A 72089-nucleotide genomic window follows, 5' to 3' on the forward strand; every position below is an offset into this window, starting at 1 on the left:
TCCTTTAGTCTACTCTAGAAACTGAATAATTGAGCTAGAACAAGGATTGTTCTATCTGGTTCAAAACATTTGGGGGTCAGATTCTCAAAAGAGAGATTTTTCACAACATATTTATTTGCTCTAATTCACATAATTGGTACATTATAATGAACAAATTAGAAACATGCAACCAGAGGGTGCTGGATTAGCAGGAGTCTTAAAAGCTTTGCAGCTTCTTCATATAATTATTGAGAAGGCATGTTTAATTAGTATAACACACATTAGTAACAATTAAACATACTCAAGGCCAAGAAATTAACACTTTTACAATTTAAATTTGCATTTTAATTTTATAATACTCTCAGCCTGGCAGAAATGTTTTTTCTTTCAGTGTAATATTCTGATACTGTTTTAACATTTAAAATCACTCTTTTTGATATCATTATAATACATTAATTTATAGATATGAAATTGAGATTTTTGTATTGTCTAGAGATACCTAAGTAAGACTCTCATAAATGTGAAAGTTCAGTACTCAAAAGAATGAAGATGCACATACAATTTCAAGTGACTGCGCTTTGCAGGCTAGACTTTTTCTGAGCTGAGTGAAAAATAGAATGAAGAGACTTAAATAGTTGCTCCATTTCCTAATCCCACATCTTGTACCTCAATTGAAAGGGGTTAAGAGCCCATTAAATTCTCTTCTTGGTCCATAAGCTTCTTTTCAGTACCTTTCCCAGGTTGCAAAGAAAATTTCCTGAAGGTTAGCCATTAAAGATTACGGTACTCCTGAAAATCCTTGACTTACATCTTGAAACATGGGGTCATTTTAATTATCTATGGATGAAAGACAGTGGTTTGACTTCAACTGACTTTAGGTGTCTCTTATGATGTATAACATCTTAAGGTCCTAAAATACTGATTCTCATTACAGTGTGAGGAATTGCTCTATTTTCTCAGTTTTTTAGTTTTTATTTCTATTCAATATAGCTGATTACTACTAATTCATCAACCTCAATTTCTTTGGATGATGAAAGGAGGAAATAAAAATAAAAAATTATAAATCTGGTTAATAAGGGCTAGGGATATTATCTTGATGATAATTTCCATAATGAAAGTACTTTCTGATCACTTATGTGTATGAAAATTTTCAGATTAAATAGTGATGTCATATATTTTCTCAAACCCCTTATAGCATAGTTTCCTGATGGAAAAGAAATATGACCCTATTTTCCTATTAATTGCAAGTATAATATATTTAATATTTTATTTTTTTAATTTTAATTTTTTTATTTTACAGACTGCATTTTTATTCATTGTACACAAATGAAATGTACATCATTTCATTTCTATGATTGTACACTATGTAGATTAATTTATTACAGAGTTGTACTGTAATAATTGGATTCATATTTGAACTTTTCTACAGAAGTTCAAAATAAGAAATAAACACAAGATGAGTCGTGTAGGAGCATATAGATAAAAGAAGGTTGAAAGCCCTTTTTACATCGGAGGTTGGTTTTGTCATTTTGTTCAATATACTAAAGTTCAGGTCTTTCCTTTATTTCTGAGACTTGGAAACATGAAATTTTAGAATGGGGCATGCAAGTTCTTTTCTCAAGGGAAATCTCATAGTAAACACATAATATATAAAAATAAAATATTAAGTTATGTTTGTAATGACCAATTAACAAGGCAGAAGTTACAATACTCTATTTAAACTATAATTCTCCCTGTAGGCTGAGCTACCATGGATATTAAAAGCAGTCAGCATAAATACTGTACTCAATAAAATTTACAAAGTGAGAAGATAAGCATGGAATCAGAAAAGAATGAGTCCAGTGTTCAACGAGAGTGCACTGCTTCAGTGTAGCTCCAGCTCTAATGTTTGTGTGTGTAGATAGTAGAGGCCAGGTTCTGTGCTTACTGCTGGAGTAACCTATAGTCAGCCAAATAGATGTCGTCTCTTAGGTGAGCAAAACTAAAACAAAATCAATAACAAAAATACACAGAAAGGTAAAATGGATGATAAGATGGAAAATAACAGATTTGGGCATCTGCCTATGAGTTCAGAAAAATTATCAATGTGCAATAATATACGGACGAGGCAGGGAAAGTGCAAAGCAGACAGCCATATGAAGAGAAAGGTAAAATCCTGATAGGGCAGGAGACAGACCCAGAAGTTCTATGTAGCTCCAGTATGTACTGAGTGAGCAGAAAAGTGGCCTGTGACTCTTTTTAAAATAAATCTTATGACCCTGTCCCATACCTGGAATCACAGAAATGAGCCTGTCTCAGAGCATCCTCCACTTATTTCTAAGACAATGTCAAGGTTCTGCCTAATGTGCTCTCTGGACAAATTCTACTGACTTTCTTTCCCCCAGCTACTTCTCACTGCTACCACAACTTTCATTGCTAGAAATGCTGTGAGATCATTGCCCTGGATGGGCTTTATCTCTCCAGGAACAGCCATTGTAAACTCATATTCTGGCCACTAGAGAGGGGACACTGTTCTCCCCTGTCCAGAATGGCTCCAAACAGTGGCTTTGGGGTACATATTTTGTTCTTGGTGAGCAGAAGAGAGCTGTCTCTCTGCTTCCTGGTGACCATGTCCTAAGCTACTTTCCTCCTTCACACTCTTCGGCCATGATGTTCTGCCTCACCACTGGTCCGGAGCAATGGAGCTGGCTGTCTATGAACTGAAACCTCTGAAACTGTGAGCCAAATAAACTTTCCTCCTCTAAAATTGTTTTGTCAATTCTTTTGGTCACAGCAGTGGAAAAGCTAACTGAAAAAAAGTACATTTAATTTTATCTAAGTTATACGAGCATCAAAGTTGTTTCTTTCTTACCTACTTACCTGTATTATTCAGCTTTGCATATTTATAATGAAATACTAGACATAGGCTACTTCTGAATGAAAATAGGCTTATTTAGGTCACAGTTTTGGAGGTCTGAGAATATGGCAGTGGCATCAGCTCAGCTCTTTACTATGTCACATCATGATGAATAGCAATGAGAGAATTGTGTATGGGAGCAAGCAAGCTGATCACATCTAGAACAAGGAGCAGAGAGAACTGGGTCTGCCAAACTCAGGCTTTTGTATCAACCCTCTTGTGAGAACTACCAATAAGTCCCATGAGAATTACATTTCAAGTGCACACTCCCAGTGACCTAAGGACCTCCCAATAGGCCCCCTCTTCCAAAGGATCCACCATCTCCCAACAGCACCACCCTGTGGACCACAATAGACACTGGAGAAACTCAAGCCACACTCAAATCATATTACCCCTTATTTTTTAAAAATGGCATCCTATTCCTAGTCCACCATGAACAAATTAGAACTTGTTACTGTATTAATACCTCGACATTCCTACACTGAAAGTTTCTTCAGCCAACCAACAACTTAATTCTCCTAATGGATTTTTTAAAGATATACATACAGCTAATAAACACTAACTGCACTGATCATAAATTAATTTTTGCATTTTTATATGACCATCTATTCTCCACCAGCTCATGATGTTATAAAACTTTTCCAGCATCCTAAAATGTTCTTTGGTACCTCTTCCCACTCTGTACTTCTCAGAAGTAATCCCTACAGTGACCGCTATCACCACATATCATATACTTAGAAACACACGCATGGCATTTGGTACTTTGAGGCATATTAAGTACCTAAGTAGATTGTTCTTTCAGTGTGTTTCCCTGTTCTTTTTAGTACTGGACATTCATATACTGTCAAAATACTTTGAACTCTTAATATTATTATGTTGTTCTAAATCTGCCTGGAATTTCCATTGTCTTCTCTCTGACTTACGACTGACATCCCCTTCATTTTAATTCTATTTTATATGACCAACCTCAGTCAGCCTAACTTTCCACTATTTTTCAACGTATACTGCACCTTTGTTAACCAGGTGTATTCCCTAGTCCATAAGCCTTCTTTGCTCATTCTTGACCACCTTTGTACTCCTTCCTTTGTAGTTCAGGTCTCAACTCAGATCCTCTCATTTCTATATCTTCTCAGAAAAATCCAGTCCTTTCTGGAATCCCTTCTTCATGAACATGTATAGCAAGTCTAATCTGTGCTTTCTGATCTGACAGATAATAAGCCATTGTTGCTATTGTTTAGTGCCCTATTTTCCTAAGGTGTGGTTATTATTTACACAAGCAGATTATAATGGCTTTAAGCAGGAGCTGTGTCTTTTTCTTTTTCATTTTAATGCAAGGGTCTATGATGCTAAGTTAGACTGAACTGTTTCTTCCTCATCCCCAATTCATCCTGGGCACTTTTTAAACGTACAGTACTAACAGAACTTATCAGTTAAGAAATTTCTAGTCTTTGGTTCTGATCTAAGCTGCATTTCTGTAATGCTAATTTGACTTCCTTCTTTATTCACATAACTAAAAAATTAGCTAAATCATTACAAATTAAAGCAGAAGACACTATTAGAAAACCAAATGTATATCACACATTTAGATTTAGGTAACAATTACTGTCTGAGTTATGGGTAAATGGGACTTATACTTAATTTGACCTAATATCCTTCTGTAATAAAAACAGGTATGCAAATATTGTATTACAGTATTGCTAAAAATAGAGGGAGAAAGTACTTGAGGGCTTTCTAGAATTTATGAACAAATATCATTGGATGAGGAAGAAAAAGAAAAAAGAGAAAAGAAAAAAGAGCCGCCAGACCATCAATGAGCTTAAGAAAGAAAGAACTTATCTGGGATGCAAGTAGAGAGGTTTAGTCTATAGAATCTCATCTGAGTAGTGTTGGTATTAGAGAGTGATGACAAATAAAAGGGTTTTACGAAATGCTGAAAAACACTCAAAAAATTTGACATAGTATTCATCATCTAGCTATTCCTGACATACAGGTATCCATTAGAGTCAAGCCAGATCTTTAGCAGAGTAGATACTTATTTGAGAATTTGGGCCAGATCGAAAAAATGGACAGTGTCTTGGCTAGCTTAGGCGGGCAGGATAAAAAAGAAGAGGAAAAATAAAAAAGAGCCTCATTTCTGTAATGCTAATTTGACTTCCTTCTTTATATCACATAATTAAAAAATTAACTAAATCATTACAAATTAATGAAAAAGGGCACTAAACAATAGCAACAATGGCTAATTAACTGCCATACATCACTCAGCCTTGACTCCCCCTACCACTGATATACTTAGTGTCCTTCATAACACTTTTGCATGGTTCCCATTGATAACACAGGAACTAGATTGAACAATTCAGGTAAAATAGTTTCTATGGAAACTTGAGTTAATGCAGAAAATAAAAAAATAACTTTAAAAGTAAAATTCTAAATTTTGTTCCTGGGGGAAATTGAAATAATAGTTCAATGATAAGGTAAGTACTGAGAACTATTAGAAAAGCTGGCTAAAAGAAAACATCTGTTTGAAGGTATCAGAATGTTAAAAAAGAACCAGTGATATGTGGGCCAAGCTTCTGCAGAGAAGGGAAACATAGATGGAAGCTTGACATTGGTACAGCTTTTCTCCTTGGAGCATTTGCTGATTCAAACCATAAAACCTAAGGCTTGATAAGCCAAGAAGTTGAGAAGTCTGTACACAGAGCAGCCAAATGGCAACAGCTCAAACAAAAAGAAACAACTAGGAGCCCAACACTAAGCATATTCTTAGGTAGTCTATAAATGGCTGGGAGAACAATTAAGCTTAAAGTGCAAGAAGAGGGGATTGGAACAGGGTAAACCCAGCCTTTCAAATGGTAATCCCAAAAGGCAATACCCAAAGAAGGAAAAACCAGAAAGACCAACTTCAGACTGGCTCAAATGAAGAATGAGCTAAATTTCAATTCCTATAATAACTGTCGTAAGCAATACATATATCATCTAAGAGAAAGATAACATTCAGAATATGAAATTTTCTATATGTATTTTTAATAAATATGCTCAATTTCAATGAAAAATGTTTGACATGTCAAAATAAAATGATCAAAAACTGAAAAAAAGACAATATAAATAAACGTAAGATAAGATATTAAAGTTATCAGACATTGGTTTAAAGAAAAACATGATTCAAAGAAAGATAAATATAATACACAAGCAGATGAAAGATAGATAACATTATATGTCATCAGAGTTGCAAATTAAAATCACAGTGAGATACTACCAGACACTTATTAGCATGGTTAAAATCCAGGAACAAATACCAACACTGATAGGAATTCTCATTTGTTGCTCATGGGAATGAATGGTATAGTCACTTTGGAAGACATTTTGATAGTTGTTTTACAAAACTAAACATACCATTATATAATCCAAATTATTCTCTTTGGTATTTACCCAAGTGAGTTGAAACCGTCTGTCCACAAAAATATCTGCACACACATGTTTACAACAGACTTATTAATAATTGTGTAAACTTGAAAGCAGCCAAAATGTTTGTTCTTAGGTAAATGCATAAACAAACTATGGCATATTCATAAAATGGAAGTGATAAAATGAAACGAGTGATAAAATGAAATGAGCTATTAAGCCATGAAAAGGCATGGAGGGAATTAAATGTCTATTGCTAAGTTAAAGAAGTCCATCTGCAAAGGCTGTATACTGTATTATTCCAACTATATGAAATTCAGGAAAAGGCAAAACTACTGAGGCAATGAAATGATCAGCGGTTAGCAGAGGTTCAAGGAGAGGGAAGGAGGGAAGAAGAGGTGAAAGTCAGGATATTTTGGGTAAACTCTTCCATATGATATTATAATGGTGAACTATGTCATTTTATATTTGTCAAAGCCTATATGATATACAAAAAAAGATGAAATCCTAATATAAACTAAGGACTTTAGTTAATAGTAATCTATCACTAATAGTACATTAATTGTAGCAAATACATCCCAAGACAGTAGTAAGAGAAACTAGGAAGAGTTGAGTGAGTTCATGGGAACTCTCTTTACTTTCTGTTTAACGTTCTTATAAATCTAAAAGTGCTAAAAATAGTCTTAACAGAATAAATACCTAGACCTATACACAAAAACTTGTACACAAATACAAACATAGCAGCCATAATAATTCATGTATATATAATTCGTAATTTATAAACATATAATTCATAATAGTCCAAAAGTAAAAATAACCCAAATGCTCATCAATTGATAGATGAACAAAATGTGGTACATTCATACTGTGGAATATTGTTGCCATAAAAAGAAATAAAGTATTGATGTATGCTACAATATGGATAAAACTTGAAAATATGCTAAGTAAAAGAAGCCAATCACAAAACCCCACATAGTGTAAGATTCTATTTGAACAAAATATCCAAAGTAGGCAAATGTATAGAAATGAAGTAAATTAATAGTTACCTAGGGTTGGGGAAAAATGGGAAGTGAGTTAGAACTAATAGATTTTGTTTTTGGTGGGGGTGGGCAAGTGAAAATACTCAAATTTATTTGTAGCAATGTATGCACAAGTTTATAAGTATACAAAATCCATTAAATTGTTTACAATAAATGAATTATATAGAAGGTAAATTCTGTCTCAACAAAACTATCATTTAAAAGCTACAATTAATGTATTCAAGAAAACAAAGGACAACATGTACATTTTAAGCAAAATACATCCATGAAAAGCAATCAAAAGAAAATTCTAAAACTGAAAAAAGCATTACCTGAAATTAAGTACTCAGTAGATTAGTTTAACATTACATTAGTCAAAATGTTAAATAAGGATTACTAAAGTCAATAAAAAATAACCAGATGAAAATAAGGAGGGAAAATTATGCAAAATAGAAAAATAAGTTCACAAGACATGCAGAAAAAGTGTATAATACTGTGATTACCCAGGCCAATGTCAGGGGTAGGGAGAGGACACCCACCCTCCCAGAACCACCAGGAATAACCCAAAGAAAAATTTAGTTTCTAGTGCCAGAAATAGAGAAATGAATCACAAAGAGACAAAAACAATGGTAGATACCCCACTAATTACATAGGCTGCAGGGGCTTGTACTCTGGTACAAATTATACGAAACTGATGCAACTCATGGTAGAGATACTAGATACTGCTAAGGATGAGTGTGCTGGGATAGAAGTAGTCATGATCCAAGTTGACCATTTGTGAATGATGTTTTAGAAGTGGTATAATTGAGATAGTTATGAAACAGAAAACATTAAGTGTTTGAAAGCACCTGTATTCAAGGATGTACAAAATTTAAAATCTGAACATTTCAATTAGTCTGTGTGAATGATATGCTCATTTTTCTGGATTTGAGTGGAGTGTGAAGATTCTGCCTAAGGTTTTGGCCAACCAAAAAGAGGTGGAATTTTTTTTTTTTTTATGAAACTATACCCCCTTTATTATGAACCTGGAGGAATGACAAGCTTTATATGTAGCATGAAGGTTCATTAGTATTTTTCCTGATGATAGAGCTAATTCAGGAGAAGAGTCTAAGATCATAGAACAATTTTGGAAGCAAAATAAGGCTTCAGAGGCTTCATGCAGTGTACAAGATTAAGTTTTAATAACATAGGATGAAGTGGTCATGACACAGCTGGCAGAGCAGGTTGAGTTGTTGAAAATGGTCCTTGAAGCTTCAGGAATTGGACAATGAAGAGAGAATAAGACAAGGTAAATCCCAAAGTATAAAAGGACAAAATTAATAAAGAAGAAGATCAAAATAGCAAAGAATAGCAATAATCTTGATAGAGAAAACCACATGCTTCTTCTTTGAAAATGATTACATTGAGAAGTATTTGTCTAATATTATGAAGTTATAATGAACTACAAGGGGAAGTTTTTTTTTTTTTTAATTACAAAAGTATACAATGCCAATGCATTTGAAAATCTAAATGCACATTTCTTTTAAGATCCTGGATTCTAATTAATGTTACAAAATGGATTCTGGGAACATATTTTAAAAATTAGTCATTATGATCAAATATGGTTTATTACCATAAAACAGATTTATGAAAGTAGAATAATAGGTGAAGAGAGAAATGTCCATGTCCCATATCAAAATGTACTTCAGAGATTCAGTAGTTTTAAAAATCTGGTAAGCCGTGGCAACATTTCAATATGTCATTGAATCAGAAGAGGAACTCACAGGTATATGGGAAATAAAATATATAATAAATACAGGATGTTCTTTCTAGTAGCACTGCAAGAATGTGCACATAAGATGGACATATACAAAATGATCTTAATAATCAATGAGGAAATATGATGTATCATGACCTTAAAATTTTCCTGACAAACATTAGAAACTCTCTTCCTATTGATTATAAAGGGTATTCATAAATTTAAAATAGAAAACTTTATATTGAATTTGCAAAATGTTAGAAATATTGAGAATTAACATGTTTCATTGCATTGTAAAAAAAAATTATTGGGAATTCTAGTTTTGGGTCCAACATCTGAGAAACTTGGAAATTGTCACTCTATCAAAACAACAAGTAAAGAGCTAAACAAAATGAAACCTAACAATTTTTTCTTAAATTTATCAGAGAAATGAGGTACAGGTCAAACTGTTGATTCCCAAGATGACAGTCAGACAGGCATATCCACAGAATCACAACAGAGCAGAAACCCAGGGCCAGAAATCTCTGTGGAAACCAGTACTGGAATAAGAAAACCTTAACTGTAATTGATGAATTACTGGAGACTTACTCAGCATGAACAAGTCTGTGAGTAAAAATTCCAGGGAGACCTCCATACCTTTGTGAGTTTTACCTCTAAAAACTGTACAGGTTTTCACAATGAAAATTAGAGAAAAAGCCTCTTGTGCTTCTGGCAGGAAGAAGGGGAAAGAGGCCGTTGTAGAATATGACAAAGCATCTTGTTCTTCTTCACACCACCTGCCTTCAAGAAAAGCCATTTTGCTGAAGTCTAACCTTTTGGGATTGTGTCAAATCCTTAGCAGCCTGAAGGAAATGAAATATTCAGTTCCAGCCCCCTGAAGTAATTTTGTCCAACCTACAGTGTGAGAAAACTCAAGATGTACTTGTGAAGGGCATAGGTTCACTAAAAGATGAAGATTTAATCACAAGACTAGAATGTTTCCTCCCACCCTCCATGCCTCATTATCACATCACTAAAGTTCTATTTACTGAAGTTCATTTCACCCAGTATGAGGCATACTAAAAGGCAAAAAATACAGTTTGAAGGAACATCAAGCATCAGAACAAAACTCATTTTTGACAGGAATGTTGGAACTATCAAACAAAGAATTTAAACATCTATGTCTAGTATGCTAAGGCCCATAATGAAAAAAATAAAAAAATAAAAAGATCATGTGCAAGATCATCTGGATAATGTAAATACAGGGAGAGAAATTCTAAGAAAAGATAGAAAATGCTAAAGATAAAAATCACTACACAGAAATGAAGAATATTTTTGATGGACTTGTTAGTAGATTGGACATAGCTAAGGGGAAAAAAATCTGTAAACTTGAAGGAAGTTATATTAACAGACACTCCTAAAGCTGAAAGTAAAGATAAAAGATTAAACAAACAAAACAAGGAGAACATCCAAGAACTGTGGAAAAGCTACAGAAGATATAATGCATGTGTAATGGGAATAAATAAAAGAGAATAAAGATACAGAGGAATAGAAGTAAGTAAAAATGACAGAATTTCCCTCAAATTAATGTCAGACACCAAAAACTACAGATACAGTAAACTTGAAGACTTTAGGCAAGATAAATGCCATAAAATCTACATCTAGTTATATCATACTCAAACTGCAGAATAGCAAACATAAAAAAGAAAATCTTCAAACAAGCCAATGGTACAACTTACCTATAGTAAAAAATAAAAATTACATCTGACTTCTTATACATGATGTAAACAAAGAGTGAAGTGAAACATTCAAAGCTTTGAGAGAAAAAGTATCCTCCTAGAATTTTGCATCCTAGAAAATTATCCTTCAAAAGTAAAAGAAAATAGAGACTTTCTTAGACAAAACAACATTGAAGGAATTTGTTGTTTGTAGAATTGCCTTAGAAGAAATATTAAAAGAAGCTCTTCAGAGAGAATGAAAGTCAGTAGATCAGAAATTTAGATCTATATAAAGAGTATTAGTGGAAAAATAAGGGAAAGTAAAAAGTTTTCTTTTTCTTCTTTTTAAAATTTTTTTTATTTGTTCTAATTAGTTGTACATGACAGTAGAATACATTTATACATTTTGATAGATCATACATAAATGGAGTGTAATTTCTAATTTTTCTGATGTACACATTGTAGAATCAAATCGGTCATGCAGTCGTATGTGTACATGAGGTAATAATGTCTGTTTCACTCTACTATCCTTCTCACCCCCATTAATTTTTCTAAAAGACAATATTTTTTTCTGAAATAATATATATTATTTTAATATATATTGTATAATATGTAGTAAATATAATGTATATATAGAATGTATATACATATATGTAATATATGTCATCTTCCCAAAAATGAAAGAATAAAACAACCTTTTTTTGTACCAAAGATTGAACCCAGGGATGCTTAACCACTGAGGCACATCCCCAGCCATTTGTACTTTTTATTTTGAGACAGGGTTTTACTAAGTTGCTTAAGGTCTTGCTTAGTTGCTGAGGCTGGCCTTGAACTTGTAATCCTCTTGCCTCAGCCTCCTGAGTTGTTGAGATTATGAACATGTGCCAGCATGCCAAACTTAGGATAAATCTTTTTCAAAGTGCAAGATTTATATGATGAAAACCATAAATTTTTGATAAATCTTGAAAAGAACTAAGTAAATGGAGAGATCCATTCCAAGTTCATGATAGGGACTCAATATTGTCAAAATGTCAGTTCTTCCCACTTGTATTTACAGATTCAATACAATCTCAGTCAAAATCTCAACAAATTATTTTATACATATTGATAGACTAATTCTAAAGTTATATGGAGAAGCAAAAAACCCAGAATAGACAAAACAATATTAAAAGAGGAGAACAAAGTCAGAAGACTGACACCACCCAACTTCAAGTACTACCATAAATCTACAATAATTAAGACAGTATGGCTAATACTGAGTAGGCAGATTAGTGGAACCAAATATAGAGGCCCCAAATTGCACATATAAAAATACTCAACTGTTCTTTGTGATAAGAGCAAAGGCAATGCAATGAGAGAAATATAATCTTTCAGCAAATATTGTTAGAACTAGACATCTATACATGAAATAAAAAAGAATCCAGACACAGACTTTTACATCCTTCACAAATATTAGCTCAAAATTGTATCCCTAAATATAAAAGACAAAACTACACAACTCAGAGAATTCAACATAGGAGGATATCTAGATGACCTTGGACATGGTAATGCCTTTTAGGATAAACAACCAAAGGCATTATTCATGAATGAAAGAATTGATAACCTAAACTTCATTTAATATTTTATAAAAATTACCATTCTGCAGAAAATACTGCCAAAAGAAGAAGAACAGCTACAAAATGGTAGAAAATCTTTGCAAAATATGTAACTGATAAATGGCTATTATTCAAAACACATAAAGAACCTATAAACTCAACAAATAGAAAATACCAACCAAACTAAAAATAGGCAAAAGAGCTGAATAGACACTTCACTAAATATGTACAGATGACAAAAAAATTAACATATTAAAATGTGTTCCATATCACATGTGCAATTAAAACAACATTGTGCTACTGGTATCTATCTATTAGAAAGGCCAAAATCTAAAACACTAATAAAAACAAGTGATGGCAAAAGGTATGGACCAATAAGAACTTCAGTTCATTCCTGGTGAGAAATTGCAAAATGGGATAGTCACTTTGGAAGATGACCTGAAGGTCATATGATCCAGCAATCATACTCCTTATAATTCACCAAAACATGTTAGAAAGTTATTCTACACAAAAACCTACACTAAAATGTTGATAACAGCTTTAATCATAACTGCCAAATCTTGGAAGCAACCAAGATGTTTTTTAGTAGATGAGTGGAAAAATAAAGTGGTGTACATCTACAATGGAATGTTACACAGTGCTAGGAAGAAATGAGCTATCAAGTAATGAAAAGACATGAAGAAAATTTGCATGCATATTGCTAAGTGAATGACTCTAATTATATAATTCTCAGAAAAAGATAAAACTATGGAGAGATAGTAAAAATATCAATAATTGCCAAGGATTAGGGGTGAAAGAGGTATGAATAGAGGATTTTTAGGACAGTGAAACTATTTTGTGTATTATAATGATGGATACATGTTATACATTTGTCAAAACCCTATAATGTATAACAAGAGTGAACCCTTATGTAAACTGTGGGTTTTAAGTCAAAATAAGGTATCAATGTAAGTTCATCAATTGTAAAAAAATTGCACCACTCTGGTCTGGGGATAGAGTGTGAGACTGCACATGTAGGGTCAAGGGTTATATAGAAAATCTCTGTACTTTCTGTCCAGTTTTGTTGTCAAGCTAAAACTGCTCCAAAAATAAAGTCTATTTTAAAGGGGGAAATAAAACAATTAAGACTAGTTCGCACAGGACTTGGCCTTCTCTTGTCATACTCATTATTGTAAGAAGCAAGAAATTCTTAGTCTATGCCTCGAAAAATTGTCATACTCCCTTCTAACATTTTATCTTTCAATAGATTTTCCTTTGTGCTTTCAATATCATAAAATCTATCTGAGAGTTCCTTTTTGTGAAATTTCTTGTTGATATCATTTACTGTGGGATGCCTTCACTCTTCTGTCACTTCATTTATGTTGATTCTGCCTTTACTAAACTCCTTTGGCTGCATATTTGGTCTCTCTAATGGCTGCAGAATCAACATTCCCCTGCCAGGTTTCTTCTAATTCTTTTAGAATTGCACTTCTAGTGTAATAATTTTGCTTCTTTGCTGCACCTTCATCTGTTGACTCTTCCTTTCTTTTTCCTTTAAAAATCTATCCAGATTTGTGAAATTTCATGTGGATTTATCACTGGGAAATGAGCAGATAGACATAGTGATACTATCTTTGTATAAACTGAATAACATGCACAGTAACCAATCACAAAGAAACTGTGAAGAAGTGACTTGGTTGGTCAATAATCATGATACAGGTCTGTTATTTGCATGTTGAATTGTGGAATAACTGTGAAATTATTACTTTATTCAATTTCTTACAGTTAATATATGGTGATAACTGAAATTTTAATTATGTGGTTGGAGGACTGGGTTATTTAACTTAAACATGGTAACTGAAATTCATGAACATGTAAACTGCACATAGTGGGGACCGCCTATTTAGCATGAACTTGGTAACATTAGAGAATTCTACATGACAAAAAGACAATCTAAACAGAGTTAAGAGATGAGCTAGTTTATATTAAACTAGGAAATATAAATATATGACCAAAGGTTTGCCTAACAATTCCCTTCTTCCAAAACAGTAATAGGAGATGAAAGTGTCACAATCAAAGTTTATAGATAGATGAGAGCTTAGGCCAAATTTCTCATATAGTGTAGATTTCCTGTTATGTAGTGCCAAGTATCTATCTTCCAACAGAAAAGATGCAGAATTGCCAGCCTAGCTCAGATCCCTTGCAATGCACTAAGAGAAACCTTGAGTAACTATGTGAGAGACAGACTTCTTTTCAATTCTGTAAGAAAAGATCAATTATCACAATGTCAGCTTCTCTGGGGCAGAATTCCAATATTGGCTCTGCACAACAAAACCACATAGTCTCTAGTAAATCACTTTTAAACAATCAAGTGAGAAAGATGCGAAAAAGTTGATGAACTTGCCAGTTATGTTTGTAGCCCTGATTCCTTAATACAATAATGATGTGAAATATCTGATGTTATGCATGTAAACCTTACAGGGCGTAGGGAATCAAATGAAGCAGAGTAGAAAAGAATGTATCTGATAACCCACCTACGTTGAGTCATTTATAGTCTCCACTGGGAAACATTAAGAAATGAGAGGATACAGGCAGGAGCAGGTCCTGAAATTGTGCCTAAATACCTCAGATATTCCTAAGGAATCCCACAGACAACTGTGTCATAGAGGAGCTGACAAATGGAGTATAATAAGCACAGAGATCGTGCCCTTGTCAGCCAGCATACGGAGAGCATTACTGATCCTCAGCAAATCATTACTGATCCTCAGAAAAATGTACTGTGACTGGGCCTAAAACCTGACTGGAATTTTCCACAGATGTGTGTGATATTGGAGATGAATTTGCAGCTGCACTTGCCAAATCACCTTTGCAAAGCACAGTAGGTCACAGCCCAGTGTAGCAACGGCTGCTTTATTCTTTCTCAAGCAGAAAAGGATTCTAAAAAGTGCCAATTTATCACTCATCAAGGATAGGATAGCAGATTATGGATTAGTGATTAATACAAGTATCTATGATCCCTTGGCTAATTTCATCTTGAATTTGGGGTATAAGGTCTTAAGTACTGGTTGATGAGTCACAATCCCTCTACGCCGGTGCTTAATTAGGATTGGATAGGATGCATTCAGACCTGGTCATCTGTCATTTGGGACCAGCTCTTTCTCTGCCCTCCAGGATTAGCTGTGGACAATTCCTTGATGCCTTTGCATCTGTAGTTTTTGTTTGTATGTCTAAATATAGTAGTGTTAACACCACTTGAAGACATATTAAATTAGAAAACCCTACATTACAACTATAAATCAAATAGCTTTCTTATAGTAATCCTGAATAACAGTTTTCTGAGCTCTTCTTCTTTGAGCAAGAATGGTAACTACATCAAACAAAGTGAGGAGATAGCACATAGCATTTTATCCAGTGAAGTCTTAAGTGTGGCTTAATCAAGAACATGGGAGTTCAGAACACCAGGTTAATTGTAGTTTTGTGTGTTCTCATATCAGTCTGCCAGAATTTAGATTTCTGTTCTGAACCATTATAAGAGCTAGGACAAATTACTTCCCCAAACTTCCTTTCCTATACTTGAGAACAATGACAGTGTATACCCACGATAGACTGAAAACACCCTGCCCTAAGATGTCCCCATTCTAATTCCCAGAACCTGTGAATTTTTATTATTATTCTTATATGTCAAAAGGGGTTTCACAGATGGGATTAAATTCAAGATCTTGAGATGGGGAGATTGTCCTGGATTATAATCACAAATGCTCTTAGAAGATGGTGGCAGAGGAAGATTTTACTATGGATAATGAGAGTCTGACAATGAAGCAGAACTGAATCAATGTACCCCAAAGCCAAGGAATGCAGGTAGCTACCAGAAATTGGAAAAGACTAAGAAGTGGATTCTCCCCTAAAACCTCTAGAGGGAGCACAACTGTGCCACCTTCTGATTTGAGCCTAGTGAAACTGACTTCAAACTTCTAAACCTCAAAACTGCAAGAGAATAAATTGTGCTTTGGTTTAAGCCAGCATGTTTGTGGTGATATGTTTTGTGGTCAGAGGAGACTAATGTATAACTGTGGGAAACTGTCACTACAGTTAAAATGTGCCTGGAAACAGTGGCATGCCTAACATGCAGTGGATATGCTGTACCTGTATGCCATTCCTGGAAACTGAAGCTTTGGTATTAAGGGATCACTGAAAATGATACACTGGCTGCCACCCTTCTCCATGTTCATCCTGATAACATAAGTAGAGACATTTGGTAGAAAGAATTCTATCCTTCTCTACAGAACTTCTGTTCTCCTATTACTTAGAGGGAAAAATCTTACTTCTCCTAATTTAAATCAAATTATTCTTTTACCTTCTAACTTTTGTCCCCATTACTTTTCATCTAGACTTGAAGAGAAGCAGTCATGTCTCAGCAGATTCAGGTGCTACTCCAAGTTAAGATTTCAACCTGGTATTATATTCCCTTCTAGATCTTATTACCAGAAACCTCTGAACTTAAATTCTTCCCAAGCTTCAGCATCACTCATTTCTCTATTTTTTTTTTTTTTTTGCCTTCTGCCTTTAGTTCAGATTCCTTCAATTTAGTTCTTTCTCTAAACTGATTTATCATTAGGTGGCACAGTGAAGTAACAAAATTCCGATAGTCCAGTTTTAAATCCTTGGGTTTTCTACCCTTAATAGTGTGTTATTAGACATTGTGAGACATTGAGCAAGATTTAAAAAAAAAATTAATTTTTATGGTACCTGGAATTGAACACAGGGGAGCTTAACCACTTGGCCCCATCCCTGGCCCATTTAAAAAAAAATTTTTTTTTTTAATTTTGAGACAGGGTCTCACTAAATTGCTTAGGGCCTCACCAAATTGCTGAGGCTAGCTTTGTACTCCCTATTGGCCTGCCTCAGTCTTCCCCAACCTTTGAGAGTAGAGGCATGAACCACGGTGCCCAACTTGAGTAAGGTTTATAATCTCTCTGGACCTCAATTTTCTAAAAAAACATTTGGGGGCAGATTATGAATGATACGTAATTACAGTGTTATTGTGAAGATTAACTGAGTTAATATTTCTAATCACAACAGTGATTGTCATAGAGTGAACACTTCAAATATGTTTGTTAATAAATACAAATTTCAAGCTCATCACTTATTCAGCTTGCTGATAATAACTTCTGAGGTCCATAAAGGTTAGGTTCATAAACACTTGCATTTTTGTGGCCCACATTTTCCCTGGATATATAATGCATATGTACTTGGTAAAATCAACAAAACTTCAAGGGAAGAAAAAATTTTCTGGATAAAATATGTTTGAGCAATTGTCCATGTGACTAACCTCAGGTATTTTACCACAATTGGTGTTTCTAAACAGTTAACAACAGTTTAGGTTAGTCCAATGACAAACTAAAAATTGACCTCATTTGTGTTTTAGACCCTTTATCTTAGTTATATACCCTCCCTACTAACTCCCATCTCTTTGTCCATAAGTTATTCCTGGTCCTTCATCCTATGAGAACTTTCCTCCATCAAATTCTCCTAAAAATCTTTAACAACTTAGTATGAATTTAAAGCAAAGGTAATATTTACCTCAGAGAGAACAGTTTTTAGCAGACATTTGGTTTGGTTTGGCTTTTCGGGTCCCTATTTCTCCCATCCCCTACCTGCCTTAGACAAATCCAGTATTTAACTCACGGCTGTAAACCTAACAGCTGTTTGATTCTGTGAGCTATTCCGAAGGTGCATCTGAAAGACATCACTCCTATCTTAGGACTTCTGAGCTGACATTCTTTAGTTCTATCTCAGGTAAAGTATGAATTGCCCTCATCACATCATAAAAACCTGGGATGATAGTGGTCACTGACTCAAAGAAGCCCGGGCAAACTTATCATAGTCAAAGAAAGTTTCCAGATCTCTAAAATAAAAATATTTTAATTTAGAGAAAGACATGCATCCACAAGCCTGAAATTTTCAAATTTTCTACAAGTAACTTTCCAGGTTTGTGAGAAGTAGATTTAGGGAAAATACCCTGTTCATTACTAAATTGGGTTGTAACACTAAATTGTATAATTTTTAATTTTATAAGATGAATAGGGCCTCTGGTGAGCTCTCACTTAAGGCTTAGCACAATATGGAATGTGGACTATCTGTATCATAATAGGAGTGGTATTTTAAATCTAGATGCCTAGCTTTATCACAGATTGAATAAATCAGAATGATAGGGGTAAAATTATGCATTTTTAAATAATAATTAATGAATATTTCTGTCCTAGACTAAAAGCTGTTTGAATGGCCATGTTAGCCCACTTCCTTCTAGGACCACATCTGTATATTGGTCTTGTAACTTCCAAACTGGGTAGAGCATAAGCAAACACTTTGGAAAAGGAAGTGATCCAGTCAAATAAACAATATTAAATTTGAAAGAAATTTTTATAGGCAAAGATCTCAAGAAATAAAAGGAACAAGGTGATTCAAATTTTAGGAAAAGCAATGAAATCTGTGTAAGAAAATCATAGTTGAAAAGTAAACTAAAATATAGCATGACGTTAAACAATTGATGTGAAAGACAGGGGTTGGGGCATTCTATCTCCAAGACAAAATATAATCTTATCACACTATTTCCTCAGAATTAAAGAATACTTAATCAATATAATTTCTGGGTTATCAGATCTTAAGAGCCAATGTGTGGATAAAACATGTAAAACTTTGCTACAATTGCATGACAAAATTTCAGTATTTATAAATTAGACAAAAGCAAATGTGTTATTCACAGTGGTGAGTTGAACAAAGGCAAAGGATAAGTGGAGGAACTGGAGTGTCAATAGTTTTGTGTGTAGAAGAAAATCATAAGGTTAGGATGGAAGTTGATAAAATGAGAAATCAATAATACTAATATTTCTTGAGCATGTCTGTATATTGCCTGCAAATTCATTATTTTATTTAATCTTTGTGTGCAATTGTATGAAATGGTTATTATTTCTTCCCCTGTTTCAAAAAGACATGACTGGGGCATAAGAAGATTATGGAAGTTTCTCAGGTTTGCAGAGCTGATGGGCTAAAGAACAAGGATTCCATCTCAGATGTTCAGTTTCTCTAACCAAAGCTTTTAGCCATTATACTACTTCTTCTGTCATCAATGATGCTAGCAAAATTACATGAACTTATAAAATGGAAAGAGAAAAATTAATTAAGTAAATACATATATTGGAAAGGAAGAAGTAAAATCAATGGGAATATGAGTTTTTCCCTCTCCTACATGTCAGAGTGACAGAAATATTCTCCAAAATATAGTGGGATAAACAAAAAGTTTAGAGTTATGGGGGTAATATCAAAGTAGCTAAAAACTATTTGGAGAGAGGATCTGAGGAGGTGAGAAGGGTTAAATTTCAGTATTATTTGAGTTAATTTTATGTTCATATATTTTCATAAAATAATTTTAATTTGTTTTGAAAATAGTTTCAATTATGTAAGAACATCAAAACATGAAGATCAAAATCTTTACCTTTCTCAACATTTATTAAAAGTTTGCCTTATCAGGATCATTATTTTTAGCCTGAATACATTTTTTGGAAAGAAAAAATGTCATGTGAATTTTTAAAAATTTGTCCCTGGTAATATTGCCAAGTGTGATAGAGAGAGGGTGCAGGACTATTAGAAGCAAAGTGGATTTCAACCCTGCTTCTCACAGGCAGTTTTGACTACAAAGGGCAGGCAGTTCTCTGCCTCCAGGAAGTGAGAGCTTTGATCCTCTGGAACTGTAATAAACAACTTAGAGTAAATGAATCAGGCAGCAGGGTGCCTGGAGGAGTCTGGTAGTCTCTCTGTGATGGTTTTCTTTGTTTTTACAGGGCTAATCTCATAAATGTTGCAGGAGGCACAGTGCTGTGCATTTTTAGTCTCAGTTATCATATTTTTCCATGTGTTTACTTCATAAAAGCAAGTACTTTTATACTCTCTTTAAAATGGGTTCTCCTATTCAAATTGCCTACTAAAGGCAATGGAAGCACCATTGCCAAAGGAACTCAATGTGTATGTGTGTGTGTGTATGTGAGAGAGAGAGAGAGAGAGAGCGTGAGCGAGAGCTCTATCAGGCAGCTCTATCTGGAACAGTCTTATCAGATTGCTACAACAAAATATAGGCTGGCGGTTTAAACAAGATGTTATTTCTTAAACTTTTGGAGGCCAGGGAGTCCAAGATAAAGGCAGAGTCCATGCTTGGCGAGTGAATCTGGCTTTCTGATAGCCTCTTTCTCACTGTGTTCTCATGTGACGAAAGAAGGAAGCTCTGTTGTCTCTATCTATTTTTCTAAAGCCATTAATTCTGTCATAGGATCTTCACTCTTGACCTTATCTAAACTTCATGACCTCTGAAAGGTCCCACCTAATACCATCATATTTCAGGCAAGGGCATCAAAATATAAATGGGAAGTGTGGCAAACAATCCATTCATCCATTCATCCATCCATCCATCCATTCATCCATTTATTCCTGCATATAGAAAAATATTGACAATTATTTATAATTTACTTCCCTAAATTACTTCATTTTATACTTTCAGAACTCTTATAGTCAAACTCATTAAAAACCCTGAGTTCCTGAGATTCTTTGAAGGTTGAATGAACTGTTGATGATTTCACAACCAGTAAGTGGTAGTATAGGGAATTCAACCAGCACCTTTTTTGCCTTCTTCTCCTCCCTCTTTCCATTTGCTGGCTCCATTCCAGCCACATTAGCTTAGGGAACTGCTCCCCAACTGGCTTCCTTCCTCTAAGACTTTGCAGTGGTTATCCCCATTATGTGAAATGTTCTTTTCTTCTGACTCTCTCTAAACATTGTTCAAATTTCACCTTCCCGGTGAAGCTTGTTGTCTTGTCCATATAAATTGAAACCCCTGCTTTTCTCTATCCATAGTTTCAATCCTCCATGTAATGCTTTCTTCTCCATAATATTTGTTACTGGCTAACCTAATAGATGACTTACACATTTGTTGTTTCTTCAAACTAAAATGTAGACTTCACAAAGTCAGGAATTTTGTCTTTCCTGTAATAGATGCTACTACTTTCAGTAGTCCACAGCACATCCTAGATGGTCAATAGATATATTAAATTGATAAATAAGTGAATGAACTGCCTTCCAAATATTAGCTGGCTTTTCCATAGGCATCTCTTTTTTATTTTTTTATTTTTTCAGGCTGCATTTTGATTCATTGTACACAAATGGGGTACATCATTTCATTTCTATGGTTGTGCATGATGTAGATTCATACCATTCGTGTAATCATACAGTACGTAGGGTAATGATATCTGTCTCATTCCACCATTTTTCATACCCCCCATCATTTTCCTCTATGTAGTCTAAAGTTCTTCCATTCTTCTCTCACCCCTTACCCCTCCACCCCCATTATAAATCAACATGCGCTTATCAGGGAAAACACTCAGCCTTTGGTTTTTTGGAACTGGCTTATTTCATTAACATGATATTCTCCAATTCCATTTTTCTGCAAATGCTATAATATTATTCTTCTTTATGGCTGAATAATATTCCCTCATGTATATATACCACAGTTTCTTTATCCATTCATTTGTTGAAGGGCAACTAGGTTCATTCCACAATCTAGCTATTCTGAATTGAGCTGCTATGAACATTGATGCGGTTGCATGACAGTAGTATGCTGATTTTCAAGTCCTTTGGGTATAAACCGAGGAGTGGAATGACTGGGTCAAAAGGTAGGTCCATTCAAATTTTCTGAGGATTCTCCACATAAATACAGTTACCTCATATTAGATAAAGAGGCCTAAAACATACAATGGAGAAAAGATAGCCTGTTCATCAAAAGGTGCTAGGAAAACTGGAAATCCATATGCAGTAAAATGAAATTAAATCTCTATCTCTCACCCTGCACAAAACTCAACTCATAATGGATCAAGGACTTAGGAATTCAACCAGAGACTGTACACCAAATAGAAGACAAAGTAGGCCCAAATCTTCATCATGTTGGCTTAGGATCAGACTTCCTCAACAAGACTCCCAAAGCACAAGAAATCAAAACAAGAATCAATAAATGGGATGAACTCAAACTAAAAAGCTTTTTCTCAACAAAGGATACAATCAGTAATGTGAAAAGAGAGCCTACGGAGTGGGAAAAAAATCTTTTCCACACGCAATTCAGAGAGAGCACTAATCTCCAAAATTTATAAAGAACTTACAAAACTTTACACCAAAAATACAAAGAACCCAATCAATAAATGTGCCAAGGAACTGGACAGACACTTTACAGAAGAAGACACACAGGTGATTAATAAATCTATGAAAAAGTGTTCAACATCTCTAGTAATTAGAGAAATGCAAATTAAAACAACTCTAAGATTTCATCTAACTCCAATTAGAATGGTTATTATCAAGAACATGAACAATAATAGATGTTGGCATGGATGTGGGGAAATAGGCACACTGTTACATTGCTGGTGGAGTTGCAAATTGTTACAGCCATTCTGGAAAGCAGTGTGGAGAATCCACAGGCTTCTGCTGATATTAAAAATCAAGCCTATATGTTTGCCAAAATTACTTGTGTCCATTCACCCAAGCCAGATGACTAGAATGGACCTGGTCTTGTTGCTCTTAGCTACTTCACTTCCCTCTTCTCCTAATTCCTCCTCACCATCCCCATTGTCAGCAACTTCAGATCAGGAGCTCAATATTTCATCTTTGCTGGGAACACTGCAGTTTGCCATAAGCTTCATTGCCTCTGCTCTGCTACTGTTTGCTTCTCAGTTCTTATAGAATCATGACGATGTTTCTCTGTTATACATATAATCTTGTCATCTTTTGGCATGTAATTTTTTTATACCTCCCAATACTTTCAGCAAAATGGACAAAAGTTCCATTGTGTTATACAAACCATATAGTTTCATCTTCCATCCTAATGATTGGTCATTTATTTTTCTTCCTTAATATTTCATATGCTATTGCTTTAACCTGGAAATAATCTTTCTCTCCTGTTTTCTACTCCTTGAAGACATACACAGTTCATGTTTCATCCTATTTGAATTTCTTAGTAAAATCAAGTGGGAACAAATATAGTTTGTTTTTCCTACCTGATCCCATGATCTGAGCCTTATCCCTCCTGTTGTAATTTTGGGTCTAGTTACCTGTCTCCTTTGATACATTGTAAATTCCTCTGGGGCAAGAGATACCTTTCAACTTTATGTCTGTAGGGCCTAGCATAACATCCAGTGTCTAGTTATCACTGAATAAATATTTAATATTTTACAAGCTGATTGAAACGGTTATACTTGTCTCTTTTCTTTATATTAAGCTGGTTCCCCTGGGTAGTGAAATGCCTTAGAAAAGATTGGATTTTCAGCAATTAAGTCCAGTGGAGACATAGCAGAACTCTTGGGTCAACCCAAACTAGATGTAATTGTGACCCTTGTGATTTGATATCTTGGTGCTTTAGACTAGATCCAGACTGGTTATTAATGAGAATATATTCTGATGGTTAAGGGGCATGATTAATTCTAAGGAAATCTGCATTTTCAATAAATACATAGACATGAATTCTGCCTTTCTTGGTTCCTGCATATGCAGAAAATTGATTGTCAAACTTGTTCTCTCTGGGAGAAGCAGGAATGTATGAGAGTGACTGACCATAGTTTAAAGAAAAGGACACATTAAAAAACATAAAATATTTTTAAGCTAAAATAATAAAGTGTGTCTCCTAACACGTATCAGGGAGGAACTGTCCACCAAAAAATTCAAAGTGGTAGGAGAGAATTATAGAGAAAAAGGTGAGGTCAGGTCACTTAGTCATGTTCTCCTCAGAACTTCACTTCTTCCTGTTACCCCCTAGAAACACAAAGACCTCAGAAGTCAGCACAGGCAGTCATAGAGTGAGGATATTTCCACATCCTGTTCCCTGGGACAGAGAAAATTTGTATCAAATCTGGCTCAAAACATTACCACACATGCATGTCAATTTTTCTCCACAGTTAAGGCAAAGAGCAGAGAAGACACATGAATAGAGGTAGATGAACAGGAAATAGACTTTTTATGTACATAATTGGGAAAAGATAAGGGTCCTTGGGGCAAAATAGGTGAGAAGGAAGGGAGTACATGTAATAATGATAAGCATTCTATCAGGTCCAAGACAAGAGAAATCTGGTACAGATCTTGGATCAGCAAGGTTAGCAATCAAGTCAGAGAGGGAAGCTGATAAGCCATGCAGTCTTTTTTGCTTTCCATAGTGGGATGACTCAAGTTCACTGTGGCTTGGATTGGACTTGTCTCCCTCACCCCCTCCAACACACATAGACACTTACATACACCAACATGCATACACACCTCTTGAGATTTTGAACATTCAACTTTTGTTTCAATCTTAGAGGAACCACTGTGGCTAGGAAAAATGTGTTAGTACACATGTCTGATTGCATCTTCCATACTAGCACATGGGGCTTACCTTGCTGCAACACATCAGTCATAGTTGCAAGTACCAGCACCATTTCTATGTTGGGACACACTTTGAGTTAAAGGGATTGAACCTCTTCCTAGAGGATTAGTGTCCATTCATGGAGGACTGTTTGTGAAGGGAGACTTGCTTCTTATTTTCTGAAATCTCTGTTGGAGAAAGGAATGGGTCAATATCTCCCACAAAGTCCTAGGCAGGTGACACAGGTATCCCAGTGACTGACGACCATGCCCATGTTGTAGGCACAGTCACTCTGTACAGAAACATCCAAACACAAATAGTTTATGTACAGTGCTGGCTCTTCCAAAGTTGAGAGCTGCATCTTGGCTCTCTGGGCCACTGGTGTTATCAGTGGGAGCGAGGACAGTTTTCTGCCTATAGTTGTATGGTGCTACTGCATATTACACCACCCATGCTTTGACCAGGTGGCTCCCAGGGATTCTGATCTTAAGTGGCACACCAGGGCCTACTGTCACAGGTATTGTAGCACTGACTGCCAATGCCCAACCTGTGTTCTGATCAAGAGGGCCAGGTGTACCTTGCCTATAGTCTGACAAGGTGGGCCTTGGGTGCCTGGAATGATAATGGCATTAGAAGTGGGTCCTAACCCAGGTGTGGTTCTGGTATTTGCAGCTCCACTGAAAATGATGTGGCCAGGTAAACCCAGTTGCTTTGACAGAAGGTGGAACCAGATATATTTCCTAATGCTCATTTCCTAATCACAATGGTGGTTCCTCTAAGGAATGAAAATTTTCCATTCAGGTATGCCAAGGTGCATTAAGGAATAGCAGGAGGAAAAGGGATTACAGTTAAGGGTATGACACAGTCCCTTACTCCTGCATGACCGAAAGTTTCTTTAGGTTCTTCCCAGATACCTTGAATGAAAGTGGAGCCTTAATGTCTCTCAACATAGGGGTGGTGCTGATGTTGGCAACCACAAGGACATGGTGCATCTATGTGAGTCTCAGATGCTATAATGCAAACTGGAACCAAACGTGTCTCCTAACATATGTTTTCTGGCTGGGATTTAGCCTCTCTGTGTGGAATGTTTTCTTTTCCCAACTGTGAAAGATTCAGTGCCCCAGATATACTGATAGATAGCAAAAGCACAAGGGCCTAAACCCATGGATATAGAGTTATCCCTTCCCATGGACTGCCTATTTTCTGGGCAAGAGGTTCTTAGGTATACTTCCACCTAACAGTGGAAGTATGTCTCAGTGAAGCAATGGTGCTGGTACTTGCAAGTGGTATGGATATGGGGTGACCAGTTAAACCTCAGGTAGTACAATGGACATGGAACCATGTTTCTTTTTCATGAAGGTGTCTTCTCTATGGGTTGAATGATTTTTTTTTTCCATCCTGCTGTCCTCCAGGTGCATTGATAATAGAAGTTCAGAGCTTTACAACCATGGATATGGTGCCATCCCCTCCACATAACTACTGTGACCTGGGAAGGTTGGTCCAGGAGTTGAATGAAAGCAGCACTGAAAGTATGTCCCAACGCAAGGATGGGTGCTGGTATTTGGAACCCCAGTGGATACTGTATGGCTAGGTGAGCTCCACAGATACTTCCTGGCAGATGGTAGTCCCTCTGAGTGACCGACCACATTATGCTAAGGTGCACTAAAGGATAGCAAGGGCACATTACAGTGGTTATGGCACCATTCCCTGTCATGGCACTGCCTACATTCTAGGGGCATGGGACCCAAGTCCTTGAAATGAAAGTAGCATTGGAAGTACAACCCAACACAGCAGTGTGTTGTGATATTGGCAACTGCAAGGAGTGTGCTACAGTCATATGAGCCCAAGTGCTAAAATGGAAGGTATAAGCAGACATGTATCCTGGATATGCTGTTGGTTTTTTCTCTAAGTTTTGAAGGATTTTTTCTGTATTTGTCTCCCTTATAAGCTGATGGATAGCAGGGGGAAAACAGCTTACAAGTTTGGGTGTAGTGCCATCCCTTCCCATAGCATGGCTTGGGTTCTGGGAAGGTGGGTCCCAGGCGACTATGTATCCAAATATAGGGATATTGCTGTTATCTTCTACTTCAGTACCCATTCGTGGCTGTATGGACCCCAGGGTACCTGACCTAAAGGAGGAACAGGACTGGTGATAGGTGTTCCCTTCAACTCTTCTCTTAACTTTAGCACTTTGGCCTTTCAACTGAAGACTGGAATTGACATGCCAACTCAAATTCCCCTTGTTCTATGAGCTATAGATCCCATAAACACCAGTGGGCTGAAACTCTACTTGGAAAAAATAAAAAGAGGTAATACATCCAGAATTGGTCATCCTGGTGGCAAGTCTGCATTCAGAATTTGTGACTGTGCCAAAGTACAAAGCACTTGAGATCTTACCAGAGGTCAGCTGGGTGTTTACTAGTGCCCTATGTGGAAGAGTGTCCTGATTGCATTATGCTGCCACTGGGTGGTTGAACTGTAGAAGAGGTAAGGCCAATAACTGGTGCTAGGTTTGCTGGGTTCCTCCAAAAGAAAAATCTGACATTTAACTATTTTTGTCCTCAAATATGAGTTAATGTTTTAAAAAGATGGTTGATTGGTATGGTTGTTCTGCACACTGTACTTGCAAACAGATAGAGACTGGTTGAGGCAGCGCTGCCACTAGGTGGTAGGTTCCCAGAACCAGGAAATGTCATATAAAATGGGATGTACTTGTCCCTGGAGACAGGAGGAGGCTGGAAGATGACAGCCTTGGAAGGAGGGTTGGTATCCATAGTATTGGTGTCACAGGCACTCCTGGATAGGATATTGCAGAATCTCTCCCCAGTAGAATGGAGGTGACTATAGAATCCATCATGGGAAGGACTATAAGAAGGCAGACCCTGGGAAGAGAGGATCTCTGTTGACCCTATCAGGGGTCCCAAATGTGGACTAAGAAATGTTTTCTGGGGGCCAGGGTTGGTTAAAAATGAGGGTGGGGCAGGGGACACTAGGGTACAGATAGGTTGGTGGAGATGGACCTTTTGCAGGGTACCCATGCTGCATGCTGCAATGGACCTGGGGACATGGGAAGAGAGCTCATGTTGGCACGTGGGAGAAATCTGAAAATAACAGCTTTCAAAGGGGCAGTAGTGTCCGTGTCATTGACCCTAGGGTTTAAAGTTGCCTTCCAGGTCAGAAGTGTAGATACTCTGCCTGTTAAGGTGGGAAAAACTGTTGCTGAAGTTTTGGACTGTCTTTGTTAACAGGGTCCTGGAGGAAGAGACTAGAAGAGGATGAGAGAAGGAAAGAAGAGGAAGGAATTTATACACAGGAGTGTTGGGCTTTCCCTAGAGCAGGAGGGAAACTTGAAGATGAAGAGGTGGAGAGAAGAGGTGTGGGGAGGTGAGAAAAGGGAGGTGCTGCATCTCTGACTAAAGGAGTAGCGTCTTCAATCACATTTGGTGAGGCCACCAATTTGGGACTGAGCCTAAGGGAGGAATAGGGCCAGCAGAAGAGTCAAAGGAGAAGTGGGGATTGTGTCCATTACTGCCTCATCCATATCTGGTGTGGGGAAGGTAGAGGGATAGAGAGGATTAGGAGCCTCTGTTCTGCCCAGTCAGTGGGGATAGGAGAATCTGGAATCTGGAATCTGGACATGTACAGGGGCTTGCAGTTCCTGCACCAGGTGGGGATCAAAGGGGCATGCTGCCTGGCAGTGCAGTCCACTCTTTTATCCTCCAAGGCCTCCATTTTGTCCTTCTAGATCTGACTCCTTTTTTGACTCTGAATGTTCTTCTTCAAGGTGTGTAGGTCTTCCTTAATAGCAATACCAGCAAGCTTAGGAGGTGGGGGCAGTTTATTTGGAACCCCCAGTAGTGTCAGTAAGTGAACCTTGGAATGGACATTTTTCTTCTGTTGGGTCTATAACTAGCATGAATGGAGGACTGATACTTGTTGGAAATTGAAGTCTTTTTTTTTCTTTACCATCTTCCCTGTCGCCTAGGATTCTGGAGAACTGGGTAGGTGGTCTTCATTCAGACCTTCCTTGGTCACCTATACAGCAGGGTGGTGTAGCCTGAGACTGGGTCATGGAGCATTGTTGCCTCTGGATCAGACTGCCTGGTAGTCAGGATACCAGAGCCTGCCAGAGGAGCTCATGGGCAGCATCTAGGATCTCTTATCCAAGATGTTTCTAAGTCCTTGGAATGGAGACTTCCCTCCTTAAGTCCAGAACTAAAGAGAATTCTTCCTTGGCCTCCAAGAACCTGGATAGTGTGACTTCTGCATTGCTAAGGGGACCCTTTTTTATGATCCTGCCTTTTCCTTCTCCATTGGTGTCCCATTCTTAGGCTCTTCTTGGGCCCTCACCTTTGTTTCCTTTGAAAAAAGAAGAGAGAGGCCCCTGGATGTCATGTGCTTGCCTGCCTGATCTGGTGGTAAAGTTAAAAGATTGTATGTATTTTGGGAAGGAGGAATACTTAGGTATCTGGAGCATTTGAACATACTGGAGTTGTGAATTGATTTCACAAGTTTTTTCAGAGAGTCCACCCCAGATATCAATGGGAAGAACTACATAAAGGAATCTGTAGCCTATCAGAGAGGGCACTACCTCATAGGGGTGCTATTAGAGCCAAGTGGCAAAGGCATATAATGGAAATCCCAGTAGAAAAAAGTAAAATTTCAAGTCTAGGAGCTGTGGGGTGATTCTGGCCAAAAGGGGGAGGACCGTGGGCTTCAAGAATTGTCAGGCAACCACTGGGTATTGGCAGGTGACTTGGTGGGTGACTGTGCTTACTAAGCAAACTGCTCATTTAGAACAGGTTGTGTGTGTGTGATCCAAAGAGGAGAGGAAGAAAGGAATAGAGCTGGGCATAGTGGCTCACACCTGCAATTCCAGTGACTTGGGAGGCTGAGGCAGGATGATCACAAATTCAAAGTCAGCCTCAACAATTTAGTGAGGCCCAAAGCAATTTAGTGAGATCATTTCTCAAAATAAAAAATGGTTTGGGGATGTGACTCAGTGGTAAGTATCTCTAGGTTCAATCCCTGGTATAAAAAAAGAAAAAGAAAGGAAGAGAACTCTCTTTTTCATTTTCAACTTCTGAGGAGGCCAAGCAGGCACTGTCCCCCTTAATTCCTGTGTAGTCATATGCAAAGAAACACATGCAGAGAAAGGTTGCCAAGTAGGGTGCAGGAACAAGTCAAGAATGTCAAGAAAAAGTGCCTAAGGGCACAGGGCAAGGCTCCACTGCTTGGCATTTCTGCACTACCTAGTTCCTGGGTATTTCACACTCTCCCTTGTCTATATTGGCATGAGATGGGCCCCTATGTGGGAACTCTTGAGAAAACAGAGATCCTCAGTCTTGCCCACTGGCTCTGAAGGCTACTAGATGCTAGACCCATAGTTTGAGCTTGGGAACCCAGTACTTGTTTTCACCCTTCCTCTCCTTTGGGGAATAGATACCAAGTGTACTGCAAACCCAGTGTGAGGGCAACACGGATCCTTCCAGACCCCTTCATCAACCTCTCCAGCACCTCTGTGATGCCTTGAATCAGGCACACCTTCTTTTTATGGTTTCCAAGGACATAGTGCCCTGATACTGCAATGCACCATATCCCTTCCTTCCAGAAGGATCTGTTCACTTTGTTTTACACATTTGGTAAAACAATCTTTAAGACCAAAATTCTTCTTTGGGTCACACAGATGAGAGTAGGCCAGCTGGATTCAAATCCAGGTGCGTAACTCTGGAGTTTATGCTCTGAATTGTGGTGTCTCTTTATCATATATGCACCGTGAATTACATTTTCTTTCAGTACCCATTGGAGGCTTGAAAAAAATCTCATATTTATAATAAGTAAATGCACTGCCTAGGAGGAGGTCAACACATAAGTTGACTTAGACCCACACTGGGCTCAAATCTCCCCAGAAGATGTAGGGCACAATTGTCAGCAGAGCTTCATCCCCCATTTCTTTTTAGTTTTGAGTCTTGCAATCCAATATGTAAAGATTGTATTCTAGATCAATTTCAGTCTGTGCCAAATGAAATTCACCACTGTATTCTTCCATATAGATAAGAAGTTAGTTTGGCCTTCATGGAATATGTCTAAAAAGCAAAAACAATTTATTTTCAAATTAGTAATGGAGCAGTCTATTGAATTAAAGTAAGATTCACACACTTTGGTTATTGTATGCATGCTGGTTAGGTCCATACTTCACTGCACATTATGGTTACCTTACTGTAACTTTAGATATCTTTATGCTCAAGAAAGGAGACATCTTCTTGGATGTCAGATAAAGGAAAACATGTATTATTTCCTAGGAACTGAAAGTGTCAGCATGACAAGAAAGTTCTGAAAACATGTACACATGGATTTATATAGTGTGACTCTGGTTTCTTTAGCTTATTTCATTGGAGTTTTTCTCTCTTATAGGGCTGATGTTTATCAAACACATGAGATGCACAGGTTTCAGAACCAAGAATCATAGATACCTGTAAAAATATTTTAAGTACTTTTAGTTTTAAAAATTTATTAAAATAACATTGGGCATATTTCAACTGGTTTTAGCTCTCTGCTCATAAGATTTCTATCTTACTATGTCAGAGCAAATTTTGACTTGCACCTCCAATAAACTTTGAGATTAGTAGAACACAAAAGATTTTGTTCAGACCCAAATTCTGCTTATAAAGAAGATAAATATTACAAGCCCCTTTTAACTTCTTCAGGAGCAAAAATGATTTATAGTATGATATTTAAACATAATTCTTTGTTAGCATTTCAGGAACATTTGATAAGGAACAAAATTTAGTTTATTTTTTATACAAAAATAAGTTAATGTAGTTGACAACAAAAATCTTCAACAAAAATGCTGGAAAAGATGATCATGTGTTAGACTTATTTCAAAACAATAAATTCCATTTTTTTTACCCAGTAGTGAATAGTAGGGATTCAAGAAAATAAAGGGGAATTTGGATGAGAGTATCCCAGAAAAATGTACCCTCTTGATTTTTATGTTCAAAGGGGAATAGGTGAATAAGATGCTTTTTTGACATATTTGAATCTTCCCTTTTTTGTCCTAGTGTGGTAAAAATAATATTAGATTGCAAGTAATTACTTCAAGAGAATTTAGCTTTACAGAAGCAACATGCCGTGGTAAAATTATCAAGGCAAATATTTTGAAAAAAACTGTTAATTAAGGAAAATATTTTTGTATAGGCAATTTACAATTGCCAGTTGAGATTTCTTTTAATTTTTTTTATTATTTTTTGTTAATTTTTTTACAGAGTGCATTTTGATTCATTGTACACAAATGGGGTACATCATTTTATTTCTATGGTTGTGCATGATGTAGATCCATACCATTCATGTGCATAGGGTAATGATGTCAGTCTCATTCCACCATTTTTCATACCCCACCTCATTTCCTTCTATATAATCTAAAGTTCCTCCATTCTTAGAGATTACTTTTAATTTGATAATTTTTTTATTTTTATTTTTTGTGGCACCTGGGATTGAACTCAGGCATACATTACCACAAATCTATGCCCCAGCCAAAACTTTTTTTTCTTTCTTTCTTTTCCTCTTGAGACGGTGTCTCTTTAAGTCACCCACACTGGCATGGAACTTGAGAATCCTTTTGCCTCAGCAACCCAAGTCACTGGGATTACAGGTGTGAGCCACTGTGCCCAACTTAATTTGATAATTTCTAAAGCACCCATCTCATACCATATAAAGTGAACCTGTAGTGACCAGTATTGGGTGGAATTGTGGTGATGACTGTGAGCAATGCCTGACAAACTGTGCATGAATCTTCATGCTTTGTTTTCTTGTCTTGATCACCAAACACTCATTGTGGGTCATAATGGTTAATGTGGGTACACATGAAGTCATCCATGGAGCCCATTAAATGAAGTTTTGCCCCCAATATCAATTTTGATTCCTGGTTTTCAGTCCTTATTCTTTCTTTTTGCCTTTAATATAAGTGGGGTACAGAGATAATAGACTTTATGCCGCAAATCATTAGAGAATTTTTTTCTTAGTAATTTCATGCATTCCCCCTCTCACTCTGCATTTTATTTTTCAAAACTACATCAAAACTTTTCTGTGGTTTATGACTTCCATAGTTGCTTTATTAGTCTACTAATTTTGGTATTTCTATGCATTTATTTAAACAGGAGGAACACAAATATGTGTTCTAGATCATCTTGAAATGAAAGTCACTGCTTATTCTAGAATCCAGGGTTCTCAGAGGACAAAATCAATCTTTTTTTTTCTTAAACATAATTGATTTTTATTGGTCAATTATATCTTTTTTAAAAATTATTTATTTATTTTTTATTATTTACAGGCTGCATTGTAAGTCATTGTACACAAATGGGGTACATCATTTCATTTCTATGGTTGTACACGATGTAGATTCATATCATTCGTGTAATCATACATGTACATAGGGTAATGATGTCTGTCTCATTCCACAGTTTTTCATGCCCTCTCCCTCTCATTTCCTTCTACAGAATCTAAAGTTTCTCCATTCTTCTCTCACTTCCCACCCAACAATCCCCATTATATGTATTCATCCACTTATCAGGGAAAACATTTAGCCTTTGGGTTTTTGGGATTGGCTTATTTAACTTAGCATGATATTCTCCAATTCCATCTATTTATTTGGAAATGCCATAATATTATTCTTCTTTATGGTTGAAAAATATTCCATTGTGTATATATACCACAGTTTCTTTATCCATTCATCTGTTGAAGGGCATCTAGGTTGGTTCCACAATCTAGCTATTGTGAATTGAGCTGCTGTAAACATTGATGTGGCTGACTGACTGTAGTATACTGATTTTAAGTCCTTTGGTATAAACTGAGGAGTGGGATAACTGGGTTAAAAGGTGGGTCCATTCCAAGTTTTCTGAGGATTCTCCACACTGCTTTCCAGAGTGGCTGCAACAATTTGCAACTCCACCAGCAATGTAACAATGTGCCTTTTTCCCTACATCCATGCCAACATCTATTATTGTTCATGTTCTTGATAATAACCATTCTAATTGGAGTTAGATGAAATCTTAGAGTTGTTTTAATTTGCATTTCTCTAATTACTAGAGATGTTGAACACTTTTTCATAGATTTATTAATCACCTGTGTGTCTTCTTCTGTAAAGTGTCTGTCCAGTTCCTTGGCACATTTATTGATTGGGTTCTTTGTATTTTTGGTGTAAAGTTTTGTAAGTTCTTTATAAATTTTGGAGATTAGTGCTCTCTCTGAATTGCATGAGGAAAAGATTTTTTTCCCACTCTGTGGGCTCTCTTTTCATATTACTGATTGTATCCTTTGTTGAGAAAAAGCTTTTTAGTTTGAGTCCATCCATTTATTGATTCTTGCTTTGATTTCTTGTGCTTTGGGAGTCTTGTTGAGGAAGTCTGATCCTAAGCCAACATGATGAAGATTCAGGCCTACTTTGTCTTCTGTTTGGTGTAGGGTCTCTGGTCTAATTCGTAAGTCCTTGATCCATTTTGAGTTGAGTTTTGTGCAGGGTGAGAGATAGAGGTTTAATTTCATTTTACTGCATATGGATTTCCAGTTTTCCTAGCATCTTTTGATGAACAGGCTGTCTTTTCTCCATTGAATGTTTTTGGTTCTTTTGTCTAATATGAGGTGATAGTATTTATTTGGGTTCGTCTCTGTCTTCTATTCTGTAGCGTTGGTCTGCCTGCCTATTTTGGTGCCAATACGATGCCATTTTTGTTACTGTTGCTCTGTAGTATAGTTTAAGGTCTGGCATTGTGATACCTCCTGCTTCTCTTTTCCTGCTCAGGATGATTTTGGCTATTCGCAGTCTCTTATTCTTTCAGATGAAGTTCATGATTGCTTTCTCTATTTCTCTGAGGAATGTCATTGGAATTTTAATTGGAATTGCATTTAATCTGTGTAGTATCTTTGGTAGAATGGCCATTTTGACAATATTCTATCCAAGAACATGGGAGATCTTTCCATCCTCTAAGGTTTTCTTCAATTTCTTTCATTAGTGTTCTGTAGTTTTCATTGTAGAGATCTTTCACCTCTTTTGTTAGATTGATTCCCAAGGGTTTTTTTTTTTTTTTGAGGCTATTGTGAATGGAGTGGTTTTCCTAATTTCTCTTTCAGAGGATTCATCACTTATGAATAGAAATGCATTAGATTTATGCATATTGATTTTATATCTTGCTACTTTGCTGAATTCATTTATTAGTTCTAGAAGTTTTCTAGTGGAGTTTTTTTTTGGACCTTCTAAATGTAGAATTATGTCATTGGAAAATAGTGACAGTTTGAATTCTTCTTTTCCTATTTGTATCCCTTTAATTTCTTTGGTCTATCTAATTTCTCTGGCTAGTGTTTCAAGGATGATGTTGAATAGAAGTGGTGAAAGAGGGCATCCCTGTCTTGTTCCAGTTTTTAGAAGGAATGCTTTCAGTTTTTCTCCATTAAGAATGATGTTGGCCATGGGCTTAGCATAGATAGCCTTTACAATGTTGAGGTATGTTCCTCCTATTCCTATTTTTTCTAGTGTTTTGGGCATGAAGGGATGCTTTATTTTATCAAACACTTTCTCAGCATCTATTGAAATAATCATATGATTCTTAACTTTAAGTCTATTGATGTGATGAATTACATTTAATGATTTCCAGATTTTGAACCAACTTTGCATCCCTGGGATAAATCCCACTTGATCATGGTACACTATCTTTTTATGTATTTTTGTATGGGATTTCCAGTACTTTGTTAAGGTTTTTGCATCTATGTTCATCAGGGATATTGGTCTAAAGTTTTCTGTCCTTGAAGAGTCTTTATCTGGTTTTGGTATAGGAGTGACACTAGCCTCATAGAATGAGTTTGGAAGGGTTCGCTCCTTTTCTATTTCCTGGAATACTTTGAGGAGTATTAGTTTTCTTCGTTAAAGGTCTTGTAGAATTTGGCTGAGAATCCATCTGGTCCTGGGCTTTTCTTGGTTAGTAGGGTTTTGAAGGCTTCTTCTATTTGAGTGCTTGAATTTGTCTGTTTAAATTGTGTATGTCTTCCTGATTCAGTTTGGGAGGATCATATGTCTCTAAAAATTTGTCAATATCTATTTTGTTGGAGAATAGATTTTCAAAGTAGCTTATAATTATGTTATATATTTCAATGGTGTCTGTCATGATCTTTCCTTTTTCATCACAAATTCTAGTAATTTGAGTTTTCTCTCCTCTTTGTTAGTGTGGCTAAGGGTTTATCAATTTTGTTTACTTTTTAAAAGAACCAACTTTTAGTTTTGTCAATTTTTTGAATTATTTCTTGTTTCAATTTCATTGATTTCAGCTCTGATTTTAATTATTTCCTGTCTTCTACTATTTTGGGTGTTGATTTGTTCTTCTTTTTCTAGGATTTTGAGATATAATGTTAGGTCATTTAGTGGTTGACTTTTTATTTTTTTAATGTATGAGCTCAATGCAATGAACTTTCCTCTTAGTACTGCTTTCATAGTGTCCCAGAGATTTTGATATGTTGTGTCATTGTTCTCTTTTACCTCTAAGGAATTTTTTATTTCTTCCCTGATGTCTTCTGTTATCATTGCATCATTCAATAGCATATTATTTAGGCTCCAGGTGTATGAGTAGTTTTTGTTTGTTATTTTATCATTGACTTCTAATTGCATTCTGTTATGGTCTGATAGGATACATGGTAGTATATTACTTTGTATTTACTAATGGCTTCTTTGTGGCATAGCATATGGTCTATTTTGGAGAAGGATCCATGACCTGCTGAGAAGAAAGTGTATTTGCTCAAAGATGTATGAAATACTCTGTAAATTAAATCTATATTATTGATTGTAATATTTAGTTCTATAGTTTCTTTGTTCAGTTTTTGTTTGGAGGACCTATCCAGTGGTGAGAGCAGTGTGTTAAAGTCCCCCACTATTATTGCATTTTGTTCTATTTGATTCTTAAAATTGAGAAAGGTTTGTTCGATATACATAGATGCTCCATTGTTTGGGGCATAAATATTTTAAATCATATGTCTTGCTGATTTATGCTTCCCTTAAGCAGTATGAAATGTCCTTCTTTATCCCTTTTGACTAACTTAGGTTTGAAGTCCACTTTATCTGATATGAGAATGGAGACCCCTGCTTTTTTACTGAGTCTATGTGCATGGTATGTTTTTCCTCATTCTTTTACCTTTAGTCTGTGGATGTCTTTTTCTATGAGATGACTCTCTTGAAGGCAGCATATTGTTGGGTCTTTATTTTCCATCCAATCTTCCAGTCTATGTCTTCTGATTATTGAGTTTAGGCCATTAGCATTCAGGGTTATTTTTGTGATATGGTTTGTATTCCTGGTCATTTTGGCTTAATTTTGGTTTTTAACTTGACTTGGTTTCTCTGTTGATTGGCTTTTCCTTTAGGAAAAGCCTGGTGTTCCTGGTACCTGGTGTTCCTCCCTTTGCTGACTTTTATTGTTGCTTTTTACTTCCTTCTCACAAAATATTTTGCTCAGAAGGTTCTGTATTGCAGTTTCTGTAGTGCAGGCTTTCTATTTGTAAATTCTTTTAACTTTTGTTTATCATGGAAAGATTTTATTTCATCATCAAATTTGAAGTTTAGTTTTGCTGGTCATAGGATTCTTGGTTGGCATCCATGTTCTTTCAGAGCTTGAAAAATATTTTGTTCCAGGCCCTTCTTGCTTTTAGGGTTCGGGCTGAGAAAGCTGCTGATATCTGTATTGGTTCCCCCTTATATGTAATCTGATACTTTTCTCTTGCAGCCTTTAAAATCCTATCTTTCTTTTGTAGGTGAGGTATTCTCATTATAATGTGCCTTGTTGTGGATCTATTGTAATTTCGTGTACCTTGTGTTCTGTAAGCCTTTTATATTTGATTTTCCATTTCATTTTTCAGGCTTGGGAAATTTTCTGATATTTCATTGAATAGGTGTTCATTCCTTTGGTTTGTATCTTTGTGCCTTCCTCAATCCCAAGAATTCTTAAAGTTGGTCTTTTCATGATATTCCATAGTTCTTGGAGGTTCCATTCATGATTTCTTACCATCTTCTCAATTTGTTCAACTTCATTTTCAAGATTAAATTTTTTGTTTTCATTGTCTGATATTATGTCTTGCACGAGATGTATTCTGTTGGTGATGTTTTCTATTGAATTTTTAATTTGGTTTATTTCTTTCATTTCAAGTATTTCTGGTTTTTTTTTTTTTTCCAGAATTTCTATCTCTTTATTGAAGTGTTCTTCTGCTTCCTGCTTTGCTTTTTTAACTGTTCACTGGTGTGATCATGCATTGCCTGCATTTGCTCTCTAATCTCTTCTTTTGCTTCACGGATCATTTTAATTATGCAGATTCTAAACTCTTTTTCTGTAATTTCTACTGCCATGTTGTCATTGGACTCAATCACAATAGCATCTTGGTTTGTTAGGGACACTTTCTTCTCCTGTTTTTCATATTGTTTCTGTGTATTCCCTTCTAGCAGTGAAGATATGAGGTACTAAAGTTCCCCCCTGCAGTCTTATTGTGACCATGCAGGGTTCCAGTACTTCTCCTTTGAAAAGGAGATCAATATTAACAGCACCCAATACAGAGAAAATGCAGTCCTGAACCAGTTAGCCCCTATAAAGTCTTTAACATTATTATAATTAACAGGATGAATTCGATTATTATTTACAGTTTTTCTAGTGGTGAATGAAGAGGATTGGGAAGAGTGTAGGATGTGAGTAGATAGGGGTACCTGTCAAAGGTCCTCGTCTCCTATAGGTGTCTCAGGAAGGGAGTTGCCTGTCCAATAATGGTGGCCATGCCCTCAGGAATAATTTAAAATGCCTGCACCAGCCTCCAAAGAGTCATCACAGCAGAAGGTGCGGGCACAAGCGTGGCATTCAGCAACCATCTGTGGTGTGGGGGGCAGGTAGGAGGACTGGCTTCTGGTGTCCGTCTGTGGTGGAGGGGGCAGGTGGGTGCAGTGTCTGGCATCCATCTGCCGAAAACCAGTGTTAACATTAACAACTGTAACATTCAACTTTCAGTAAGCAATCAGTAAGGATTAGAGCTGTTAATAATGGGGAAATTATCCCTATCCCTTGGAGTTGATTTGAATATTAAGTAAGATAATAGGCATGAAAATGCTTTGTAAACTTTGAAACTGCAAAAACTGCATCGTGTTATTATTGTATTTCTCGTTATGTCAAATTTACCTGTTAGTTATGACATTTTTATGAATTTCATTTAAAGATTGTGAATGACAGTAGACATGAAAATGCTTTGTAAACTTTGAAACTCTACAAAAAATGCATCATGTTGTTATTATACCTTTTGCTATGTCACCTTTATCTGATAGTTCCTTGTGACATTGTTTATGTGAGAAAATGCCTTTTGGCTTGCTGTTTTCAAAACCAGACCATAGTTTTTCAGTAGCTCATTAGAAATGGCATTGTTTATGAAGTTTGGAGATGAAACCACAGATAAGTGTTACTTTATACATATCATTTTGCCATATTTTCAGCAACTAATTTATCCCTATGTTCCTCGTTCTAGTGTTCTTGAGGACCTACTAACAAGCAGAAGTTTTACTTTAGGTATGGGTAAAATATTATTTTAAATTTTAGACTTTGTAATCCATATACAGTGTCTGTAGTTTCTCCTGATACTCTTTTTCCTAACAGTTTCAAACCATTCTTAGTTCTCAGGTTATACCAGTATAGGCTGAGACCTTGATTTGTTCTGTGTATTGTGTATGTGTGTGTGCGCCAAATCCTACTCCATATTTTCATCAAGTGGAAGGCTCACAATGAGTAAATCACTTTGAACCAATTAGGGGCCTCCCTAATCACGACCTTGTCCTTTGGCAGTGTTTAGTCAATATCCAGAGAGATCCTGTGAAAACATAAGTTGGATCACTTCACTCAAATCTCTTCAATGGCTCACTCAAGTCAAAAGTTAAAGTTCTTCAAATGTCAACAAAGTTCTAGCAATATGGGACTTCTACTTCCTTTTTGACTTCATTTTCTTCTCATCTCCACTTGTTTATTCTGTTTTCTGCACACTGATATCTTTTCTTTTCATTGAATATCTAGGCATATTGTTATATTTGCCTTCCCCGTAAGGCCAATATTGATCACTTAATATCCAATTACAACATATCACAACCAATTAACACTCCCGACCTTCCTCCCATATATCCTAGTTCTCCCTAGCACTTAAATTGTTGTGTTACTTTAACTATTTATTTAAATATTTCTGTGTTTATATATTTGCTTCATCTCAGCTCATAAGTACAGTATGGGACTATTTACCATTTTTGTTCACTGCTGTACTCCTGAAATTTATCTATCAAACATACTAAAAGATAGTACCTAGCATTTGGTAGGGGCTCTGGAATGAATAAGTATGCACATCAATTAATGAATGAATACACATGTTTTCTGAATTGAGTACCAGTTTAAAGAGGAAGGTAGAATGGTTGGTACAGAGTATTGCAAGAGACCATATTTGGGGTTCTCTGATATCTGTACTAATATTTAGGTTTTAATACATTTAAGTAATTTTAATGGGGGAGTTAGAAACTAATTTAGGGAGAAACATCATCAAGATTTTCATAACGTATTGCATAGACTTTAAGTATGTGCATATGTTGGAAATATATGCATGCGTGTACACCTCTGTCAACTTATTTAATGCTTTGCAAGAGTCCTTTGAGATAAGAATAGCAAGTATCAGTCTCTTTATATTATAAATGAGCTTAATTTTCTCATGATTACATCATAACTTAGTCATAGATGTAAAACCAGACATAGAATTTGAGAATCTAGAAACCCATGACTTAGCCTGGTGCAGTGGAACACACCTGTAATCCCAGCAACTTGGGAACCTAAGGAGGATTGCAAGTTCAAAGCTAGCCTTATCAATTTAATGAGTCCCTAAGCAACTTAGCAAGACGCTGTGTGTCAAAATAAAACATTTTTAAAAAGAGGGCTGGGGATGTGGCTCAGTGGTTAAATACTCCTGGGTTCAATCCCTGGTAACCAAAACCAAAAACAAACAAAACATGCAAACAAATAAACAGAAAACAACTCATGACTTATGAATAAGATCCTGGAAGCCCACAAAAATGTATTCAGCTTGCAACAGTGTGCATACTAATACTAAATACCTAGTTATAGACTATCCATTTCATTGAAGAGAAGGAGAAACTTAGCCGTCAACAAGCACAGGAAATATTAAGTGTTGGTCTCTGTTAGTATGAATAATGAAAAAAATAGGCTACAACACCCTCAAGATAGCTTGAGACAATCATGTCTGCATTATGGGCCCATGGACTGTTCAGTCAGCCTGTTTTTCTCTGTCACTCAGAAGAATTCCCACAGTATTTAATTATACTTCTTGAAACAGATAAGGAACATTTGGCTAATTAGGAGTTCTTCAGGTTGAGTTTTTCGGAAATCTTGTGTATAAAATTAAAATAGATGGTTTGGATGCTGTGATCTATAAATGGGTCTTTGGGCCCTTCATTTTCCTTGTGAATGAAATAAGTTTCTTTCTAGATAAACTCCCATATTCCTCTGTCTACCCTCTAATTTATGTTTAGGAATAATTAATCAGAAATAAAAAAAAACAAGAAAATATATGATAACTTAAATGATACATTGGATATTTTGTTGACTTACATGAGTATGCAGAATTAACTGCACAATGCATAGAATTGATGAAATTTATTTTCTACTAATTTCTTGTGTTTAGAGACCAATGGAAGGGAAATGAAATGGAGTCAAGAAGATGTGGGCTAGTATTCCATATCTACCAGTAAAGAATTATGTTCTCATGAGAATGGCTTAGTTATTCTGGGGACCTTTCTTTTTTTATTTATTTTGGTAGAGTCAAACTAGATAACCCCAAAGAACATTTGTGTGAATTCAGCTTTTTATGACCACAGCCATCTTGATTCACAACCACCATTGATTGCCCCAGAGTAGCTCTAGTTGGATTCTCCTGCATAGTTTTCTAGCTGCTTTAAATAAGTAAAACCATTAGAGTACTATGTAGAACTTTGCAACCAGACTCTGATGTTAGGGATGTGCCTGTCTCTTTGGTAATAGTTGATAAATCATGTTCATTCCAGCTAGGAAGAACTCCTATTAAACCTACCTATACATACACACCTCTTTGTGACAGAAATTTCAGGGATTCACTTGGCTTTTCTACCACTCAGGACCATGCTTTTATTAGGAAGTTCTTCCCAAAATTTCACTCTGTGCAATCCTATTTCTGTCAGCTATTCTTTGGTCTCATGGCCCCCTGGATTTCTTATCATACACTGATAGTGGATTGTTCCAAAACAATTGGTAAAGTAGAAAGGAGACTGAGGAAATGGGCAAAGGGAAGGTAGAATCTGCAGGGGAAAGAGCAAGGTTGGGTATCTTCTCTTTGGAGAGCTGTAGCCCATGTATTAAGTGCTTACAGCCTGCTGTGTAAGAATGGGACACCCCAAAGTTGACCCTGGTTTTGGAGCAGCTGTATGCTGAATGAAATGCTGCTTATCCTACCATAGAGGGAAGGAGAGTATCTTGCAGTTACAGCAGGATGGTCATTGCTCTGCAAAGTTCATCAGAAAATTGATGCCCAGCTGACTGTGGAGGAGAGGTTTTAGAAATAAGAAGAGCTACACCTTGAAAGAGATATGTGTTACTCTACCTCTCTTTCAGCCTCTCACCTGGCTGAGAAAGTGGGAAACTGAGACTACAATTGTGAACCCATCCATGCCAGTTTGTGCTGCTTGTGGGAAAAGAATTCGAAGAGAAAACAGCACATGTGATCTCCTGGTCAGAAAGGGTGCAACAAACTGGAATTCTTGAGAGAAGAGGTTCTGAGCAGAAATCTGAGATAGAGCACTGGGACACCCTCTTTACCTTTTAAGGAGACCATGAATGCGGTGCAGAGCAAAGGCAGAGAATATTCAGATGCAGGAGAGGAACTTCCGATTGAAGAAAGAATGACTATTAGAATTACTCTGCATAATTGCTAGATAGTTTTAAACAACTGCCCTGAGAGACTCTGACTGCCTGGATTCCTACACTCTGGGACACACTGAGTTTGGGACAGGAAATGAAGTGGAGAAAATGAGTAATAGTACTCACCTAGTAATTTTACTCACCCCACTTCCTTGAGAGCATCTACAAAGTGCCTACAGATTCAAGGAAATCTTTCCCTTATGGATTGAATCATCTTGGGCATGAGAGATTTGTGACATGAAGGTGATATGTCAGAACAAGTATCCTCATGGAAAAGCTTAGAGGAAGCCCAGGCTGTTCTGTAGGAAGTGAGGATGTGACAAGCCATTTATGTTCAGGTGTTTCAAGAACCTGATAAAGCTGTATTTTTTGCCAGACCCTCCAAAGAAGATGGAACTAAAACTCAAGTCCCCTTCTCTTCTCGAGTTCACTTAGCTCACACATAGGATGTGGACATTAAGCTGGGAGTCATAAGTGTTTTTCAAAGGAGGCAGTTCTTTTCAGATTTCCACACAGCAGGGAGTAAATCCTTTAAAGATCACCTACTCTTGGGAGGTTTACAGCTCTCTTTTCATGTCAAGCATGCTCTATGAGTTCCAGATAATCATCCAAACTTCTGGATGCCTTTCTGAACTAAAATTCTGAACCTCTTGCAGTTTGCTCCTTGCTATCTGGAATTTATACCAGATAAGCCATTTTCTAGAGAGTACATTCAGTATTTTATATTCTGACATAAAAAACAGACTCAGTGAATTGGAGTAGAGATAAGCCTTTATTCTCAGAATAGTATTGAGCTGCTGGTGAAATATCATCTCTGTCCTCTCCTTGATGACAAGGTCCTTTGAGGCCAGAGATCACCATTTGTCATCTACTGACATTGCTTTAGCATATTACATGGTGTGCAGCCATTGGCAATAAAAATGAGATTTAGTTAAGTTGGAAATAGTTATGCACATATGGCTTACTGTCACCTTACAGGTAAAACAGGAAATAAAATTAATCTTGGTACCTAAACTTCAGCTCTGGTAAGTAGTGGTAGTGTTTGACTCAAGTTATTATATTCTTTTCATATGTTATACATTCCTTTCTTGTATCTTTTCTTTGTTTCCCTCTAGGTTTGTAGGACTAATCCAAGAAAAGTAAATATGAAGGTAAGATTAGGCAATGGGCCATACTAGCTGATATTATAGTAAAAAATTTTGTGTGTTCTTGGTGATAAAGTCCTGTAATCTAGGGGTCTACTTTCTCACATTGAGGCATGTGAAAGAGATCTATTCCACAGTTTAATTAGCAGCTAGCCATGATGTTTTGCACAAGACTCCTATCAATTAATGTATGGCAAGTAAATCATGGTTAAAGTAGTTTGTGGTTTACTTTATAGTTCAAATGTGGGCTCTGTTGAAGGGTGAAGGGAGTGTGGGGATGCTCCCTGCCTGTTCTTGATGGTGCATTCCTGTCAAGAGAGCTCCCAAGGATAATTTGAAGCTGTTTCTTTGCTAATTCTGCTCCCAGGGTGGACGAATGATTTATCTGAAAGTTTGGGAAGATTTAATTGTGCACAGTTAACTTCCTTAATTCTCTTTTGTCCTTTGTGAGTATGAATGGTTTGATTTCGTTTCTGCAATCCTGTGTGTTACTTGAGTATAAATCTGCCCAATTCTGGAATCAGTTATGAGACTAATTGGTTCTCATTCAAAATAGAGTCCTTAAAGTGGAGTTACTAGCAATAAAAGGAAATTTTTGACCACTAATTTACTTTTTTATTTTCTAAAATTCCCAAGCTGGATAGAATAAAGGTGTTGTATTTACTGGAGAATATAAAAATCTCTAATATTCAGTGCACTGTTCAGGAGCATTGAGAAATAAAGAAAAAGGTATATAATTCTGGAGAGTAAAACTTCCATGTGAAAATATTTTTGTCTGCCTTGGAAGGTGATATTGTGGCTTGGTCTTTAATGTGAAATGAGATAATTTGACTTTGATATATTGAAAATTTGTAGGTTTGAGTAAGGCAGATTTACACAGCAAACTCCTGAAGCCTGGAGAAAGTTTAATACCTGCTGTATCAATTTCCCATGATGGTTATAACAAATTTGTGGCATGGGACTATGGAAATTTGCTCTCACAGTTCTGGGGGCCAGAAATTTGAAATCAAGTTGTCAAAAAGGCTGTACTCTTACTGATACTTTTGGGGAGAACCCATTTCTTGCTTCTTTTACCTTTTGGTGGTTGCATGTTTCTTTGGTTTGTAGTTACATCCCTGTAATGTGTTTCTATTTTTACATTATCATAATCTCTCTGTGCCCACATCTTCTTTTTTAGTCTGTCTCAAATTTCCCCCTTTTATGAGGACACTTGCAATTCTATTTGGGACCCTGCTGGTTAAACCAGGATGAAAACCTTTTCTCAAGATCCTTAGCTTAATTTTATACATAGACTTTTTTTTTTCCAAATGAAAAAATGATGTAGTTTTCACTGATTCTAGGTATTGGGACATAGACTATACCTGGTGTAACATATAGTGATCTTGATTGATGCCTGCAACTTACAACATAGGAGAGTGATTGTTTCTTGCAGAGGCAGAGATTTAAGAGAGTTGCTTTAAAAGAGAAGGACTTCAGGGAGAGTCAGGTGGCTGAGAGAATGACGAGAGGAGGGGAAGAAGGGACCAGGCTCTGGAATTTAAGGTGCTCAGGAGTCTATGGGTAAGAAAAATCTGACAAATTCCTGTTGAGCTTACTTCTCAGACCCAACTTTTCCTAAGCAAGCTAGACTGAAACAGACTCAACTGTAGGGAAAATAGGTTTTACAGAACTCTTCCAGCATTGACATATGTGGTTTGCTATCGGCTCAAGTAATTCCATTTACCAAGTGGTCCCAAGCTGACTTCTAATCTATTGATTACATGTGAGCGAGGTGTTCTCTACAAAGCAGCTTTCTTTGGTCACACATATCCAAAGTAGGAGAACATAGAAGTGGCTACTGTGGCACAGTCCTGTAAGCTCTACACACATCAGAGGCTTCAGATGTGCCATCATTGTATAGCACTCATGGATCAGTATTGTTACATGAGCAACAGAGTGATCAGAAAGGAAGTGTAAATAAAGACTCTGTGACCAACATATGAACAATGGCATGCACTGTACATGGCAAAATTCATATTACCAAACTAACCTCTAACTAAAAGAATCCTCCCAGTTCTAAGTTCACAGGACAAGGTTTCAGATAACTGGCATAGACCAATGGACCTTCCAGGGAGGCTAAAACAAGGAAGACTTTATCTTTCTCTCAAATGCTATTGAGTTTCTGCTATGTTATTTGGCCACAGTTTACTGCATTCTGAGAACAAAATACTGCCCAGTTTAACTGTTCTAGGGCCCAGATATTGGATCACATTCTAAATTTCATCATCATGGGGCTAATGGTGTAAGAAAATTATCTTATTAACTCCTTGGACTTTTTAACAGTATGGTTCATGAGAAACATGCATTAAATTAATGAATCACCTGGGGCCCTGTGAAACCCACACACGTCAATGAGAGAAGTTCAAGTTATAAATACTAGAGGAGCTCTCAATACCACTAAGAGAATACTGTCACTAAAATGAACCAAATAACACATTGGGCAAGATTATTTATAAACCTTTAGAGCTTTAGACTTTTAACCCACAATAACCAAAATATTAAGCTTATTCTTTAATATTTTGGGAATTTAGTTCTTTAGAAGTTTTGATATAAACCATTTAATAAATATCTATCTGAAGAATTATAATGAAAATTACTTACTTTCAAATAAGAAACATTTATATAATGTTCAAATTATATTATCAGAATGCCTTTATTATATTTCATTTTAATTTCTCATTTGACCTATTATCAAATTTCCCCAGCTAGCTGAATTTTAGGATCACTAATAAAGAAGAGAGTTGGCTTTCATCACTGAATATAAATAGCCTCAGACTTGACTATATTAATTCATTTTCTCAGCCATTTTATAAACTTCTGGGACAAAATGTAGTTGTCTAGTAGTAGTCCCAAGAAGGTACCCAAATGAGTAGCCCCATGAAAATGAGAGTAAGACTATACTGATAGACTTCTGTTCCTTTTTCCCTAAAGGGGATAGCCATACTCCATTGACTACAGATTTAATGACATAGTTCAATGGTTAAGAGATTTAAAAGCAGGAGAGTGTTAGTGAAAACTTTTCATCTGTATGCTTAGTGTTGCCTCCATGAGAGGAGAATTTTTATTAGCATACTTTTGATCTCCCTGCACCTTTATTTTCTGTCATGAGGTAGAAGATGTGGTGTGTTTGTTAAATTTGGGTTCAACTCTTTTCATTTTATCATCTTGGGAGTAAGCCTGTTGAGAAAGACAAAAGTTCTGTGCTCTTCCATGCTACATGTACATGGATCTAATAAGGGAATTCCTCTCTCACATGGGCTTGCCTACAATAAACTAGGCACAATAGATGGTTAAATCTGTGTAATTCTGGGTTTTCATCATCAGACTCCATAGTCTATGTTTTCTAAGATGGGCACTCTCAGAAAAATGTGACATGCAGACTAATATAAAGTATGGAAACCAGTGAAAATGAAAATGAAGTGCACCTTGTTCAAAATGCAATGAAAAAGAACTATTAAAGGGTCACATATTGTTTCCCAAAATTTATGTTCACCTAGATCTTCTGAATGGAACTTCTGAATAGAAACTCGTAAAATAGAGTAGCATGCTTCTTAGAAAATTTTAATCTAGTTATAAAAAGTTAACATAAGAAGAATGGAGGAACTTTAGATTACAAAGAGGGAAATGAGAGGGGGTGTATGAAAAATGGACTGAGACAGACATCATTACCCTCTGTACTGTATGATTACACGAATGGTATGAATCTACGTTGTGCACAACCATAGAAACAAAATGATGTATCCCATTTGTGTACAATGAATCAAAATGCAATATGTTAAAAAAAAAGTTAACATGAGGGCACAGTGGATAAGGATGCTAAAACTATTGACTAGTGTCCTTGTGAAGAGAAAGATATTTGGATATACATAGACAAATAGAAGATGGCATGTAATTATTGAAGCAAAGACTGAAGTGATGGAGATGTGCTGATAAGGAACACCAAGGCAGGATTCTTCCTAGGTCTTTTTGAGGAAACGTGACTTTGCTGACTACTTATTTTGAGATTTCTATCCTTCTGAACTATTAAAGAATAAATTTCTGTTGTTTAAGCCATCAGCTTGTGGTGCTTTATCATGGTATAACTAGACATGTAGAATACAGTGCTAAAGTATGAAGCTTTTCCTTTTCATCTCTTGTCTCTCAAGTTTTAGGATTTTTTAAAATTTGATATATAATATTCTTCTAGATTATACTTAAAGCATGTATTAGTTTGAATTTTATCATCCCTCTTTATATGAAGCAATGTTACTGTTGCATGCAAATATAAGAAAATTTATCTGAAATGTTCTGATATGTGAAATCACCCAAAAAAATCACAAATTCTATTTTGTAACGTACATATGAATACTTACTTTCTCTTCTTTTTTTAAAATCTAGAACTGGGAGTACAAATTAACTCCACTGCTTTTATATCGCTTCTTGATATGCACACATTCTACCAAATTTTGTACCATCATCTTGGTGCTGAGTAAGGAAGGACTAAAAGGAATAAGAACTATGGGTTTCTCTCTCTCTCACTTTCTCTCTGTTATCCTTTTCATAAGCATAAGTGGTTGACTAAAACTGAACATAACATGAGTGAGGAAGAATGTGATGGACAGTGCTTCATTTTTTCAGTCATAGATGTTTTGTTATGGGTATGAATACAGAATTCTAATGGAAACATGATGCATGGACATTCTGAGACTCCAGAGTGAGCCTATTTTGGAGGCTAGAGTAAATTTTGTGAACCCTACATATAGAAGGGCAATAGGAATGGTGACAGAAACATACTACGTGTGTCTCCTCTGTTCATTTGCATAATGCATTATCCCACTGACTTCACTTACAGAACCTAAGTTCAGACATTACTGGGAATGAAGTCTACCAAACTGTGCTATGTCCATGTACACATATACCACAATGAATTATGAATCCTGCATATATAAATATATATGTATATATATGTATATTATATGTATATGTTTGTGTATATGTATATAGATATTTATAAAACATTAATTAAAATAATAATATGATAAGAGAAGGGAGATTAGTAGAGTTGAGCAAGTGGATCAGGAGGGAGAAAGGGAGGGAAAAGGAAATTAACTGGGGAGATTTATTATATTATGTTATGTGCATGTATGAACATATCATCATGAATTGCATTATTACATATAATTATAATGCACTGACAAAATATAAGTAAATAAATAATAACAATTTAATACAAAGAAATTCAAGACAGTGCCAGATAAACATTCAACCAAGTATGGGCCCTTCTGATTATAGATCCTAGATAAGTTCACTTGTTATGTAGACATGAAACCAGGCCTAGGGAATATATTTTGACCCCCATCTTTAGGTTTTCACCTAATTTTTTAATGTTTTCAGAATTTGGACAGGTAAGTGTCCTCTTAATATTCACCACTTTGGAGATGACAACAATAGGTCTCTACTCAAGCTGAGACCTATTATCTTTCCTAATTCTCACATCAAATGTCACTTCTTACCTAAACTCACTCTTTTAGAACTCAGTATGTAGGATTAAATGTGAGATTTGACAGTGGAGGTCAAATACTTGTCAACCTCAGTAATTCTGGTGTGTTATATTAGTTCTATGGGAATCAAATGAATTGGTTGACCTTTAATACCCTGGAAAATTTTCTAAAGTGGACATTAAGCCTTAATAGTCACAGAAGTTAAGCAATTAGCTTTTGTTTGTTTGGTTGGTTGATTTTGGTACCAGGGGTTGAACCCAGGGACACTTACAAACACTGAGCCACCTCCCCAGTTCATTTCTTTTTGTTATTTATTTATTTATTTATTTATTTATTTATTTATTCATTTATTCATTTATTCATTTATTTTTGAGACAGGATATCTCTAAGCTGCTTAGGGCCTTGTTTAGTTGCCAAGACTGGCTTTGATTTTGTGATCCTCCTGCCTCCCCAGCTGCAGGGATTCTGCAATTAGTATTTTAATAAAACTGGAATAGGCTGGTCTATCCCAGAGCAGTTTATTGAAGTGTGACTTTGGAACACCTGTATCCTTTGAAGCAGTGAATGTTGTTCCCCACAACTACACTGTAAACTTGCTATAGACAGGAATCTGTTTACAGATCTTTTTTTTTTTCTCCAATGCCTAAATATGCTGAGAATAGAATATGCCACCTATGAGAATGTGTTGATTTATTACTAACAACCTACAGATATGCATGTTTCCATTTCTCTCTGAGAAATAAGGCTAAATTTCACAACATTCAAACATCAAACTCTTAAATTTCCTAGAACCTGAAGGTCTACAAATAATCAGCACACCTCTCTGACTATACCGCACTCTAAGATGGTCTCATCAAATAAAATCATTCATTGTTTTTTAGTGTAAACAAATGATGAGTCAAATAAGGAAATAGCATATCAAAAGAACCTGTCCCATCACAGCAAAAACTAAAGGTTAAAAAGTCAAAATTAATACAGGAATTTTGACTCTTATAAGTGATAAAGAAATTTGACAAGAAATATTTAGCAAGAATAGTGCTAAATACTATTATCATATTTTTACTTAAAGTAACAGTTGTTTATAGTTTTTCTTGAAATTTCACTGAAGTTATCAAGGTTTTTTAATAGTCAATTTTTAAAAAATCTTTTAAAATTCCAATACAAAAAGTGAGTCAGACCATGAGAAATATTTTAGACAAGTTGATAACATATATTCCTTGTTCATTTGTCTTTGTAGTGGAGTTCAATATTATTTATGACCACATGTATAAGACACATACAACAAATCACCCTACAGGGATGAAAAGTAAAACATAAGATGGTACTAGAAAACTCTTCAAAATTATACTTAGTATCTCAGTGGATTTGGCATATAAAAGAATTTTGAAATATTTTTTGAATGTTTGTATTTTATTTCATAAAGATTTGTTCAATCATCTCATAATGTAATTTTTGAGCACTTATAGAAATTTATTATTTTCTTTTAGAATCTAGTACTCCGAATATTCCTATTTTCTCTGTTTTTCCCCCCATTGTCTTATAATGATGCTTTAGGATTATTTACTCAATCCTCACCTGCATGCTCTCTATACTACATTTCCTCAACATGCCAAGCACCTTTTTGGGACATAATATCATGAATTTGTTTGACTTTACTAGGCTGTACAATACACACGTTTCCTATCTGAATATTTTTAAGTGTTTTTTGGAAATAATCCCAGTTAGAACCCAAGCTACATTCATTTACATTTCCGATAGATCTAAGTATGTGTGGTAAAGTGGTGAGACCATGATATTGGAAGCCAATCTACATGAGCACCTGAGAAACAGTCAGGGAAAGAATTTTATTATAATCAAGTCAAACAGGTCAGTGAAACAGAAGAGATCCTATATTGAACCACACATATAGGAACAATTGATTTTGAAGGAAGGTGCAAAGGAAATTCAATGGAGAAAAGACAGTCTTTTTGACAAATGATTCTGAATATATGTAGTAAATGGGTTTGGAGAAGAGAGAGCCATACCAAAAAACAGGACTTTGTTCCCACCTCTAACCACATAATGATTAACTCAAGGTATATCAAAGACAAAAATATAAAACATAACTCTGAAGTTTCTAAGGGACAAAATCTTTGTGTTCTTGGGTTAAGCAAAATTTCCTACAAATAACATCAAACACAAGATCCACATGAACAAAAATGATAAATTAGATTTTTTCAAAATTAAAAAGTTATGCTCTTTGAAAGATATTGCTATAAGAATGAAAGGACAAGGCACAGATTAGAAGAAAATATTTCCAAATCATGTCTCTGAAAAATTTCTTAAGAAAATTTTTCAAAAAATAAAAACAGGATAAATGATTTGAAAAGGTATTTCACAAGGAAGACCTCTAAATATCAAATGAGCACAAGCAAAGTGGCTTATCCTAATTGTTTTTCAGCTAAATAAAAATTCACACTATACCTACTGAAGAGCTAAAATTCAGAAGTCTGACCACACCAAGTTTTGATGAAAAAGTGTAGAAACTAGGACTATTCCACAATGCTTGTGGTACACTTACTTCAAAACACAGTTTATTTAAAAGTTAAACATATCCTTAGCAGCCCTTCTCTTCATTTGTACGTTCTTATGTGTTACAAGAATATTTGCAGTAGCTTTGTTTTTAATTATTGAAAACTAACAATAGCATTTACTAACAGCCGAGTGAATAAACTGTGGTGCACCCATACATTGAATACCACTCAGTCAAATAAAGGAACAGATTATTGGCACACACAAAATTATGGATTACTCTCAAAATAATTAAGGTTGATGCAATAAGCCAAACAAAACAAGCCATGTTATATAAATTGTTTTACATAAACTTCAGAAAAATTGCAACACATCTACAGTGAGCAGAAATAGATCATGGGATGTATTGAGAGGGGAGCAGAATGGGGGAAGGTAGAAGAGAGGGCATATGAAGGGGCAAGAGGAAATATTTGTGAGTGACAAATGTTAATTTTCTTTACTATGTTAATGGTTTAATGGGAATATGCATGTGTCAAATATCAAATTATATACTCTAAATCATATGTGTTAATTGTATGTCAATAATATTTAAATGCGACCATTTTTATTTTTTTTTTCATTTTTTTAATTGTAAACAAATGGGATACATGTTGTTTCTCTGTTTGTACATGGAGTAAAGGCATACCACTTGTGTAATCATAAATTTACATAGGGTAATGTTGTTTGATTCATTCTGTTATTTTTTCCCTTCCCCCCCACCACCCCTCTTTTCCCTCTATACAATCCTTCCTTCCTCCTTCTTGCCCCCCTCCCTAACCCTAACCCTAATCCTAACCCTAACACTAATCCCTCCCACCCCCCATTATGTGTCATCATCCACTTATCAGCGAGATCATTTGGTTTTTTGAGATTGGCTTATCTCACTTAGCATGGTATTCTCCAATTTCATCCATTTGCCTGCAAATGCCATAATTTTATCATTCTTTATGGCTGAGTAATATTCCATTGTATATATATATACCACAGTTTCTTTATCCATTCATCAATTGAAGGACATGTAGGTTGGTTCCACAATCTGGCTATGGTGAATTCAGCAGCTATGAACATTGATGTGGCTGTATTTCTGTAGTATGCTGATTTTAAGTCCTTTGGGTATAGGCCAAGGAGTGGGATAGCTGGGTCAAATGGTGGTTCCATTCCAAGCTTTCTGAGAAATCTCCATACTGCTTTCCAGAGTGGCTGCACTAATTTGCAACCCCACCAGCAATGTATGAGTGTACCTTTTTCCCCACATCCTCGCGAACACCTATTGTTGCTTGTGTTCTTGATAATCGCCATTCCAATTGGGGTGAGATTTTTAAAAGACTGTGTTCCAACAAAAATATACCCATAAAGCATAGAAAGTCTAGTCTAACCTGGTATCTGTTGATGGAATTTTCCCATTGTTTATTTCTACAAGCCACCATAAAAGGTGATTACTTCACTCCCTATTTCTTGGGACACAGAAAACTTGTGTCAAATCTGGCTCAAAACATCACCATACCTGCACATCAAATCTTCCTTCACAGTTAAGTCAAAGAGCAAAGAAGACACATGAAAAGATGCAAACAAGAAACAGGTTTTTATATACACAGTTGGGGAAAGATATGGGCTATTGGGGCAAATAGGTGAAGGGAAAGGGAACAGAAGTAGGCGTTCTGCCAAACTCAAGGCTAAAGAAACTGGCCTAGATCTTGGATCAGCCAGATTGCTGCCAACCCAGGAAGGCTGCTAATGATCCAGCTCTTTTCTACTTTCTGTAGTGAGGTGTCTTAAATCCACTAGGGTTTTGACTGGGGTTGCCCACTTCACCCTCCTATGTATAACTTAAAACACCCCTTGAGGTTTTCGGCCTCTGACTTCTATAGGAAAAAAGCAGATTAACTTTCAGCTAAAGGGATGGAGTCCCTTCCTAATGAAGCAGTGTTCATTCATAGAGGATTGTTTGTGGGAGGAAACTTGCTCCCTTTTTGCTGAGATCATGATAGACAGAAATGTGCCTATTACTCCTATGCAGTCCTAGGCTGGTGACATAAGTATTCCAGTGTCTGCTGAATACACCCATACTATAGGCATAGTTGCTATGACCAGAAGCCTTCAAACATATATTTTTTAAAACAATGATGGTTCTTTCAAAGTCAAAAGAGTATCTGGCTAGTTGGGCCACCAGTGTTGTTATGAAAAAGGAGAGGAGAATTTCCTTCTAATAACTACTATATGGTGCTGCTGCCGTAAACCAGCTGTGCTCTGGTCATGAGGCCCCAGGGACTATTATGGTACATAGGTAAACTAGGAAATTCTGTCACAGCTATGGTAGCATTGACAGCAAATGCACCAGCTGCTTTCTGAGACCAGAAAGGGCCACATAAATTGATTGAAAGAGGGAGCACAGAGACTTCAAACACAGGAATGCCGTTGTTCCCTGCTAATGCATGGCCTGCATTCTGGAGAGGTGGGCCTAAAGTGCTTGGCATGAAGATGGCACTGGAAGGGTGTCTCAACACAGGAATGGTACTGTTCCCTCTTGCTGTTGCTAGGTAGACTAGCCCAAGGTTGGCTAATCAAAACGAGTGACAGGAATGGTACTGGGTGTTCCTTTTAGTCCACTCAAGTTGAGCACTCTGGACTTGGAACTGAGGTCTGGGGTGAACAAATCCATCATTCCCTCAGCTCATAGGAGTTGTAGATACCATGAACATCAATGGGTTGGGAGTAGTACTGACAAACAATGAGGTTTTGTCCCCAGATTGGGTCACCTTGGTGGCAAGTCCAAAGCCAGAATAAGTGCAGATGACCTGACTTCTTTCCAAAGAACAACTGGGGTCTAAACAGTGATTTCCTGATTGCAGGTCCTGATTGCATTATGCTGCCACTGGTTGATTGAACTATAGGAGAGGTAAGGCCAATAGCTAGTACTAGGTTTGCTGGATTCTCCAAAAAGAAAAATCTGACATTTAGCTATTGTTGTCCTCAAATATGGGTTAATATTGGCACCTGTATTAAGTGGATGGTTGATTGGTATGGTTGTTCTGCACACTGTGCTTGCAGACAGATAGAGACTGGTTGAGGCAGCCCTGCCACTGGGTGGTAGGTTCCCAGAACCAGGAAATGACATGTAAAATGGGATGTACTTGTCCCTGGAGACAGGAGGAGGCTGGAAGATGACAGCCTTGGAAGCAGGGTTGGTATCCATAGTATTGGTGTCACAGGCACTCCTGGATAGGATATTGCAGAATCTTTCCCCAGTAGAATGGAGGTGACTATAGAATCCATCATGGGAAGGACTATAAGAAGGCAGACCCTGGGAAGAGAGGATCTCTGTTGACCCTATCAGGGGTCCCAAATGTGGACTAAGAAATGTTTTCTGGGGTCAGGGTTGGTTAAAAATGGGGGTGGGGCAGGCGACACTAGGTATAGGTGGGTAGGTGGAGATGGTCCTTTTGCAGGGTACCCAGGCTGCATGCTGCAATGGACCTGGGAACATGGGAGAGAGCTCTGTTGGCACGTGGGAGAAATCTGAAAATAACAGCTTTCAAAGGGGCAGTAGTGTCCGTGTCATTGACCCTAGGGTTTAAAGTTGCCTTCCAGGTCAGAAGTATAGATACTCTGCCTGTTAAGGTGGGAAAAACTGTTGCTGAAGTTTTGGACTGTCTTTGTTAACAGGGTCCTGGAGGAAGAGACTAGAAGAGGATGAGAGAAGGAAAGAAGAGGAAGGAATTTATACACAGGAGTGTTGGGCTTTCCCTAGAGCAGGAGGGAAACTTGAAGGTGAACAGGTGGAGAGAAGAGGTGTGGGGAGGTGAGAAAAGGGAGGTGCTGCATCTCTGACTAAAGGAATAGCATCTTCAATCACATTTGGTGAGGCCACCAATTTGGGACTGAGCCTAAGGGAGGAATAGGGCCAGCAGAAGAGCCAAAGGAGAAGTGGGGATTGTGTCCATTACTGCCTCATCCATATCTGGTGTGGGGAAGGTAGAGGGATAGAGAGGACTAGGAGCCTCTGTTCTGCCCAGTCAGTGGGGATAGGAGAATCTGGAATCTGGAATCTGGACATGTACAGGGGCTTGCCGTTCCTGCACCAGTTGGGAACAAAGGGGCATGCTGCCTGGCAGTGCAGTCCACTCTTTTATCCTTCAAGGCCTCCATTTTGTCCTTCTAGATCTGACTCCTTTTTTGACTCTGAATGTTCTTCTTCAAGGTGTGTAGGTCTTCCTTAATAGCAATACCAGCAAGCTTAGGAGGTGGGGGCAGTTCACTTGGACCCCACAGTAGTGTCACTGACTGAAGCAGCAGCAGCAGCACCACCCTTGGAATGGACATTTTTCTTTTAATGGGTCTACGATAAGATCTATGGGTGGAGGACAACTTCCTGGTTGAAAAGTGATGACTCTTCTCCCTGTATAGTTTCCTGACACCTGGCAGTCTGGAGAGCTGAGCAAATAGTCTTTATCCAGCACTTTCTTTTTCACCCACTGTTTTAGTCAGCTGTTTCACTGCTGTGACTAAAGGACCTGACCACAAAAACTGTAAAGGAGGAAAAGTTTATTTGAGGGCTCACAGTTTCAGAGGTGTCAGTCCATGAAAGTCTGGCTCCATTCCTTGGGACTCCAGATGAGGCTGAACATTGTGGTGGAAGAGTGTAGTAGAGGGAAGCAGCTCACGTGATGATCAGAGAGCAGAGAGAGAAAGACTTACTCTCCAGATACAAAATATATACCCCATAGCCACGCCCCCAATGAACCACTTCCTCCAACCACACCCCACCTGCCTCCAGTTATCACTCATCAGGGTTCAATTCACTGATTAGGTTAAGGCTATAACGCAATCATTTTTCCTCGAAACCTTCTTACATTGTCTCACATGTGAACTTTTGGGGAATACCTCACATCCAAACCATAACACCCTCTATGGCAAGTTGGAGTAGCCTGAGACTAGGTCAGGGAGCACTGGACACCTACACAGCAGGTCTGTGTGTGCTGGAGACATCATGGCTGTCAGAGGAGCAGCTAGTGGTGGCACTTGGCCTGTCTCATTCAAAGTGCTTTCTGTCATGGAAGTGAGGTCCCCTTTGGTCTTTGGGTGTTTAAGCAGTGCTGCTTTCACATGCTTTGGGGAGGGGGATTCCTTTTTGTATGCTCCTGTCCACCTGCCTTTTTTTTTCTCTTCCTCCATTGCCATCCCTTTCTTAGACTCCTAGGCTCTCACTTCTGTTTTCTTTGGGAAAGGAAGAGTGAGATGCCTGGTTGTCAGGCTGCATATTCTGGCATGCCTGATCAGATGGTGAAGGCATGAGAATGAGTGTGTTCTGGGGAGGAGGGATTCTTAGGTTTCTGGAGCATGTGAGCACTAGGAATTGTGTTCACAGCTCAGGGTCTTTTGGGAGTCTCCCCAAGATACCAAGGGCAGGATTCCCATAGAAGAGTCATGGTATGCAAGCGAGTATACCATACCTTAACAGGTACTGTCAAAACCTGGTAGACACAGGATGGCCATTCCAGGTGAACAGCCTGCAAGTCAGGCCAGATGACAGATGCCAGGGTAGTGAGGTGATCCAGGTCATGAGAGTGAGTATTATAAACCTGGGGAAGGGCTAACTGCAGGGTGGGGGTGAAGCTTATTAAGAAAATTACCTGTTTATGTAGGATGCACTTCTAAGATCCACATAAAAAAGGGAGAAACAAAGAAAACTCCCCTTTGTTTCCAACCCTCTGTAGGCCAACCCTCTCTAAGTTATTCCTGTGACATGTCAGTGTAACATATGACAGAGAAAGGGCTTGCCCAGTAGGGCACAGTAGAGACAAAAATAGAAGGCACAAAGGGCAAGGGCAAGTCCCTGTTGTATGGCCCTGCTGCACTTTCTACATCTTGGGGACTTTTGCTACTCTTGTAGGTGTTTGACCCCAGACGGGCCACTCTGTAGAGGGTGTTGAGGACAACAGAGCTCCTTAGCCCTGATGCTGACTGTAAAGACAGCTTGGAGTATGAGCTTTTGCATCACTGTGACTAAAATACCTGAGATGTACAACTTAAAGGAAGAAATATTTATTTTGGCTTATAATTTCAGAGTTTTAGTTCTTGGTTAGCAGAGTCCATTGCTCTGGCCCCGAGGTGAGGCAGAGCGTCATGGTGGAAGGGTGTGACAGAGAGAAAATGACAGGCTTATGGAGGCCAGGAAGCAGGGAGAGAGGAAGAAGGGGGAAGGAGCCACAGGGAAGTACAATCCTTCCAGGGCAGGTCTCCAGTATGCTACTCTCTAGCCATGACCACTTGCCTATAGTTACCACCTACTCAGTCCATTCAGACTAGGATGGACCAATTAGGTCACATCCCTCATAATCTAATCATTTCACCTCATATATTCCTGCATTAGCACAGGAACTTTTGGCAGATTCCTCATATCTAAACTGTAACAGCATCCAGTTGCCTGTGTGTTACCAGTCCTCTCTTCTCTGACCCTGGGGGCTGAGTGTGCTGAAAGCCCAGTGTGAAGGCAACTCAGTCCTGCCAGTTCCCTCCAGGGGCCTCTCTAGTACCACTATGCTCTCTTGAGTCTGGCACACCTTCTCCATGGTAGCCATGATTGGACCAGTTCTGTTGTGATTTCTGAGGAAAGAATACAGTACCCTGTGCTAACTAGACTGCATTCCATGACATCTCTTCCTTCAGGCAGTTTCTACTGACTTTTTTTTTTTTTGCATGTTTGGTAAAACAACATTTAAGGCTAGGTTCACAAAAGATGTAGAGGCCCAGTCAGTCTTCAAACCAGTCTGTGTAACTCCAAAGCTCATGCTTTGGATTATGGTGACACCTTATCATACATACATCATGTATTGCTATTTTTTTCTTTACCCCTTAGAGTTGTGAGCACCATTATCTATGATAAGCATATGCACTACCTAGGAGGAAGTCAACTCATAAGCTGACCAAGGCGCACAATGGGCTCCAGTCTCTTCTGAAGATTTAGGGAACCAATTGTTATCAGAACTTATTCCCCATCTCTCTTCAGTTGAGCCTTGTAGCACAGATTTCTTTTTGGTTTGATTTGAAGGATAAAAATATTTAAAGTTATGTTTTAGATCCATTTGGGTCTCTGGTGAAAGAAATACACCAGTGTGTTATTCCATTTTTTTTATATATATTTATTTCTAGTTGTAGATTGACACAATACCTTTCTTTATTTATTCTTTATGTGATGCTGAGGACTGAACCCAGTGTTTCACATGTGCCAAGCAAACCCTCTACCACTGAGCTATAACCCCAGGCCCATGTTATTCCATTTAGATAAGAATTCAGTTTGACTGGCCTTCTTGGAGTATGTCTACAAATCAAGTATATCATCGATTTGTAAATTAATAGTGGAGCAATATATTGGATTAAAGTGAGATCCATACAATTTGGTCTTTGTAAGTATGCCAGCTGAGCCCTCTCTTCAATACACATTATTGACACCTTAATAGGAATTTAAATGTACTTATTCTGAAAGAGGAGATAACTTCTTGAGTTTCAGAACAAGGAAAACATGTATTACTGTCCTATGAGTTAGAAGTTTCTGCAAGACAAGAAAGTTCTGAAGAACCCCTAGGCATAGCTTTGTTCAAATTTTGTTTCTTTGGATTACTTCATTGGTATGTTTTTTCTTTCTCATGGGGTGACACATGACATGCAGAAGTTTCAGAATCAAGAGTAAGAGAGATTAGTAAAAATATTTTTATTTATTTTTAATTAAAAAATCTATTTAAAATAACATAGGGTGTATTTCATATATTTCAAAATTGGTGTTAGCCCTCTGCTCATAAGATGCCTTTGTACTATGTCAGAGCAAATTTGGACATGCATCCCCAACAAACTTTGAGATTAGTAGGACAGAAAAGATTTTGCTCAGACCCAAATTCTGTTTGAAAAGAGGGGAAGCAGTATAATTTCTCCAGGAACAGAAATGATTTATAAATGTGGCATTTAATTATGGTTCCTTGATATCATTTCAGGACAGTTCAATAAAGAACAAAATTTTGTTTGTTCCTTTGAAAAAAAATGAACTGGTACAAATTCAGAACAAAGATTTCCTTCAGGAATTTGGAAAAGACTATCATATATCATTTTTATTTGAAAACAGTAAATGAGTGTTATTTCCATCAATGTTCTTACCAAAGATAATGATTTATTAAACATTTGATGAATTTTAGTACTTCAAGAAAATAAAAATTTATTTGGATAATAGTATCCCAAAAAATTCCACCTGTTGAATTTTTTGTCAGATGGGAATAGATAGACAAAATGCTTTTTCATATTATGGAATATTATCTAACTCTCCCTGAAAAGCAAAATAACTTTAAATAGCAAGTGATTTTTCTGAAATAAATTGGATTTACAGACACAAACATGTTGAGGCAAAATTTGTCAAGGCAAAATAATTTCAAAAAGCCTACTTTACTAATCAAGTACATTATTTTAATAAGGTAATTTATAATTTTATTAGATCATTTTTAAAGCACCGATGTCTCATTATATCAAATGAACCTGGGGGTGGGGAAGCAGCACTGAATGGAATTGCTATTGTAACAGTAACATTCTACAACCTGTGTCTGAATTCTTTTGTTCCCTGTTTTTTTGTCTTGATCACCAACCAACTATTGTAAATCATATAGCTAGTCAGACACATAATGAGTGATCCACAGAACTCATTAAATGAACTATTTCTTGTAGGAAATTTTTGTCTTAATTTTGCTCATTCTGTTTCCCAACACTCTGATATCCTTTCTGTTTCCTGAATATTTAGGCACATTCTTGCCTTATGGCCTCTGTCTGTACTGTTCATTCCCCTCATATCCATATTGCTCTCTCTTGCAATCCCATTTTGTTCCTTCTTATATTTCGCCTTCCCTATAAGGCTATTACTGATCACTTGGTTTCAAACTGAAAGCTCTCCCAAAGAACTTTCCCTTCCTATCTTCCAGTTCTCCCTAGTATTTAGCCTGCTTTATGAATTATTTTACCCATTTATAAAATATGGTGTTTATAAATTGAAAGTATGCTTGCTTAAATAATTATCTTTTCATTTTTTAATTTTTCCCTCCCTCCAACTTGAGGGTGAGGGCATTTATCTATTTTGTTCACTGCTGTTTTACCTGAACATACCTGTAAAACATACTTGGCATTTAATAGGGGATCAATAAATATTCTGAACTGAATGAATACATCTGTACTTAAATTAAATTAATAAATCCACAGAGTTCCTAGAATGAGGACCAGTGCAAAGAGAAAATTATAATAGTTGGGACTATTCTACTGTGAAAGGCAATATTTGGGGTTCTCTGACATCTCTGACATCTATCCTATTATATAGGTTTCAACACATTTAGGTAATTTTATTGGAGAATTTGGAAACTAATTAAGGGAGACAGATCACCCAAATTTTTGTAATGCATTCCATAGAATTCTTTTTAAAAGTGTGCAAATATTGAAAATATATGCATGCATATATACCTTTATTGATTTAATATTTTGCAATAGCCCTTTGATGTAGGCAAGCAGGTATCTGCCCACTTCTTTCATAGATAGTCTTAATTTTCTCCAGATTACATTATAATTTAGTTATAAATGTGAAACTGGATATGTAGTTTTGAGCATATCTCCCCTAGAAATCCATGACTTATGAGTAAGATGCTGGTAACCCACAAAGATGTATTCAGTTTGCAACAGTGTATGCACTAAACATTCAGTTATGGACTATCCATTTCAGTGAAGTGAAGGAGAAATTTAGATAGCACAAAGCATAGGGAATATTAAGTGTTGGACTCCATTAGTATAAGTAATGGAAAAAGTAGGCTCCAGTACTCTCAAGATAGCTTGAGATAATCATGTCTGCATTGTGTACCCATGGGCTGATCAACGAATCTCTTTCTCTGTCACTCAGAAGAATTTCCACAATATTTAGTTATACTCCTTGAAACAGATAGGACATTTGGCTAATTAGGAGTTCCTTAGGTTGAGTTTTTCAGAAATCTTGCGAATAAAATGAATATAGATGGTTTGGGTGCCTTGAACTATAAAAAGGGCTTTGGATCTTTATTTTCATTGTAAATTAAATGCATTGATTTCATATCCACAGCTTCCCATATTCCTCTGTCCAGTCTCTAATTTATGTTTGGAAATAATTAGGTAGAGATTAAAAATCAATAAAATAAATGATATATTGGATATCTTGTTCACTTACATTAGCATGAATAATTAACTGTATAGTAACATAGAACATAGGAATTTTATTTTTCTGTTACTCTGTCTTCAAAACCCAATGAAAGAACAATGAAGTAGGATCAAGGGAAGTGGATTTTGTTTCAGATCTGCCACAAAATCATTGCCACTTGGGAATGTCTTAGGTTTTCTGGGTCCTTTACTTTCCCTTATTTCATCAGAGTTGTACTGAATGACCCAAAATAATATCTGTATGGATTTGACTTGACATGAATGCAGCCATCTAGAGTCATACCCATCATTGATTTCTCCAGAGTATCTCTAGTCAGTTCTTATTGCATAATTTTCCTGAATACCATAGACAAAACCATTAAAGTAGTATATGGAGCTTTACAATAGCACCCCGACACTAATATTAGTTTAAGATAAACCAGGTACATCTTGTCTAGAGTGAAATCTATTTTATCCTGACATACATATGTACGTATACATACCCACATATACATATATACCCCTCATTTTCAATCAAACTTTGGAGATCCACTTGGTCTTACTATTGCCTAGGACATTGCTTCTTTCAGTAAGGCCCCTAGTAAATTTTCCTCTGTGCAAATCTATAATTGACTGCCATTATTTCTTGGGTCTCATATACCTTAAAACTGGTTCTCATATTCTGGTACAGGGTTGTTCCAAAACAACATTAACATTTGTTGCAGTAAGGGTTTAGATTTCATTGGTATTATGGAACAAGAAAATTATATGAGAATTTGTGCAATATTTCTATAACCATATTTTTAGAGCTTCTTCCATTTTGTAGATGATAAGATGAAGAGATACAAGAAAAGATGATTTGACCAGAGGCTCCAAAGTAGGTAGAATTAACATGTAAGTCTCCTTCTCTTCTTGAGTTCACTTAGCTAACACATGGAACAGTAAGATCAGTGACATTTTATTATTGTATGTGGTTTGTTTTTTTGTTTTTCTGAAGTAGGCTGCATCTGTGTTTTTCAGGCTAGCTTTTAGTTGCCTAAAGTTATCTTCTTGCCTCAGATTCCAAGCTACTGGAACTATAAGCATGTGCCGCCTTACTGGCGCATGTAATGTCTTTGAAAGGAGGCAGTTCATAATAACTCTGAATGAATGCAGGAAGTATTAAAAATCTTCAATGATTATCTACTCTTAGGAACTTTATAGTTCTATTTTCATGTCAAACATGTGCAAAGTGCAAAGTTCAGTTGTCTCATCTGAACTTCTGGATACCTTTCTGAACTAAAATTCTGAACCTCTTGAGTTTTGTACCTTGCTATCTGAAATTTAATACCAGATAAGTCATTTTCTGGAGGACATTGAGTATTTTGTATTCTCCTAAAACAATCAGGTAAATCATGGTTAGTTTCTGGTTTACTTTGCAATTGAAATGTGGGGGGCTCTTCTGAGGGGTGAGGAAGTGTGGAATGTTCTTTGTCTGTTCCTGATAGTACATTCCTGTCAAAAGAACTCCCAAGGATAATTTCAAGCTGTTTCTTTGCAAATTCTGGACGGGTGACTTATCAGAAAGTTTAGGAAGAATTAATTGGGCATGCTTAACTTCCCTAAGTTTCCTTTGTCCTTCAGGAGTATGAATGGTTCAATTTAGTTTCTACAATCCTCTGTGTTACTAGAGTATGAATCTGCCCAATTCTGGAGTCAGTTATGGGCTTATTTTGTTCTCATTCAAAATGGAATCCTCAAACTAGATTTGTCATCAATGAAAGGAATATTTTGACCACCTTCTTTCTGTTTCATTTTCTTTCCTAACATTTGAGACCCAGTTGGAATACAGGTATTGTACTTACTGGAGGATCATTAAAAGGCCCTAGTACTTTTCAGAAACTCTGAGAAAGAGAAAGATGTTTAATTTTGCAGAGTAAAACCTCCATGTGGAAAGCATTTTTAGTGCTGTCATGGAAGTGGTTTTGTGCCTTGGTCTTTAATGTGTGGTGGGATGTTTTGACCTTGAGACATTGAAAATATTTAGGTTAGGTCAGGAAGATTTGTGAAGCTAGGAAGCAGTAACAGGAAAAAAGAGCTATGGACTGCTTTCTCTGTCCCTTTCTATGTCTGTTTCGTCTTTAGCATAAGTGAATGGTTAATACTGGAAAATAACATGAATGTAAAAGTCTATTGTGTAAAATGACTTACCTTAATCATAGATCTTTTGATATGAGCACAAATGCTGATGTACCCTCATGGCATGGGCATTGCAAGACTCCAAGAAGAGTATGTTATGGAAGGTACAGAGGATGCTTCGTGAACTCTATATGTGAGTAGGGCAGAAAGAATGGTGTCAGACACCATATTACATGAGTCTCCTCTGTTCAATTTCATGATCCATTGTCCAACTGACTCCCCTTACAGAACACAAATTGAAACATTACCAAGAATTTCAAGACATTAACAGAATAGCATTAACTCATGCATTCGACCTTTCTAACTGTAGATTCCATTGAACTATAATCAGTGACTGGCCTTGAAGGCAACCCTATTGGACATGTTGACCTCTTACTATTCACCTCACTTTTTAACTTAGAATCCGGGCAGGGAATGTACTCATTATGTTCACCACTTTGGAAATGGCAACCACATATTCTACTCAAATGGAGTAGAATATCTTTCCTACTTCACAGTGGATGAATGTCACTTCTTATCTGACTTATTCTCTTAGAGCTTAGCATAGAGGGTTAAATAGTGAGCTTGCTCAATGGAGATATACAACCTGGTTACTCTCAAAACCTCTAATAAGTGTTAGTTATACAAGTTTTATAAATACTGGTCAGTCATTAGCATCTAAAGTAGATTGTTCTATGTTTGTTTCAGTTAAGGATTTTAAGGCACTGCAATTAGGACATTAATAGAAGATTTGGCTAGTCTATCCTTAAGCAAAGTTTATCAAAGTGTGAATTTTTCACCACCTGCACCAACCTCAGTCTTTGAAGCAGTGAATGCCCTTTCAAATACAATGTTTACTTCTTGTGATCAGAACTTATTTTTCAGGTCTCGTTTGGTTCTCTATGATAAGAAAAGAAGATGTCCTCTCTGTGTAGGCATTATTCATTTTAAACAGCCAATGTATGTGCATGTTTACATTTCTCTCTTAAAAATTAAGCTGAGTTCTCTAACATTCAAACATTAAGCCATAAGTTTCCTTGAATAAAGATCTATAAATAGTTGGTCTGGCCTCCTAAGTTGGGCCTTTCAAATTTTGGACATTGTTTTGGAATGAAAAGAAATAATGAGCCAAGTAAGGAAAATGCTTATCAAAAGAACTTGTTTCACCACAGCAAAGACTAAAGGTCAAAAAGTCAAATTAATATGGGGATTTTTGACTGTTATAAGTGATGAAGAGCATTGACAAGAAATATCTCTGTGATGACTGCTATTATCATCTTTTCACATTCGATTACAGTTGTTTATATTATTTTCATGGGATTTCATTGAAGTTATCAAGGTTTTATAATAGTGAAATTAAAAACACAAAATTCTCTTAAAATTTCAACACAAAGAAAAATGAATCAGAACATGAAAAATGTTTTAGACAAGTTGACAACATGTATTCTTTGTTCATTTCTCTTTTTGAGTGAAGTTCCATTTTATTCCCACCCACATGTACAAGACACTGAATAACATACATCCAATCACCCTATGCAGATGATGATTAAACTGGTTGGTTTAGAAAATTCTTCATTATTATACCTAGCATTTCTGCATTTGGCAAATAAAAACATTTTTTAAATATTTTTAAAATTCTTATTTTATTTTATAATGGTTTGCTTAATTTTCTTATGATCATCTCATATACAAAGTAAGTCTAAAAACACTCATAGAAAGGTATTATTTTAACAGTATTTGAGTATTCCTATTAATATTTTTCCTGTTACCCAATCATGATCTTTTAGGATTTCTTCCCCTCCTCCCCCCAATATACTCTCCACAATCTGGATACACATGTACACACACACACACACACACACACACACACACACACGCCAAACGATGTTTTTGAACAGATGAACACAAATTTTGGTGAATTTAGAAGGCTATATAGAATATAGTTCCCATTATTTCCAAGGTGGCTTTTGGAAGTCATCCTAATTTGAAGTAAAGGTGAGTTTATTTATAAAATGCATTTTGTGTATACCTGACAAAATGAGGGGTCAGAATGTCTATTTACATGAGCAACTGAAAAGTAGTCAAATAAAGAATTTATTAAAATCAAGAGTCTGACATACTAGGTCAATGTAATTGAAGATAGATCATATAGAGTTACAGATCTAGAAACAACCCATTTTCAACAAATTCAGTGAAGGAAAGGATGGTCTTCCTAATGCTAGATATATTTAGTACATGGGTATGAGCATAGAAAGCCATACAGAAAATATGAACTTTAATTCCTACCTCATACCATAGAATAATTAATTCAAAATAGAAATACTGAAATGTAAAACATAAATCTGTATCATTTATATTTGAAAATATCTTTGTGTTCTTGGATTAGGCTAAGATTTCTTAAAGACAACATCAAAAACAAAATCCATAAAGAAAAAAAAAATGATAATTAGATTCATCAAAATTAAAAACTTCTCTTCTTTGAAAGACCTTATTATGAGAATGAAAGGAGAATGCCCAGATTGGAAAAAATATGTGCAAATCACATATCTCAAAAAATCTCTATACTGCATGAAAAATTCCAAAACTCAATAATTAGAAATTTTTAAAAATTACAAGCACAGGCAAGAAGTTTTGTGAAGAATTTCCCCAAGGAGGACCTGTGGATTCAAATAAGCACATGAAAAGTGGCTCATCAAATTAATCAATTATCAGCTAAATAAAAAGTCAAACCACAAAGGGAAACTATTACCTACCTACTGAAGAGCTAAAATTAAAAAGTCTGACCAAACCATGTGTTGATGAGGAAGTATAGGAACTAGAACTTTTCCCCATGGCTAGTGTTACATTAACTTCCAAGTACAGTTTGTCAGTTTATTTAAAAGTTCAACATATACTTAGCATATGATCTAGCCCTTCATTCCTTTGTATGTTCATACTAGGTTTTTGTGTACAATGAATCAAAATACAGTCTGTAAAAATAAAAAATAAAAAATAAATAATAAAAAGAATATTCACAACCACTTTGTTTTTAATAACTGAAAACTATAACACAAACTTCCACTAACAACTGAATGAATAGACAAGCTCTGGTCCATCATTCAATGGAATCTACTCTACAAAATAGAGGAGTAGACTATCCATACACAATAGTTTGGGGTTACTCTCAAAATAATTATGCTTCATGTTATAGTTTAGATCTGGAATGTCCCCAAAGACTCATGTACTTAAAGACTTGGTATCCAAAGTAGCAATGTCCAAAGGTGGGGCTTTTAGATAGTGATTGGATCATGAAGGTTCCGATCTTATCAGTGGGTTTATCTATTAGAAGCTGAATGAACTACTGGGAGATGGAGAAAACTGTAGGCAAATGGAGCATGGTTGGAGAAAGTAGGTCAGTTGGTGGAGAGGGGGTTGCCTTAGGGACTATGGCTTGTCCCTGTCCCTTCCTTCCCCACTATCTCTGTTTCCAAGCTGCCACGAGACAAGCAGTTTTCCTCTGCCATGCCATTCTACCATTATGTTCTATATATAATATAAAGTCATTTACATACATTTCTAGAAATGACAACATACCTATAATGACAAAACAGATTAACCCTTGCTTTGGGACATGGGACTGTAGGGTGGAAAAAAATGGATGTGAGGTGAGATCATATGAAGGGCCATGAGGACATTTATGGATGATGGATATGTTTATCTTATTAATTATGTTAAATGTCTTATGGGAATATGCATGTGTCAAAACTTGCCAAGTTGTACACTTTGAGTATTTGCCATTCATCGTACGAAAATGTGTTCCAACAAATGTATACTAGTCAAAAACAAAGAAGTCATGTCTAATATAGCATCAGTTAAATTTTCTTTCAATATTTCCCTCAAGATATCATGCTGATCTATATATCAGCTGATATATACCTACTGGATCTTATGAGAGAAAAGACTATAAAAGGTAATAATATTCATTAATATTTTATCAAGTTTTTTATATTCCTCTAACACTGAGTCACATAAGGGAGAGAAATAAAGTTTGACTCCACATCTGCCCAAATCACCTATGGCTTCCTTGTATTGAGCACTTGAAGATCATAGACCCACTGAAGTCCATGAAGGCTCTGGTATAAATATCTGGAAGCAATGCTATTCAGTGACATTGGTGGCCTATGATGATAAATGTTTGCATGTGGCTGCTGAGAACGGTGGTGCGATGCTTTCTCATAGCTTCATGCATATAGAGCTTCTCTACAGCTGGAGCAGGAGAGGAAGAAAATTAGAAGTTCCCTGCAGCAGTTGAGATAATTCTGTTGGTAACATTTTGGTAAACATGGCTTATACACATTTTCCATACATACATGCAGTTGTAATAATTACAATTACAAATTTCTTGAGTATATGAAATTTATCTGAATGGATTGAAGGCAAATTATAAACCACTAGCAAAAGGTATAATATACTTTCATTTTTGTTTATCTAGGGAGAGGCTCTTAATTTGTTATTTTTAATTGATATTTCAAGTGATTCCACAATTATTTGTGCAATGAGAAAATAAAAGTGCCCTCATTCTCAAATAATTAGGAGATTAGGAAAACATATTGGTAATCCTAAAACTCATATTTGAAATACTTCCAGAATTTAAGCCTTTTGAAGTGCAATGTTTTCTCAACTGCCTTAAAATTATTATTATTTAATGTTCTTTGAATTGCAGTTCTTTTTCAAGGGACGAATATGCCAAAACTGATTAAGAATATCTATTTTTAAAGGACTTTCTAGTTCAAGTTTAATAGTCTCCCAAAGTTTAAATAAGAGTCCCAAACCATTGGGAAGATTTGACAAGCAAGTTTCTCAGTAGTTCTGAGATCTATGTTAGGTAGTTTTAGAGCAGATGAAAAGTGAAGAAAATATAGTGAATTCCTAAATAACCAGTGATGCCAGTTTTATTAATATTCTCATAAGTTGACAAATACTCTTGATGTTCTGCCATTATCTTCTTCACTTCATTTTTCACCCCTTCCTCTTCACGGGAATACCTGACCAATTTAATGACCAGTTATGCTTGTTTTTAAGTCATTAGAATTTGGATTATCACTTTCCTTTTTTTTTTTTTTTTGACTTATTTTTATCTTTTGATTCACTCAAAGCATATTTAAAGTTTGTTCATTTGGTAATATCAGACTTCATCTTAAGGAAGAGCATATGATTAAACTGAAGACAATTATGTGTGCAATGAACTTAAGTTGCTTAGACAATTGCATCTGACCATTTTGTGTATGTTTGTAGGTGACTCTTCAGAGTTGCTAACAGGGCTGAACTTCTACTGAAGAGGATTATCTGGCTGCCTAAATCATTCACCTCATAATCATGGGTCTCCTTGATCAAAGGAGAATACTTAAAGACCCAGGTTGAACCCATCTGCCTCTTGAGGGCCTCCAAACTCTACTGCAGGAAGCCAGTGTTGATCAGACACCTGGAAAAAGTGACCTATAGTTTCCCTGTAGGACATATGTGACAGGGTGGCAGGGAAGGTGGTGGGGGCTGGAGAGTTCAGTGATAAGCATCACTTACCCTGACCACTCACACTGCATTTCCCTCGCTATCTGCTTACTGTTAAGTGATTTTCCTGTTGATGGAACCCAAACATTCTAAAACTCTGCTTCCATGAAATAAGTATACACTGCAGTAGTTGTGTCTTAAAGAAATACCATTTTAGATGGAAACAGTTGCCATAAACTTTGCTACTAAGGCTTAAAATATGGGTAAGGAACAATAGGATAGTTCTTAAGGGAATATGTTTTTAAATGTTTCTAGCTATATTAACCTTTTACTGCCCTTAATATGAATTATTTTCAGACAAGTGTCAAATTGCATGATATCTTGCAAGTTCAATTTTGAAATTACCTACACTCATCCCTCCCCATTTGACATATTTTTCTGGGCCCCCAAATTCTTGGTTTGTGTCTAAAAATTTCTCTTGCAATAATAACTTGCCTCCAAACTCCTCTTGTTAGAAGAGTTCTGGGGATCTGTTTGTTGTTCTTGGTTTTTCTTCTTATTAGTTTTGTAATTTAAAATATTGATTGCAATTCATAGGAAAAAGCCCAAAGTAGTAGAGAACTTTCTGAGTTCTTGGTGTGAGTCTCTTAATATCTGTAGAGTTTAGTTTCCACATCTATAAAATGGGACTAATTATACCAGGTCTATCTACCATGGAAGACTGTTTCAAAGATCAAATGAAACAATGTATTTATAAATGTTTTAAAAATGGTCATTAGCCATATAAATACAGAACATCATTACTACTACTTTACTACTATTATTATTAATCCTTAATTACCATATGGTGAATAATAACACTGGGTGAAGTACTGTCCAGAAATACACACAAGATAATATTATATTTTATATACCTTATTTTCTCTATGGGAACGTGTTTCCACTCGAATTTTTACTTATTAATACTTACAAATAAATAAATAAAGGCTGATTAAAGAGCAGCAAAAGAAAATAGTATGTAAGATGAATGGGCACAAAGAAACAAAAAAATTTTAGGCACATAAATTGTGTTCTGCTGGAAAAGTTATATGTTTATTGTCTATATCAGACAATGGTCTTGTGTGAGATTAAGTCATTTGACATATTTATTGTGATTTCAGTGGTTCCAGGGATTGACTCAGCTCTGCTCATCAGAGGAAGATAAAGTACACACTGGGTAGAACCCTTTGTGAGGCTCTATCTGTGAAAATCGTAACATTGCTCAAACCCCATGTACACTCAAAATCTCTGTTAACACTTTTGTTAGAAGTAAATAGTTTCCTGGCAATTCTGTGCCTGAAATTTCTGAGCAGCTTGATGTTCCAGTTTATCCCTGGAGGGCATTATTAGTTATGCTATTATTTTTAAAAAACATGGAGATAATATATATGTCTATCTAGTATGCATGCTGAGTAATAACCAAGGGGAGGGAATATTTCACAGTCTGGTAATGAGGAAACTTTGGCTTCCTTATACTTACACACCAGCCATATCTGTGGGCTCTTTTGCTGTTCTACCACCACAGCATCATATTTGTGGCTTAAAGGGAAGTTCTGCTTCTGAACTTAGCCTTCGTTTTCTCAATTAGAGGATAAAAGAGAGAGCTACACCTCAGTGGGTGAGTTTTAATTCTGACAGACCAAAGGCTGTTGATCAAATAAATCTGCAGCACCTGAACTTGAGCAAGTAAGGTTGGTTGAAGAGCAGACAGGGGGAAAGAAGCAAGTAGCTCAGGGCTAAATTGTTGGCAGGGGCTACATTCAACCCAGATCACAACCCATCCTGTTAGAGGCCACTGACAAGGAATGAAGTCCATCCTTTAAGAATCAATTAGTGGTTTGTTCCTCTGAGAATGTGTAAGTGGTTCAAAACTTTCAAAGCTGTGGGTACAAGTGTTTACCAGGTATCTGTGACTAATGTAGTGTAGTTTACAGGGCCATTGCTTTTTATGTTGTTGGGCAATAACATAATCTGAGAACCTGTTGTTTTTCTTGCAGAATTAAAAAAAATCATGAAAGTTATTAGACTTTATGGAAAATGATGGAAGTGTTGTTTATTCTGTAAACAGGAATCAAGGAATAGGAATATTTGCTGTATGAGAAGCTGGTGTCTATGAATAGCTTCTCACACCTCCACCCCCATTCCAAAATATACCACCTCCCATCAGTCTGAAGCTCCACTGGCCCACTCATACAGGAGTCTTTTCATTACCAAACCCCAGACACCCCATTCAATTATTAAAGAATGCCCTGTTATATTTATTACAGAGGTGACTGATATTGCTGCCAATTGTC

This window comes from Sciurus carolinensis, chromosome 14 (assembly GCF_902686445.1).
Source record: "Sciurus carolinensis chromosome 14, mSciCar1.2, whole genome shotgun sequence".
Taxonomy (NCBI): Eukaryota; Metazoa; Chordata; class Mammalia; order Rodentia; family Sciuridae; genus Sciurus; species Sciurus carolinensis.